General features: G+C 37.9%; 9 protein-coding genes, 1 long non-coding RNA gene and 1 other non-coding gene across 14 annotated transcripts; 4 read left to right on the forward strand and 7 right to left on the reverse strand.

Annotated features, from left to right (window-relative positions):
- The first annotated feature begins 18,231 nt into the window (after positions 1-18,231).
- On the forward strand, positions 18,232-19,389 carry LOC130995050 (probable WRKY transcription factor 50). 2 transcript variants are annotated; one of them, XM_057920200.1, is made up of 3 exons: positions 18,232-18,708; positions 18,780-18,918; positions 19,000-19,389. In XM_057920200.1, exons 1-3 carry the CDS (start codon positions 18,447-18,449, stop codon positions 19,127-19,129), a joined length of 531 nt encoding a protein of 176 aa, XP_057776183.1. In that variant the 5' UTR covers positions 18,232-18,446; the 3' UTR covers positions 19,130-19,389. The 2 variants fall into 2 exon arrangements, with proteins under 2 accessions (XP_057776183.1, XP_057776184.1); XM_057920201.1 differs by having other exon boundaries at positions 18,236-18,708; positions 18,789-18,918.
- Positions 19,390-19,485: 96 nt separating this feature from the next.
- On the reverse strand, positions 19,486-23,927 carry LOC130995049 (protein PLASTID MOVEMENT IMPAIRED 1-RELATED 1-like). Its single transcript, XM_057920199.1, has 3 exons — positions 23,697-23,927; positions 20,784-23,111; positions 19,486-20,660 (listed from the first exon to the last, which is right to left on the reverse strand). Exons 2-3 carry the CDS (start codon positions 23,060-23,062, stop codon positions 19,673-19,675), a joined length of 3,267 nt encoding a protein of 1,088 aa, XP_057776182.1. The 5' UTR covers positions 23,063-23,111; positions 23,697-23,927; the 3' UTR covers positions 19,486-19,672.
- Positions 23,928-27,924: 3,997 nt separating this feature from the next.
- On the reverse strand, positions 27,925-30,217 carry LOC130995051 (protein phosphatase 2C 50-like). Its single transcript, XM_057920202.1, has 4 exons — positions 29,306-30,217; positions 28,902-29,222; positions 28,717-28,822; positions 27,925-28,481 (listed from the first exon to the last, which is right to left on the reverse strand). The coding sequence occupies exons 1-4, from the start codon at positions 30,014-30,016 to the stop codon at positions 28,147-28,149; spliced, it is 1,473 nt and encodes a 490-aa protein (XP_057776185.1). The 5' UTR covers positions 30,017-30,217; the 3' UTR covers positions 27,925-28,146.
- Positions 30,218-31,259: 1,042 nt separating this feature from the next.
- Positions 31,260-34,481, reverse strand: LOC130994468 (uncharacterized). Its single transcript, XM_057919510.1, has 2 exons — positions 32,036-34,481; positions 31,260-31,909 (listed from the first exon to the last, which is right to left on the reverse strand). Exons 1-2 carry the CDS (start codon positions 34,479-34,481, stop codon positions 31,260-31,262), a joined length of 3,096 nt encoding a protein of 1,031 aa, XP_057775493.1.
- A 919-nt stretch (positions 34,482-35,400) lies between these two features.
- On the reverse strand, positions 35,401-36,081 carry LOC130995052 (uncharacterized). The gene is made up of 3 exons (XR_009092032.1): positions 35,898-36,081; positions 35,725-35,815; positions 35,401-35,499 (listed from the first exon to the last, which is right to left on the reverse strand). It is a non-coding gene; the product is annotated as an uncharacterized LOC130995052 (long non-coding RNA).
- Positions 36,082-36,411: 330 nt separating this feature from the next.
- Positions 36,412-38,672, forward strand: LOC130995053 (thioredoxin-like protein YLS8). Its single transcript, XM_057920203.1, has 2 exons — positions 36,412-36,764; positions 38,082-38,672. The coding sequence occupies exons 1-2, from the start codon at positions 36,645-36,647 to the stop codon at positions 38,388-38,390; spliced, it is 429 nt and encodes a 142-aa protein (XP_057776186.1). The 5' UTR covers positions 36,412-36,644; the 3' UTR covers positions 38,391-38,672.
- Positions 38,673-39,573: 901 nt separating this feature from the next.
- On the forward strand, positions 39,574-41,968 carry LOC130995054 (ran-binding protein 1 homolog c-like). Its single transcript, XM_057920204.1, has 4 exons — positions 39,574-39,904; positions 40,569-40,720; positions 40,841-40,966; positions 41,391-41,968. Exons 1-4 carry the CDS (start codon positions 39,735-39,737, stop codon positions 41,642-41,644), a joined length of 702 nt encoding a protein of 233 aa, XP_057776187.1. The 5' UTR covers positions 39,574-39,734; the 3' UTR covers positions 41,645-41,968.
- A 3,642-nt stretch (positions 41,969-45,610) lies between these two features.
- Positions 45,611-52,661, reverse strand: LOC130995056 (uncharacterized). Of its 3 annotated transcripts, XM_057920206.1 has the most exons (13): positions 52,146-52,661; positions 50,675-50,849; positions 50,414-50,497; positions 49,531-49,772; positions 49,186-49,429; positions 48,904-48,983; positions 48,578-48,662; positions 47,708-47,839; positions 47,523-47,636; positions 47,077-47,124; positions 46,819-46,906; positions 46,106-46,159; positions 45,611-46,018 (listed from the first exon to the last, which is right to left on the reverse strand). In XM_057920206.1, exons 1-13 carry the CDS (start codon positions 52,289-52,291, stop codon positions 45,945-45,947), a joined length of 1,566 nt encoding a protein of 521 aa, XP_057776189.1. In that variant the 5' UTR covers positions 52,292-52,661; the 3' UTR covers positions 45,611-45,944. The 3 variants fall into 3 exon arrangements, 2 of the variants coding, with proteins under 2 accessions (XP_057776189.1, XP_057776188.1); XM_057920205.1 differs by having other exon boundaries at positions 45,611-46,159; positions 52,146-52,627; XR_009092033.1 differs by lacking the exons at positions 45,611-46,018; positions 46,106-46,159 and having other exon boundaries at positions 46,852-46,906; positions 47,077-47,158; positions 52,146-52,627.
- Positions 46,300-46,383, reverse strand: LOC130996369 (small nucleolar RNA R21). Its single transcript, XR_009092551.1, has one exon. It is a non-coding gene; the product is annotated as a small nucleolar RNA R21 (small nucleolar RNA).
- A 4,138-nt stretch (positions 52,662-56,799) lies between the features above and the next one.
- LOC130995057 (RNA-binding protein 2-like) lies at positions 56,800-60,271 on the forward strand. Its single transcript, XM_057920207.1, has 6 exons — positions 56,800-56,955; positions 58,263-58,420; positions 58,507-58,810; positions 59,030-59,091; positions 59,565-59,646; positions 59,802-60,271. The coding sequence occupies exons 1-6, from the start codon at positions 56,895-56,897 to the stop codon at positions 59,915-59,917; spliced, it is 783 nt and encodes a 260-aa protein (XP_057776190.1). The 5' UTR covers positions 56,800-56,894; the 3' UTR covers positions 59,918-60,271.
- A 3,170-nt stretch (positions 60,272-63,441) lies between these two features.
- Positions 63,442-65,677, reverse strand: LOC130995059 (protein ALP1-like). The gene has a single exon (XM_057920209.1). The coding sequence runs from the start codon at positions 65,243-65,245 to the stop codon at positions 63,677-63,679; it is 1,569 nt and encodes a 522-aa protein (XP_057776192.1). The 5' UTR covers positions 65,246-65,677; the 3' UTR covers positions 63,442-63,676.
- Between the last annotated feature and the right edge of the window lie 3,861 nt (positions 65,678-69,538).

The following is a 69,538-nucleotide window of genomic DNA, read 5'->3' on the forward strand; positions in this document are numbered from 1 at the left end:
TGAAAATTTTGTTATAGCATATAAAGGAACAAACAAATTTGAGTTTGCCTATTATAGGAAAAATGATTTTGCTTTGCTTTTGAGCTTGTATTACATAATTCCATTCAAAATATTCTCAAACAAAAAATACACGCTGATTTGTGAGGTCACAATCTGTCCATTCAAAGTGATCATAAATATTCTCTCTCACAAAGTGTTATATCATCCTTCAATACACAAAAGGGTAACATGACAAGTCAAAATGTTTGGCCAAAATCAAATATCTGCAAATAATCTATAAACAAACTCTTTTAACTAAACCAAATATAAACAATAACAATTCTAAAACTCTTTTAACTTAGCCATATCAGATTATTCTTATGAGGAAAAACATCATGATCTCTACTTTAGGAACGTGGTAGTTCTATGGAGTCGAGTTGATGCGTATCAAGATTGTAGAAAATGCAATGACATATTTGCTTCTCATCACAATAATAAGCGCCAAAATAAAAGGCCAAAACCTGTGGATATTTAACCCAACCAAGTGGCTCAAGAGCTCGATCAGAAAACTGTTGAATCCTGCATTTCTCAGCCCCCAAGTCGACGTTGGGCAACGCCTTCCTCCACTCGCCCGTCTCTGCCTTCATCTCCCAAACCTCCCACAACAGATCCCCACACGTTGTTGGAATAATAAATTAAACTTGATTTAGGAGAAGATATTTGTGAAGAAAAATCTAGAATCAAGAATAAAAATAGGAGCTAAGTAGAATAATCTAGAACTTAATTTATAAATGCAACTTGCATGAATTATCTAGAATATTGTAATACTAGATAATTCTAGTACCTCTTAAAGTCGGCTAATAAACCGACATTTGATACTATATATATGTTCATTTGTACTGTTGGAAGTAGAGTGAAGAAATAAAATTAAGTTGGAAGCTTTGAAATCAATTTCTTTGTTTTCTTTCTAATACACGTCCACCCCACTTTACACAATTTCAAAAACTAAATCCTCCATCATTATCAATCCTCCCACATATATATAACATCTATATTTCCAACAAAGTGGTATCTGAGCCATAAAATCCTACCTGTGGAATGGCCAACCTACAATCCTTTCAAGTCCCCATGCTCAACAAGAGCAACTTCGACAATTGGAGCATCAAGATGAAGGCGCTATTGGGAGCCCACGACGTTTGGGAGATCATGGAGAACGGCTACGAGGAGCCGCGGGACGAGGCCGCACTATCCCAACAACAAAAGGATAGATTGCGAGACGCGAGAAAGAGAGACAAGAAGGCTCTCTGTCTCATTTATCAAGCGCTAGGGGACGATGATTTCGAGAAGATCTCGAATGCAAGTACCGCCAAAGAAGCGTGGGAGAAGCTCCAGAACGCGTGCAAAGGAGCGGAGCAAGTAAAAAAGGTTCGACTTCAAACTTTAAGAGGAGAGTTTGAGTCTTTGCATATGAAAGAGTCTGAATCGATTTCGGATTATTTTTCAAGAGTCTTGGCGGTGTCTAATCAAATGAAAAGAAATTGTGAAAAAATGGAGGATGTAAGAATTATGGAGAAAATATTGCGGTCACTAACCCCAAAGTTTGAGCACATTGTGGTGACGATCGAAGAAACTAAAAATTTGGAGGAGATGACGATCGATCTCTTGTTGGGGTCGTTGCAAGCATATGAAGAGAAGCAAAAGAAGAAACAAGAAATTTCAGAGCAACTTTTAAAGTTGCAAGTAAGCTCAAAAGATAAAGAAGAAAGTTCGAGCAACAGCCGCGGACAATACAAAGGAGGACGTGGTCAAGGTCAAGATCGAGGCAGAGGCCGTGGACGTGGACGAGGACGAGGAGGCTTCATCAACAGTGGTGAAAGAAATGAGTTCACAAGTGGTCGGGGGAGGAGCAACCCGCAGTCGAGGTACGATAAATCTTCAATAAAGTGTTATAATTGCCATAAATTTGGGCACTATGCTTCCGAGTGCAGAAGTGAAAAAGTAAGGATTGAAGAGAAGGCCAATTACGCCGAAAGTACAAATCAAGATATTGGTAGTGTGCTTCTTGCATATAAAGGAGAAGCTGGAAGACAAGATGACACGTGGTACCTCGACACTGGTGCTAGCAATCACATGTGAGGGAAAAGAAATATGTTCGTGGAGCTCGATGAGTCGGTAAGTGGCAACGTCTCCTTTGGTGATGAATCTAAAATTCCAGTTAAAGGAAAAGGGAAATTTTTAATTCGCTTGAAGAATGGAAATCATGAATTTATTTCCAACGTTTATTATGTGGCCAATATGAAAAATAATATCTTGAGTTTGGGACAACTCTTAGAGAAATGTTATGATATTCACATGAGAGATTATAACCTTTCAATAAGAGATGGCAAAAATAATCTTATTGCCAAGGTGCCAATGTTCTTATTGAATATTCGAAATGACGTGGCAAAATGCCTGAAAGCATGTTACCAAGATAAGTCTTGGTTGTGGCATCTTCGGTTTGGGCACTTGAACTTTGGTGGATTGGAGTTGTTGTCAAAGAAGGAGATGGTGAGAGGACTACCATTCATCAAACATCCCGATCAACTCTGCGAAGGTTGTCTACTCGGGAAGCAATTCAGAAAGCCGTTTCCAAATGAGTCAAGCTCAAGAGCTCAGAAGCCACTGGAGTTGATTCATGCTGACGTGTGTAGGCCGATAAATCCAAGCTCCCTCGGTAAAAATAATTATTTTCTGCTCTTCATTGATGATTTTTCTAGAAAAACGTGGGTATATTTCTTGAAGCAGAAGTCAGAAGTATTTGAAGCATTCAAGAAATTCAAAGCTGTCGTCGAGAAGGAGAGCGGACGACAAATCAAGGCCATGAGGTCCGATCGAGGCGGAGAATTCACGTCAAGGGAGTTTCTAGAATTTTGCGAAGTAAATGGAATTCGGCGGCCCCTGACAGTTCCGAGATCCCCCCAACAGAATGGAGTGGCGGAAAGAAAAAATAGGACAATCATGGAGATGGCGAGGAGCATGCTAAAGATGAAGAATCTTCCTAAAGAGTTTTGGGCCGAAGCAGTGGCGTGCGCGGTGTACCTGTCCAACCGATCGCTGACAAGGAGCGTGTGGGAATGACTCCACAAGAAGCCTGGAGCGGGAGAAAGCCAGGAATTTCCCACCTAAAGGTATTTGGAAGTAAAGTCTACGTGCATGTACCAGATGAGAGAAGGAAGAAGCTCGATGATAAAAGTGAAGCATTCATCTTTATCGGGTATGACTCTAACTCTAAAGGCTATAAGTTATATAATCCAAATACCAAGAAAACAGTGATAAGTCGAAACGTGGAGTTCGACGAAGAAGGAGTTTGGGATTTAAGCTCCAACGGTGACTTCACCTACATCCCACAGTTAGAAGAACAAAGAGCAGAAGAGCAAGTTGGAGAAGTTCAACAAGAGCCAGTGACTCCACCAGCTTCACCAGTGCCAGTCATTGAAGACTCGCCACCATCTTTATTAAATGAAAGAGCTACACCACGAGCAAGAAGTTTGGGCGAGATATATGAGGATATTGAAAGGTTAGAAGATCTTACCTTATTTTGCCTATTTGCTGATTGTGAGCCTGTTAGCTTTGAAGAAGCAGCAGATAGTGAAAATTGGCGAGCCGCGATGGATGAAGAGATCAAAGCCATAAAGAAAAATGATACGTGGGAGCTCGTGACACTACCAAAAGGGCACAAGGCCATTGGAGTCAAGTTGGTGTATAAAGTTAAGAAGAATTCCAAGGGTGGAGTGGAAAGATATAAAGCAAGGCTCGTCGTGAAAGGATATAGTCAAAGAGCTGGAATCGATTATGATGAGGTATTTGCTCCTGTCGCTCGCTTAGAAACTATCAAACTAATACTCTCTCTTGCAGCCCAAAATAGATGGAAGATTTATCAAATGGATGTCAAGTCAGCCTTTTTGAATGGATATATAGACAAAGAAGTCTATATCAAGCAGCCAATGGGCTACGAGGTAAAAGGGCAAGAAGATAAAGTCTTGAAGTTAAAGAAGGCCCTATACGGACTAAAGCAAGCACCAAGAGCATGGAATAGCAGGATCGATAAGTACTTGGAGGAGAATGGTTTCACCAAATGCCCTCACGAGCATGCTCTCTACGTGAAAGCCAATGGAGGAGATGTCTTAATTGTGTGCTTGTATGTAGATGATTTGATTTTCACAGGAAGTAATCCAAAGATGATTGAGGAGTTCAAGAAGGCCATGTCAAAGGAGTTTGAGATGACAGACATTGGGCTGATGGCGTACTACCTCGGCGTGGAAGTCAAGCAACTCGAAGATGGGATCTTCATCACACAAGAAGGATATGCCAAGGAAATTCTCAAGAAGTTCAAGATGGAGGACTGCAAAGCAATCAACACGCCAGTGGAATGCGGGATAAAATTATCCAAGAATGATGAAGGACAAAAGGTGGACCCGACATTGTTTAAGAGCTTGGTTGGAAGTTTACGGTACTTAACTTGCACAAGGCCGGACATTCTTTATGCGACAGGACTCGTGAGTCGCTATATGGAGAATCCAACCACTACGCATTTTAAGGCGGCAAAGAGAATTCTTCGCTACCTCAAAGGTATGCTCAACTACGGCCTATTCTACTCAAGTACTAATCAATATAAGCTTGCCGGGTATAGTGATAGTGACTGGGCCGGAGACAATGACGATCGCAAGAGTACAAGCGGTTTCGTATTTTTCATGGGAGACACTGCTTTCACATGGATGTCAAAGAAGCAACCCATAGTCACGCTATCAACATGTGAAGCTGAATATGTGGCTGCCACATCCAGTGTTTGCCATGCAGTTTGGCACAGAAGCTTATTAATGGAGCTCGGGTGGCCACAAAAGGAGCCAACAACTATTTGCGTGGATAATAAGTCAGCAATCGCGCTATCAAAGAATCTGGTGTTTCAGAATCGAAGCAAGCATATTGACACCCGCTTTCACTACATCAGAGAATGCATTGCAAAGAATGAGGTTCAAGTGGAATATGTGAAATCACAAGATCAAGTTGCCGACATCTTCACAAAGCCGCTCAAGTACGAAGAATTTATCAAGCTGAGAAGTTTGCTCGGAATGACAAATCAAGTTTAAGGGGGAGTGTTGGAATAATAAATTAAACTTGATTTAGGAGAAGATATTTGTGAAGAAAAATCTAGAATCAAGAATAAAAATAGGAGCTAAGCAGAATAATCTAGAACTTAATTTATAAATGCAACTTGCATGAATTATCTAGAATATTGTAATACTAGATAATTCTAGTACCTCTTAAAGTCGGCTAATAAACCGACATTTGATACTATATATATGTTCATTTGTACTGTTGGAAGTAGAGTGAAGAAATAAAATTAAGTTGGAAGCTTTGAAATCAATTTCTTTATTTTCTTTCTAATACACGTCCACCCCACTTTACACAATTTCAAAAACTAAATCCTCCATCATTATAAATCCTCCCACATATATATAACATCTATATTTCCAACACATGCAACCAGGAGCGACAGACACCTCCCAGTTGACAGATAATAATAATAGTCGTTTTCATGGTACTGATGAGGGGCTTCACTCAGTGTAATGATCTCCGTCTCCACATCCATAGTCACACAGTACCTCCCCCTTCCCCAGTGCACGAAACCTTCACTAGTCAACGGAGTCTTGGTGATGACACGTCGCCTGACATGGTGGGGGAGGTGGTGAACCTCGACGTGCCTCCACGATTCATCGATTCCAACAGTGAGCATGTGAAGACCGTAGTCAGTTTCTAGGCGTCGTGGCGATTGGCAAACAGTGCAAGGTGCAATCGCTTTATACGCCAAGGAAGCTGCAGAGTATGCAAAACCATACCGGAGCAGGCTATAGGCTACGCCTCGAGGGAATGGTGAGAGGAGGAATGACTGCTTCGTTGCAGGATTCACAACCACAAGACGAGGGAAGTAGTAACCTTTGGCTTTCAACTCCAGAACCAAACCGTTGCAGGTAGCAAGAACTACCAATTTGGAGCTCAGATGTGTGGATTCCACCGTCTACGTCGGCTGTTACATAAAGTGGCAGAGCATTATTGTCTAGGGATGACAAAAGGAGTCCATAGGTAGCATCGTGCATCTGAGCGTTGATGAAGGCATGAGAATGGATAATGTGGCACCACTGCCGGCACACGAGCCTCGCTCTCATGTAGAGATGATCGGCCGGCAATCGGAGGAGAATTTCGAACAGTAGGTCTGTGGTGAGGGACTCTATGTTTGCTGGCCTCTCCTTTCCAACGTTTATCATATGCTTTTATTGAATACAGATATGTCATATATATATTGTCAGAAACATGTATCTTATCTACAAATTTTTTGTTCCGTATACATGCATACGGAATTTGAGGTGTAACCTAATTTTGAAAGAAAGGCTTGTGCATATGAAACAAGGGAAAATATGAGGGAGAGAGTGCTTACCGATTCTCTACTAAGAATGTCGGAATGGGGATCCGAATCGCTGCAGCAGCAGCGCCGAGGTGGCGGCTTGCGGAAGACTGATTTCGTACGAAGCATTTCAGCTTGGTTGACACTTGATAGCTTGGAGAAAAAGAAGAAACACGCGAAATCAAAGAAATTGCTTGAAGAGGGAAAAAATTGTCTATCAGAAAATTCGTCGAACACACGGGGTGCAGAACGAAGATACTAAATTTATTTGATTTTCTATCTAAAAGAAAATCAAATAACTCATGTGCATTACACATTATCCATCCGCTACAAAAATCATATGATTTCTATGTACATTCATAGAGAGATGAGTATGGCGAGATGAAGGTGCTTCAACTTCCGATATGATGAAGTCAATTTATACTTGATGGAATGTGGAGCAAATGCCATACCAAATCGATCAGCAGGCGATGGAGATTGAGGCGTTGAAGGGATAATGAATGATTGTGGCGGCGTGAATGAGGGAGAATAGGGCTATACTTATTTAATTAGAATTAGAATTAGAATTAGAATGGGCCAATTTTTGGGTTTTAGGTTTATTTGGGTTTGGGTGGGAAACTGCTGTATTTATTTACGTTTACTCCGCCGCAGCGTACGAAATCAGTCATCCGCAAGCAGCCGCCTCCGCCTCCGCGCCGCTGCTGCACCGACGACAGCGTTTCTGTATTCAATAAAAAGGAGATGCCAACAAACATAGATTGCCTCCCCACAGACCTATTGTTCGAAATCCTCCTCCGTTTTCCGGCCGATCATCTCTACGACAGAGCGATGCTCGTCTGCCGGCGGTGGTACCACATTATCCATTCTCGTACCTTCATCAACGTGCACGTGCAGATGCACGGTGCTACCTATGGACTCCTCCTATCAGCCCCATATGGAAAAGCTCGGCCTATTTATATAACAGCCACCGCTGACGGCGGAATCCACACATCTGTGCTAGCTTACCGCTCCGATATGAGAGCTCTTGCTACCAGCAACGGTTTGGCTCTGGAGATGGCTGTTGGGAAGGATTGGAGATATGACTGCCTCCTTCATCTTGTGAATCCTGCAACGAAGCAGTTATTCCACCTCCCACCATTCCCTCGAGGCGCATCCTATGGCCTGTTCGAGCATGGTTTTGCATACTCTGCAGCTTCCTCGGCGTATAAAGTGATTGCACCGTACACTGTTTGCCACTCGCCACCACACCTAGAAATTGACTTCGGTCTTGACGTGCTCACTGTTGGAGTCGATGAGTCCTGGAGGCACGTCGAGGTTCACCACCTCCCCCACCATCTCAGGCGATATCTCTTCGACATGCGTCCCTTGACTACTGAAGGTTTCTTGCACTGGGGAAGGGGGAAGTGCTGCGTGACGATGGATGTGGAGACGGAGATCATTACACTGAGTGAAGCCCCTTATGAGTACTTTGCATGCGACTATTATTATCTGTCGACTGGGAGGTGTCTGTCGCTCCTGGTTGCGTGTGGGGATCTGTCGTGGGAGGTTTGGGAGATGAAGGCAGAGACGGGCGAGTGGGGGAAGGCGCTGCCCAACGTCGATTTGGGAGCTGAGGAATGCAGGATTAAACAGTTGGCTCCTAAAGATGGTGCAGCTCTTAAGCCACTTGGTTGGGTTAAATATCCACATGTTTTGGCCTTCTATTTCGTCGCCTTTTATGGGGAGGAATGGCGGCATTGCATTTTCTACAATCTTGATACGCAGCAACTCGACTCCATAGAGCTACCACAATGCTATAGTAGTAGGTATTTTTATGAAGCTTTTCCGCATAGGAATAATCTGATGTGGCTAAGTTAAAAGAGTGTTAGAATCGTTATTGTTTATATTTGGTTTAGTTGAAATAGCTTATATATCATATATAGAGATACATAATTGTTTGGTTTAATTAAAAGAGTTTGCATATTATAGATACATTATTGTTTATAGCGTTTCAGATTATCTGCAGATATACGATATTTCTTTTTTCAAGACACATCAGTTTATGTTGGCCGAATATTTTTGATCATGTTACCTTACAGTCACATGTTATTCGATTGCAAATACAAGCTTAAAAGCAAGACAATTATTTTTCCAATAACTCATGCACACTACACATTGTCAAACGAGCCAAAAAATTGGCTTATATCAAAGATCGTAAACAAACACCAATCATATCATTAATGGTTTATATATATAACTCAATCATGAAGTAACATACAAAGAAGATTGTTTGAGGTCTGCAACAATTGGTTCCTCGTTGACGACTGGTTGGCTTTCAAACAGAGATTATACCATGAAATGATGAAAGCCATAATTCTAGCATATATATATATATAGGTGGCCGCTCCAATGAGACCCCCTAATTTTAGTGAAATCTAGGGCATGATCCGATGCGTTTATTTTATCAATCATATGGTTGATATTGTATCTGGATGGTGATTTTTTTTCGCAGGGTTCGAATCCTGGAGGGAGCAGAATATTTGAAATTTTGTTATTCATTAGTGTATATTGCATTGTTCATCAATATATATGTCTTATTCATTACCAATTTTTTAAATTTTGTTTTGCATCAGTATATACATCTTGTTCGTTACATATGTAAATTAGAATTATATGTCTTATTCATTGTCCTCATGTTACACAAAAAATAGGAGGTCTTACTGGAGCGCACTCCTATATATATATATATAGAGAGAGAGAGAGAGAGAAGATGAAATGAGAATGGGCAAATACCGTCGGTAAACACTCGAATCCCACCAGAATAACAAATACCAGCGGCGTTACCGGCGGCCGCCGCCCGTCGGTAAAATGCTCGTCGGTGATGATGACACCGACGGCAAAAGACGGCCGCCGTCGGAGAGTGGCAGTCTTTTGCCGTAACTTTACCGGCGACAGTCCCGCCGTCAATAATGTGACCGGACGGCAGCCGCCTCTTGTCGGACCTCACCGATGGCAACTGCCGCCAGTGATCACCGGCGGCCAGATACCGTCGGTAATAGTCGCCGGACGATGCTGTTTCTCGTCGAACAACGGTGGTCCTATCGCCGGGAGATATCGACGGCATTTGTCGCCGGTAATATATTTTTTTAATTTTTATTTATTTATACATCACAAGTATTTTTCATATTTATACTGGTTTTTTAACTTAATTGCATACGCTAGACGAACTTCCTAGTGGGTCACCCATCTTAGTTGTGCTCTGAGTCAAACACGCTTAACCTTGAAATTCCCTTCGAGTGGTCACCAGTACAGAATACTCATATTATTGATATATCTAGTACCTTTGATTCATTTAAACTTTATTTCAATATACAATATCATACATTTATAACCTTATAACTGTCGAGATGATATCCAAGAGATGTTGTAAATTACGGATCGATCTCGTTTTCGTCGGTATTTGTATTTCTAAAAATATTTATTTATTTATTTATTTATTATTATTATTATTATTATTATTATTATTATTATTATTATTATTATTATTATTATTATTATTATTATTATATCAATCTAGCTTATACCCCATAAGTATTTTATTTTGATATTTGTAATATATTATGAACTCAATTGTATACGTCTAGTACCTATTAATTCATTTAAACTCTTTTTCAATATACAATATCATACATTCATAACGTTATAATATGTCGAGATGATATCCATGAGATGTTGTAAATTACCGATCAATCTCGTTTCGTCGGTATTTTTATTTCAAAAAAACATTTATTTATTAATTTATTATTATTAAAAAAATCAATCTAGCTTTTACTTAAGAATCAAATTCTTGAATTCAAAGTAGATTAGCGAAGAATCTTGTTTAGATTCCACAATTCAAAATGATTATAGTAGATATTCTACTTAAGATTCTTGATTCCAAAGTAGATTAGTGAAGATTCTTATTAAGATTCTTCAATTGAAGAGTGATTAGTTGAGATTTTACTTAAGATTCTTGATTCCAAAGTAGATTAGGGAAGAATCTTGTTTAGATTCTACAATTCAAGAATGATTAGTAGATATTCTACTTAAAATTCTTGATTCCAAAGTAGATTAGAGAATATTCTTGTTAAGATTCTTCAATTGAAGAGTGATTAGTTGGTGTTGGGACACGAAAAGAAATATCCAACCTTCAGATTTTGATGATACCAAAACTACTATAAGGAAAATCTAGACTGATATCTTTCTGGACTTAAATGTTTTAGTCCCTATTAGTTTAGACTAAAGCTGGAAAGTACGAAGAATAAAGACTGAAGACTGGAGACTGATAACTAAAGATCAAGACTGAAGATCAGATAGCAACCAGAGCCTACTAAAGGAAAAGCACTGAAGTGTTGCTGACATCATTCGGACTGATACCCATGGAGATTTCAGTTCGCATTCTTGAGAACTGAAGAAGTCAACCACCATTCGTGGAGCAAAGGACAACAGCATTAAATTCAGAGGATCTGAGATCATCCTTTCTAACATAAGTTTCCTTCTTGGTGTCACTTCGGCCAACAACACTATCTCCAACGGAAAGAAGACGTTACCTTCTTCAGCCCTACGGAGATTTGAAGATTGAAGACTTAAGCCATGATCCATAGTACTCTCTCAACGGCTATTTCTGAAGAACATCTCCTCCAACGGATCTATTCAAGACTTCGCCTATAAATAGGCTCAACATTCAAATTCAATCTTCACCGATTCAAACACTCAAACTGAACCTCTACCAAAATTACAACTCAGCGTGCTCTTACACTTCCAAAGTTTGAATCAAAGAAGAGAATACACAAAGTCGAAATCAGAATACTGATTACCTACATTCTCTTAGAACTCATAGGCACTCATATTGTCAATCATTAGCCTTAGTTCACATTACAGAGAGTTTGTTCTTTGTAATCTAGTTGGAAGATCAAACCCCTTTTCAACCGAGCGAAAAGAGAGTTTGAGAGTTGAAATTTAAACAGTTGTCTAAAAGACTCAAGAGAGTTCTCAGTGCTAGCGTGCAAGATGGTGAAGTCTTAGCATGTAAGCGAGGTTGAGAACAGAGAAGAGAAGTCCAATAGATAGTTGGCACTGAAACGGTTGTTGTGCACCCGGAAGCACATGCGAGTACTCGTCAGCCTGATCGACTGACCGTGGATGTAGGAACAAGGTTCCAAACCACGTAAAAATCATATGTGTCTCTTATTGTTTTCAATATTTAGCTATCTTACATGTGCTCAAACTTTTATATTCTAAAACTGCTTAATTAACAAACGGAACCTAAAAATCACCCTGTCGCGCTATAGGCTTTTGTTTTCTCTTTGTTGCTTCCGCATCTGTGTGAGAAATCTATCTGATATTCCATTGGTCTTTTAGAAAGGTTTCTCATCCTACTCTGTTTTTCTGTATCTGACTGTTTCGCACGCATCATGACTGAAACTCTCTTACATTAGTCTTTCTTATCTTCAGTTTCTTTCTGCAATCATTACGAAAAGTTTCGAAAGAAAAAGTCTAGTGGTGTATTCCCCCCCTACACCAGTTCTATTGCACTCAACAGTTGGGATTCTACTTAAGATTCTTGATTCCAAAGTAGATTAGCGAAGAATCTTGTTTAGATTCTACAATTCAAGAATGATTTGTAGATATTCTACTTAAGATTCTTGATTCCAAAGTAGATTAGTGAATATTCTTGTAAAGATTCTTCAATTGAAGAGTGATTAGTTGAGATTCTACTTAAGATTCCTGATTCCAAAGTAGATTAGCGAAGAATCTTGTTAGATTCTACAATTCAAGAATGATTAATAGATATTCTACTTAAGATTCTTGATTCCAAAGTAGATTAGTGAATATTATTGCTAAGATTCTTCAATTGAAGAGTGATTAGTTGAGATTCTACTTAAGATTCTTGATTCCAAAATAGAGAGAAAGAGGGTTAGAGAGAGAGAGAGAGACGAAAGGGAGGGTGGGGGCTTACTTGGACGGAGGCGGACGGTGATGGCGGCAACCGGGGAGGGGAGAGGGAGGGGGCGAGCGGCGACAGCGTTGGCGAGAGAGAGAAAGGGCGGCGCATTGTGCTGCTACCCTAGCAACTGCCGGATTTTGTATTTTAAAATACCGGCGGCATGTGCCTTCGGTAATAGCCGACCCGTATCAACTTACCGACGGGGCAAAAATAGAGTTAAGAGGTTTCGAACCTGGGAAATTTAGGAGCGGAGCACTATTGATGCTCCCACCGCTGCACCAGCACGCAATTATATTTATTATCTCTCGAAGTATGTATATAGACGTGTAATAGGCAGGTGACCGCCCGCACACAAATTTTTGCGTTTGAAGAAATATTTTTTGAAGTTACAAGAGGTATCTGAATACAATCAATTATACAACTCCTATGTAGGTGGGACCTCAACACCACTCAACGGTGGGAAAACATCACCTCACGCAGGTAAGCCCACAAGCGAGCCGCTCTGCATGTGGAATCTCAACACCAAACAATATAATATACAACAACAATATATCACCACCTAAAGTGCGAAAACATCACCGCCAAGCAAAATTGAACCCAAGACCTCTCACAAAGGAGATGACTCAGCTTTGCCACTAGAACAAGGCCTCAAGGACCACATATTAAATACGCTAACTCAAAGTACTTAAGTTTCTCACTACTCTGTCGCAATGTTGAAGAAAAAACCATGTACTATAAAGTATTGTTGATTCAAAAGAAAATTCCACCGAATATCTTACTAACCGACATTGTTAGAGTTATTTTACTCTATTTAATTTTTGATATTTTTTAGGAATATTTAATTTCCCATTTTATTTATATATTTTGTCTTCTTCATTAAAATAAATTAGCATATGCACTCCATACAAAGTACATGAAACATTTTTATATTTTTATAAAATTGATACCAACTCAATTATTATATTATATACTCCCTTCGTCCCAGCTTTTAATATTCAACTTTCATTTTTTGGTTGTCCTACATTTTGGTAACCATTTCTATTTTTAATTAGTAAAAGTAGGTGGGGCTCTTGCTACACTTTAATTATTTTAACACTCACATAAAAAGGTGGACTTTTATTCCACTCACAACGTACTCAATTATTTTATTAAAACCTGTGCCACTCTCAACTGAATACAAAAAACTGGGACGGAGGGAGTACTTTATAATTAGTCGAATTTCACAATTTTAGAAATAAATAAAACAATCAAATAAAAAGATAAAGATAAAGGAAATAAAAAAGAAAATGTATATTTTTACAAATAAATCTTCAATTTATTATAATTAAAAAATTCACTTAATCTTGAAATTGATTTGAAATTAGAAGTTACCTTTTTAATATATTATCAATTTTCTTATTTTTGAAAGAATATATTTTATTTATTTTGCAACTTATAATTTCAGTTATGGGCTAAAAAAATATAGAAGAATAGGAGGTTTAGTTTAGAGTTGGTCTCCAATTTTGCTTTGGGGCCTTGGGCTCAGGTTTGGGAACTTTACTTTTAGCTCAACCATCAAAGTTTTGGGTCGGCCCAGACAAACTGCATTCAGCTTCTCATTCTTCATTTTAGGGTCACAATTTTTGTGTTTCGGTCCTAAATTAACGATCGTTTATTCGGTCGTTGCGTTTTCGGCATTGTCGTCGGATGACGACGGTCCGGAGGCATTAAAGACTGAATTTTTGGTCGTAAAAAATAGAAAAACGATCGTTGATATTAACGACCGAAAAAAATGGTCGCTAGAAAGTCGGACGACGATCTAAACGGCGACCACCGATATCGGTCGTTAATTCGATCGTTAGCCCTAATTAACGATCGAAATCCGGTGGTTAACGACCGAAAATTCGGTCGTTAGCATCGCTTTTTCTTGTAGTGTTTTATAAGATATTGAAGCTTATAAATTAAGCATGTTTTGAAGTGTTTGAAAATAAATATTTAGAAAAATAAAAGAACAATATGATCTAATTTGTTTAATTTGCTCTCGCAAAATATTATACTACTATGTTAGTAGCTTTAATTTAAGCACTTTATAAAAAATTGTTAAGGATCGACTAGGTTTTTTTTTAAAAAAAAATGTAATGTTAGGATGACAAGTGGTGTATAACTTATATTTTAATATAGTGTATATTATTATTTATTATAGTTTTTTCTCTGGATATTACTCTATGTATCAACAATAACCTTATGAATTATTTTCTATAAATTAAAACTTAAAGAAAATATTCATACCGTGCATGTACGGTTATAATACTAGTTTGTAGAAGAAGAAGAAGAAGCAAACTACCAATTTGACCAAACATTGACCTATTGACTATACCTGTCATTCTTTAATTCCATCATCATTTCTGACTAAGTCCTAAAAAAATTGCAGAAATAAATGGTTTCATATTTATTTTTTAGAATTACAAGATGTATAATTAAATAAGCACGTATGTGAGACTTCTACACTACATAAAGATAGGAAAATAACTGCATGCGAAACCACTACCATACAAAATAAGAAAACTATCCATACGCAGATGGAATTGAACTCAAGGCCTCTCACAAACGTAACATCAAATTTAGGCCTCGTAAGTGACCGAACTTTTTTATTTGACGGAATTTATTTTTCATGTCGTGCAATTTTAGATTTTGCGTAAGACCCTAAATTAGTCCAAGAGTCTCATAACGTGTTGTTGCATTAAATTACCAATTTAAATCTAGCAATTGACGTTGCTGACCAAGACCAAAAGTCTTTATAAAGAAATAGTCTCTTATTTTTTTTTTTTTTTTTTTTTTTTTTTTTGGTCGGTCAAAGTCATGTTAGAAATAGTCTCTTATTTATATTATGATGAGTACGAATTATTTATTTATTTAGTTCATTATGCCATGATTGTCAGTATAATGGTCTCATAATTCGAAACATTTATTTATATGACCTTGTAACACAAAAATATGCATGCATGAGATGTTTTACGTGTTTATATCTTGAAACAAATCCATCTCTAATTATATGTTTACAAATTTATTGGTATATCATTATATTTAAATTAAAATATTGTCTTATTTTACGAATATCCATTTAAGGAATCCAAAATCACTCGAAAACTTCATAATATATAACTTAATTGATGATATTGATCAACCAAATAATTATCTAATATTTTTAAGGCTAAAAAAGTTTAAATAATGTGTGTGAAACACGTTCGTATAATAATAATAATAATAATAAATCAAAGATGGACAATTTTACCCAAATAGGCATCACATTCTCAATCTTCCCTATTATGTAAGATATATTATAAAAAAATACTACCATGATTTAAGTAGTCACCTTTTATTATTTTATCTTTCTTTAACTTGCTTTCTTTATTGTTTTTGAATTATATATAAGCTTTAATGTACTTTATCCAAATGTGAACTGATTCATTTGGTATTTGATTATTTTTAAATGACATTTGGTCTTTAATTATTAATAATTTAATATAGTAATTTAGCATGAATCATGGATCCTTTCACGTACGCATAAAATCACGTACTACGTCATATTTATGACGTATATACGCATAACCTTTTTATAAAATTAAAAATTTAGGTCACGAAATTTATAATATGGCCGAAAGTGTGGGATCGGATAAGCTAAAATCAAATCACTAAAAAGAAACTTAGCATCCAAGAAAGATTTGTTGATATTCTACTTTTGAATTGTTTGAAAATCATGTGTGTATTATAATAGATTAGCTAATTAAGACTGCAAATGCACCAAGCTATTCCAACTCCGATTTTATAAAAGTTTATTCGAGCTCGTTAGACAAATTCTAACTCTTATCTCTTAAGCATTGATTTAGCTAAAAAAATATAAAATTATTAATTAAATACTACAACTTATACTTTTATATTAAAACTAGTACATTCACTCATGCGATGCACGGCGAACATAGTTTTGCATCAAAATTAAACGATGTAGCGAGTGTGTTAAGCGATTAGGGGTTAATGTCTAAAATCGAAGGTCTTGGGTTCGAGCCCCTGTGACGCGGCCTTTAAATTTCTTTATTTAATCATGTTAATTTATCAAAAATAAATAAATTAAATGATGTATCAAATAAATAAAAAATAAATAGTATCAAATATAGTTAGAATATAAGTAAATGTAAATTATTTTTTCTTAAAAAATAAAATAATCTACATCAATTACTCAGCAAAGATCCTTAATTTTATTTTATAATTTTGAAAAGTATCATTTTTAATTTTCCATCTATTTGATGGAAAACTTTATTTTCTTCCTTAAAATTATAGAATAAACACATCATTCAAATTAAAAGAAACGAAGAAACAATAAAAAAAGAGTTTTCACATCACAATATATAGTTTTAAAACATAAGCTAATCATGCATAAAATTAATTTTTTCTAAGTTAGCTTATTACCTATGTCATCTTATTAGAAAAGCTTCCATTGATAAGTAGGAAAATAAATTATAGTATTAGAGTTTATTAGAATACTAATAAAAGAGTTGAATAATTATTTGATACCAAATCAAAGATCTTGCATTCATCTTTAATTTAAGATATATATAGAATATTTTTTATAAATAAAATTTGATTTTTTTAAAAAATCATCAAAATATGAAAAAGAGAATATGAGAGAGAGAGAGAGAGTAGAAAATTGAAGAATACGTATGATAAAAGAGAGGAGAGAGGAGCGAGAAAATATATGGGATATGGATTTGTTGAGTTTTATAAATACCCATTGATTGATTCTTTAATTACAATTTTGCTACAAACTGTGTTTTCATATAATAAATAGATTAGTAAGTAGTGTATTATTGTTAGTTGTTACAAGGAAATAAAAAATATATCATAATATTGCAATTTAAATATTTTTAAAATAATTAATATTTTGTATTAAATACTATAAATTTAGAAAGCTCATTTGAACTCGATTAAATTTAACTCGTAAGCCCTCGTCTCAGTTTGGCTTGATAACGAACAAATCTATAGTTTGCGAGCATGATATGAATTGAAAGAAATAATATCAACAACTTTTTTATTTCAACTTACGAATATGACATGGTTAAGTAATGAACACATCAACGACCATAGTAATACATTATTGTTAAATTGACTTGTATTTTCATCTTATGACTGTTGTTAGACTTGTAATAGACAATTAATCATAAAATAAACAAGAAAGTCTACGCCCAAGTCTTCCATGCCATGTCCCACCCCCTTGTTGTCCTTTTCTTTTGTTATACTACAATAGTTGCCTTCGATATACACTAATTCTTTATAGATGTGGTCTTGGATACACCTGAGTGTATTGTACAATCGGGTTACACCTTCACTTAAATTTTAACCCGCACTCTGATTTGAATACATATCCTAACCTAATCCGTACAAACAATACTATTTTAGATACGGGTCAACCCAATTGTACGGTACACCCATGTATATCCAAGATTTTGTGTTCTTTATATCAACCGACTATAAAAAATATAGACGAGTTTTTACTTATTAGGGTGCGTTTACTTTGATGAAAAATGAAAGAAATTTTATATTTTCATTAATTTAATTTTTCACCATTTTCACATGTTTATTATGATGAAAAACAAAAAATATAGGAGGACAGAATATTTTCTCGAACAGCTTATTTTTTTCCTAGTACTGTTGAATAATATTATCCTATGATAAGGGTGTGAAAATATTTTCCAACATTTTTTCTTCTTTATCCATCATTTTCAATAAAAAATTTACAACCAAAGTAAACGCACTCTTACAATCGTATTCCGAGTCTTAAAATAACTAAACACGAATACCCTCAAGGATGAAGCCGTGAGTAACGGAGTCATTATCTACTTATCAACATTGAATCGAGAAGTGATGATGATGGTTAGGCCTCTCTTGGGCCCAAATCAAAATTCCTTAGCCACCACTTATAAGCAAATAAGAAGCAACCATGAAGCTTCTCTCTACATTATAGGAAGCTCACCAAGAAAAACCCCTCCCACTGAGCTCTCACTATCACACACACTTATATAGCAAACATCAATGGATGCTCAGTTGATGATCATGGCTGATGATCACAGCTACCCCATCAAGCCCGGCTCGTCTCTCGGCCAGGCCCACGAACCGGGCTTCGAGGTTTCAGATTTCTTTGAGTTCAACGACTGGATTGAGGAGGCCCCGTCGTTCTCTTCTCCTCTCTCCGCTGCTTCGTATGATTCTCAGAATCCGAGCTATACGCCTAATGCCGGCTCGAGTTGGAGCAGCAGCAGCAGCAGCAGCAGTTTTCTTGAAGGGGCCATCACTAGTAAGGCTATACATGAAATATCTAACTTGGTTTTATAGCAAAAGAGAGTCGTCTAACACATTGTGTTTTAGTGTTATCAGGAGACAGTGGCTGTGGGAGAGAGAAGGAGAAAGTTGCTTTCAAGACCAAGTCTGAAGTTGAGGTTCTTGATGATGGTTTCAAATGGAGAAAGTATGGGAAGAAGATGGTGAAAAACAGCCCAAATCCTAGGTATGCATATGTTAATCAAGAATCTATATTTTCATGCAAAAATCTATGCATGTGTATATAAATATTTCATGTAATAAACAGGAACTACTATAGATGTTCAGTAGAAGGATGCCCTGTGAAGAAGAGAGTAGAGAGAGACAACGAGGATCCACTCTATGTTGTGACAACCTATGAAGGCATTCACAACCACAAAGGTCCTCATCAAGTGTGATTTTCAGACATGGAAAATCTTCACACAAAAAAAATCTATATCTGTACTATGTAGTAAGTAGTTTAGACGGCCCCGGCTAATTTTAGGAGACGACGGGAGCTCTCAGAGTTTACCTGAGTTCGTAGATGATGGTGGGGCGCTCTGACCATGTATGATCAACAAACCTTCAGTATTTTGGCTGTTAGAAGAAGTTCATTTTGTATGATGAACACATTAGATTTTTTCTTGCATTTGATATGAATAAACTCAAGTTGAAATCAGAGTAAGCAGAAATAATCATGCCTTATGTAGTTGTTTCTTGGAAAGAGAGAGAGAGAGAGAGAGAAACTCCAGCTAGAAATGCTACTCAGTAGAGATTCTAGAGAAAACATAATGGATTCATAATTTATGAGGAATTCTGTACAGTGATGCTATGTGCAGCCAATCTTGTACATTTTTCAACAGATTTTCATGCTTAAAAACCTATCTATATAATATATGCTGCCCCATTTCAAAGAATTAAAGAAGCTAGTCTAATTCTGCTCCTTTTCATCACTAGGCAGATTATATGGGAAAAACTATATCAGGATTTCTTACATGAACATTTAGGGCAATCCTTTCATCCCATGTAGTTGCTTCGCCTTCGGTAGGAACAGATATGCTCCACAAAACATCTTCTTCGGATTTCGCCTTCCTCACTAATCCAGATGATGATCTTACAACTATGTTAGAGTTTGAAACAAGATTCTTCTTGGACCTTGCCATGCCACTCGAGAGCAACCACCGCAATCCAGATTGGTGTTGTCTGCTACTTCCCCAGACCGGCTTATTACCATGTCGTGCTACATTGAATCCAGCAAGATGGACTTCTGAGACTTTGAACATTGGTTGATAGATATTCTTCCTATTCTCTTCAGAATCAGCTTCTTCACCCTCGCGGTCAGTCATCTCTGGCTGTGGTGGCAAATAAGCCCGATTCGCTTGAACCAGAGCAAGCATAGGGGAGCCCACCATCTCATAGTTACGTAGGGGATCTCTAAGCTGCACTTTTAAGCCCATTCTGAAGTTTTCGCTGAAAGCACCGCCACTCCTACCTAACAGCTTCACCATTTCATCGTCCATTTTGAGCTCTTCGCTGCCCAATTCTAGAGGCTTAGCACCATGAGCTGCAAAAAGCTTCGACATATTTTCATGATTGGATTCTTCAATATGAAGTTGACCTGAATCCAACCTCAGCCATTCCTCCAATGACAAGGAACACTTGATTAATTCATCGGCACCAAGAATTGAGGAGGTTGAGGCCCCAGAAAGATGGCTCATAATGCTTGTAGGAGGTTCTTGATCTGGCATGCCCGACTGAATCTTTAGCCCTTCAACTAAAAGGCTCTCAATGTTGGTTATGGCCATGGGAACAAGATCTTCTATCGACACAGAATCAGAACCAATCTGCTCTGCACTGGAGCAAGAGTATAGGACAGCAGAATGTTGATATTCAGCTGTTTTCTTCTCAACAACTGACTCGCCATCATCAGATTCCCGTTGTTCATCGCATCTATAAAAGTTCCAAAGTAAGAACAAAAACAAGAACAAAAAGAACACACATGATTTTCAGAAATATATATATCGAATGAATTGAGAACTACATGCCAATGTAACGACTCTAGAATTAACAGACCTATTGGAAGCATCTGATGCCGATTCTGCTTCTGCCAGCACTTGCTGTATTGTCTTCCCTGTGACATCTTCCAGAGGCATCAATTCATTTGCCTGAAAACACATCCTTTCAACTCCTACACATGCCCAACATCGTAGCATTTCCAGTGTCATAGATCCCATTGCTGAGGGTAGCACAACGGGAGCAGAGACTTGCACGATTAATCTAGCACCATTATTTGCATTTCTGAAAAGCAAGGGATTCATTGACCTCGAGAAACCACCGTCCTTTGTCCGAACAATTGGACCTTTGCCTTCCACAATAGGAGGTAAATGTAAGGGTTCTTCGGGAGGAAGATAGACCGGACTTCCAAATCCACCAGAGGTAGCATGTGGCGAATACTGAAAAGCCTTCTCAGTCAGACCCCACTGATGCATTAAAGCTTCTGTTTCCAAGTTCTCTAACATTTCAGCATTTCTTTTGTCCCTTAAAGATCGATCTAAACTACGGTGATTCTTTTCGACATATTGAATGGGAAATGATACATCAAGATCAACTGCAAATGCCGCTTTCCCATAGCCTGTGGGATTAAAGCTACAAGATTCCTCCTCTACCATCAGATCAGCATCGAGAACAGAGCTTCCCCAAGCTACAGGATCCTCTTCACACTGTCTGAGGAGATCTATTGGCGAGTCATGGCCACTACCAGAAACTATATCTTCTTGATCCTGGTCGATGCTCAACATGTTGAGAAAATCATTTTCTATTGATTCTGCAAGCACAAGATCATCCAAGCTAAGTGATCTCCTCAAACTTTGAGCTCTGCATCTAGACTCGGATCTCATGTACACCCGATGCTCATTGTATGTACTTCTATCTAACAAAGAATCTAAGTCCGATGGTTTACATGTTAGTAGGTTAATGAAATCTGAATCAAGTTCTTCAAAGGCTAGTTCAGTAATATGTGTGCTATTATCTCTGTGTTCTGGTTTGTCTGCTGCATACTCATACTCATCACAATTATCTATATCAAGCTTTGATTTCCATTCGATATACTCAACAAAACTGGTCTCCTCTCCCTTGAAAATCTCAGCAACATCAATTGTTTCAATTACAGAAGAGTCAAACCTCTGACTACTACCACTTTCTGGTTTTATCTGATCCTTCAACGATACCTCTAAACCCTGCTCAATTACACCAAATTCGGTGACATCAAACTCGTGTCTAGTTTGGCCACCCACATACTCAGACTCGGGTGAAGGGTTAGACATTGGTTTCCAGGAGTCTACATGACCGTAGAAGTCAAACTCCATGGGATCACCCGTCTTTTTCTCATCAAATTTCTGATACAACAAAGTAACAGATTGAGAAAGTTCTGTCCCTTGCTGTAGGAACATTTCATCAAGTAATTTTAAGTTTGCCGATTGGGACTGTTGATAAGACCCTCCGCGTGACATCAATGGAACACTACCAAGATTGTTAGGCTGGTTAGTTCTACTAATATCATAGTCAGAAAGATGATGTAGTCCACCTTCCTTAGCAATATCAGGAACTTTGGCAAAATAACCAGGCTCAATCGACCTACCATCAAAGATGGAAAAGCCAAAGCTAACATTTAAAACTGCACCTTTAGCCGGACCTGTGAGCTTAATGCCAGTAGTCCACTTTCCTGAGCTACTTTTATCCCCTGTTAACTCATCCAAGGTAAGGGGAAGTAACCTCGTTAGATCAACCCAGCGACTCCCTATATCAAGCGTTGGTGCACCTATAACTGAGGCATGAAGCAAGAAAAGCTTGGGATCATATTTTGCTGTACCATGGGGCCCAGTTCTACCTACGTAAATAGTGCATTGGTGCAACAGAGTCTCTTCAAACTCAGCCATTCCCGAACAGACCTGAGCAGGGCGAGTTTGCAAAATATTGGCCTTCTGTTTCCATGTTACGCACAACTTAAGGTTGTTGAAGTACGGTGGCAATCCTTCAATACCATGGACATGCAAGAAAAAACAACAATTGAACCGATGATTCCGGGCGTGGGTCAAAGCCTTTATGGGCTTCCAATTCCATATTGATGATTTCTTGTCCTTATGTAATGAATCTCGAATAAAGACATTAGATTTGGACTCTGAAACGCCAATGTTAGTTGCCACGTGTCGATGGTGGTCATAAGTTGAATTAAATGCATCGCGCGGGCTTTTATGCAAGTAAAGGGCTTTGCTAATTTCTTCAATATCACGCAATAGAAGCCCGCAGTTTAGATCTTCATCGCCACTTTTCTTGGATTCAACTTTGGATGACATCCCCTTCACTTCTTAAGCAAAATTCTCTAAGAGCATAAATATAACTCTCCTATATAAAGAAAAATAAAACAAAAATCGAAATGAGCTCTTATCTCGAAACAAATAGAGCACCAATTAGGCAATTACGAAAGAAGATTCCAGCTGATTTACCAATGGAAATCAAGATAGCAGCTAAATCAATTCCAGTATTTTCCCCTCCATTATTTTCTTAGATTCTCTTAGCTAAAATAATTCACCAATTTCTTATGTGAATCGATCCATAAAAATTCTACACATTCACTAATCCCTCCTGAGTGATTTCTTAAAGAAAAAGAAAAAAATCATGACAGAAACTCTCATCTGAATTTGTTAAAATAGCCAATTACAAAACGAAGAAACAAATTAACAACAATCCATCAGAGAACCTGAAGAACTCAAATCAATCAAACGAAGCGAAAAGCAAAACACGTTGATCACACTCAACAGAAACCTCCGATTCAATCCGAACTACAATTGAATCAATAACAGAGTTCAAAATCTTCAATCAACAGCACAAACAACAAACAAAAAAACAAACATCACTTGTATATAATGAGATTCCACCAATCATGCAAAAAAAAAAGATTAAAAACAAAAAACAATTATTGAAACTTACAGAAGCTGAATCGAGAAAAGACTAATCTCGTTGACAGCTGAGCTGAATCGACTCTCCTTTTCCTTCCCGAAATTCTTCAATTTTTACCTAAATTGAACTGGAGATTTCCAAATTGTATTCACTGTAGCTGATTTGGAGTTTTGGGCCCAGTATATTCCCCCTTCCCTCTTCGGCTGTAGTGATGAAGAAATGAATATTTTGTCTTATTGTCGGATTACCTAACGCAGCCTTTTTCTTTTTCATTTTTTAATCCTTTTCTTATTTAAAAAAGAAAAAAAAAAGTGTGAAAACGATCAAAGATAGGAGTGGTTAATGTGAGTCGAGTTCGACTCCAGTATATATTTTTCAGCAACTTTTATCAAGAAATAAATTGAAACGCATTCACGTAATCACGAATCAATAATCATCATATATTTATTGATTGAGAAATAAATATTTTACCAACAAGGTGATGTACTTCATCATCAGTTCGAGGCCAAGATATGATTATTGAAGTTTACTTTAAAGTTGGGTTAATTGCTTGTAAATTTACGAAATTCAGTGAAAATTTATTTTTAATATTTTCTTTTAAAATTTTAATTTAATACACCAACATTAACCCGTTGTTCAATTTTAACAACGATCAAATCTCCTGCGAATTAAAACACACGTGGCTATGACGTGGCTTCTAGTTTCGGAGTCCAGATCTGGTGCGCCTCTCGCTTCATACACGAGCCACATAGCACCCAAATCCTCCGTTACTTCCGCTAGGCCGCCGCACCGGATGAGGGTTTTCAGGGAGGGCGCGCGGCGGAGGAGGATGAAGGAGATGAGGGTTTGAAGAGGAACATAGGAGAAGAAGAATTTCAGAGAGGGAGAGGAAGGGCCGCGGGGTGGTGGCGGAGGACGAAGGAGGGTTGCAAGCTTAGATCTGCAAATTGTGGAGGAAGAGAGAGGGCGACGGGCGACGAAAATCATGGAAGATGAGGGAGTGTGGCGGGAAGAAGAGAGAGTGCGGCGGGGCGGCGGAATAAGAGGAAGAGCCACGGGCCTAGATCTGCAAATCGTGGAGGAAGAAAGAGGGCGGCGGGCGGCGGAAATCATGGAGGAAGAGGGAGGGCCGCGGGGCGGTGGAGGAAGAGGGAGGGTCACGGGCCTAGATCTGCAAATCGTGGAGGAAGAGGAAGGGCTGCGGGGCGGCGGAAAACGTGGAGGAAGAGGGAGTGTGGCGGAAGAAAGAGGGAGTGCGGCGGGGCGGCGGAGGAAGAGGGGGGCGGGCTGGGCGGCAAAAAACCATGACGTTTTAAGCTTCTCTAAAACGCTGCGTATTATTCATCGGCGAACAATTACAAAAGCGTGTGCCAGGAAGTCACGTCAGTGCCACGTGCATTTTTTAGTCGTTGGAGATTTAATGATTGTTAAAATTGAACAACGAGTCAAAATTGGTGTATTAAATTGGAATTTTGAAAGAACGTGTTAAAAATAAATTTTCGCTAAAGTTCGTGAATTTACAAACAATTAACCCACCCTTAAAGTTGTGTACATTTTTATGGATATTTCCATAATTTTATTCGAAATATATACAACTAAAAAAGTCAACTCCAGGTATAATATTTTGAATATGAATGATGAGAAAAATTATGTGCGACATGCACATGTGTATGGTGTTTCATCTCTTCTCGACATTTTCGTAATTAAAAGGTTTTCAAAGTAACAATCAATCGAGTTGAATTAAGGAAATAAATAGTTAAATTCTTTTATTTCTAAGTCTGCGTACACTAATGACGATCAACGAATTACTTAAATTTAAAAAAAAAAAAACAATAATTAACAAAAAAAATATATGGGTGTAATAAATAAGCTCATAACAATATACAATTAAAAGTCAAATTATTGGTATAATACTTTAAATTTGGATTACGAGAGAAATTCCCGTAGAAAAATTGCTATACGTATAGTTCGAGCTCTTCTCGTCATTCTCGTAGAAAAGATAAAAATTAAACTTAATAACTGATAAAAAAAAAAAGATAAGTGTGTAATAAACAAGCGCATAACAATACATAAGTATTTTTTTTTTCTTTTTTTGGACGATGAAGCTTAGTCTGTTGGTAAAACATTTCTCCTCCAAACAATAGGTCGAGAGTTTGAGTCATTTAAAAAGCTAGAGTGTGAATGTGTTTTTTCACATTTAAAAAAAAAGTTAAATATAATACTTTAAATTAGGATAATGGGAGAAATTCACGTAGAAACAATTACGTGCATGTCGCGTGAAGTTCGAGCTCTTTTCGACGTTCACGTAACCAGAAGCGTTTCGAAATAGTTGAATTAAGGAAATAATCAAATAAACAAGTGAAAATTGCACCTAAATACACAAACTTTGTCGAAAATCCATATTTGACGTGAAGTTAGGAATTTACATTTTAATACACCAATTTAAGAAGTTGTTCAATTTTGACACATTTTTCAATTCCGGCGACCGGCATTCTGACGTGGACGCCGGAATGCCAATGTCGCAGCCACGTCACACACCCACTCTCTCTCACTCTCTACACGTCACCTCCCCCCTCCCCCCGTCGGACCCTCCCCCTCCCCAGAACCGCGTCGCACCACCGCCGCCGAGCCCAGCCTCCCGCCGTCAGCCACTTCCCCCTCCCCAGAACCGCGCCGCACCACCGCCGTCGAGCCCCACAGCCACAAACCCTCCCTCCCGCCGTCAGCCACTTCCCCCTCCCCAGAACAGCGGCGCACCCGCCACCTCCACCAACCAAACCAACCGGATTTCCCACCACCACCGTCGATAGAGAGAGAGTGAGGGGAGGCAACTGGACAGCGGGGCTGTTCGGCGGAGAGAGCGATGGCGGCCTCAGCCTTTGAGGTCGACCGACGGTCCAGAGAGGGTGAGGTCGACGGCGGTGGTGGCCGAGGGCTGCTGCTGTTCGTCTGTCAAGGAGAAGGGCAGAGGCGAGGATGAGGGAGGCGGCGATGGCGGCGGTCCGGCTGACTGCTGCTGTCGGCTGGAGCAGAGGGGGCGAGTCCGGCGGTAACCTCACCGAAAATTGTAGGAGAAAGAGGGTTTAGGGATTTAGAGAGAGTGATTTGTGGATTTGGGAATTTTTGTGAGAGAGGAGATAAGGGGGACAAGCGAGAGAGCGAGAGTCGGGGGAAGGAAGGAAAGACAGAGAGAGCGGCGGCGGCACTCGCCGGCCGTCTGTCGACGGGAAATTGAGAGAAAAGGGGGTGAGTTTCATGAGTTACTTCATCTGGTTCGGTTTTGAGAATGAAAGAACGGGATTTGAGTGAGTTTGATGAGGGGAAGAAGGTGGTGGTGGCAGCTGGTGGCGATTTCGCCGGGAATGGAAGGCGGCGGCGCCGGCAGGAGAGAAGAGGGAAGAGAGGTAGGGAGAAAGAGGGTGGAGGGCGGCGAGAGTGATGAGAGAGAAGGGGGAAGGTGACGTGTATAGAGAGAGAGAGAGAGTGGGGTGTGAGAGAGAGAGAGTGGAGTGTGTGTGTGTGTGTGACGTGGTGATGATGTGGCATTCCGGCGTTCACGTCATAATGCCGGTCGCCGGAATTGAAAAATGTGTCAAAATTGAACAACTTCTTAAATTGGTGTATTAAAATGTAAATTCCTAACTTCGCGTCAAATATGGATTTTCGGCAAAGTTTGTGTATTTAGGTGCAATTTTTCCAATAAACAATGAATTATTTTCTTTATTAGTGTGTTGTTGTTTGGAATTGAGTACCCCCCTTATACTGAATTTTTAAAATAAATTTCTTTTACCTTTCAAAGAAAAAGTCTAAATACAAAAATGTTGATTGGAATTTATTGCAAAATACTTTAACAATAAATAAACTTATACAATTGACGAAAAAAATAAAGGTGAAATTTCGTCAAAAGTAAATAAATAAAAATAAGGGTGAAATAAATAAGCCCATAATCAATTGTTCACTAATCACGAGTCAGATATAAAATATTTCCTACAATTCAAACACTTGACCTTGACTCTATTATGATATAATATGCTCAATAAACTCGTGTCTTTAATTAATTGACCAAACAAAAATTGGATTGATGATTGATCTTTGCCATCACTAAATAGGGTAAAACGATAATATTTCTTAAAATGTAATAATTGCATGAAATCAATGAAAACAAAAGGTCAAGTTCAACTAATTAATCAACATAGTTGCAACTAATTACATTTTGGATATTTTTATTCTCTTAATCAAGATGATTTCAACTAATCAGTTATTCTCAATCGATCCATGAATTTCAATAATCAAGAAAAGCTTGTGTTATTCAATTACAATAAAACACAAAGTTCAAAAACCTCACACACCCTTTTAGGTCGGAGGCATATGATATGACATACTTCTTCAAACTATGCTACACACCTATTGTGAGCACCACCGACGAGGATGCCGAACGAGATCGCCGCCGTTTAAGTTGAATCGGCCGGCGGTGGCGATGCTAACGTCTGCTCCTACCCCTTCGTTGGCGTTTCAAGTCCAAGACAACGACAGATATGTTATCCCCGCTCCCTTTCTGAAGGGCACGGTGTGTGAGAGCCTCGGCTGCTGCTCGTGATGCAGGATCCGCGCCCTCGCCTCTCTCGGATGGAGGTGTGGCCGCGTTGTTCCTGTGCCACAGCTGTAAAACCCTACGTGCGACGTCACATGCCTCCTCATTCGTCATCTCATCCCATAAACCATCACTGGCTAGAATGAGGCACTCGTCGTCTCTAGTGCGTGGAACGACCGTCACCTCCGGATCGGAGATAACGAGGTGCTTCAAATATCGATCTCCTGCAACGGAAGTCGATTTGAGGGACATTGGAGGAAATTTAAGAGAAACTAAATAATGTAATGAGAGTCTTATGTGAGACCGTCTTAATTAAGCATCAAGATCCGGATTCAAATACCAACAAAATTACAAATATGCCACTATATATGGGGTTTGGATCCATGATATCGACCCGTCTTACGAATTTTGACACATTAGACGATCATACACAAGTTTATGTCAATAAGAAGAACGTACCGATAGATCTAGACATAGCAAGAACTCCGGAGACACGACATCCGTCCCAGTTGAATACCTTGCCTCCGGCTGCTTCGATTCTGGCATATTCGTCTTCCCTATCGGGCTAACAGATGGAAGAGAACAATGTTAGATAAGTTGATAAGTGATTTGTCAAAGAATCTCTACTCGAGGCAACATACTACCTTGTGATCCACGGATAGGGCGACGGCTTCTCTCCCACGGCAGAGAACAGCCCTCGAATCACCACAGTTAGCCACTATTATATGCGACGTGCAAACTATGGCAACAATAGCAGTCGAGCCAACAGTCTCCCGAGCAATGGGTGCACGACCGCCTCTCCCTCCAACCTCATCATCCACCTTGAGAAAACATCTAGTGAACGCCCTCGACCACAGCTCTTCACGATGTTCCCTTCTATCTCCTCCATCACTTAAGTCTCTAACGATCATTTCAATCTCTTCGGCCAAAGCAGAGTGAATACGATCCCTACAATAATCTGCAACCTGAAAATGAACTCAGTCTAATCAAGAGGGCTCCTATTTTAGTGTAGTGTTTGTGTGAGGAGATGGGGGAAACGAAGAGATACCTGAGCGCCTCCATGGCCGTCAAAGACTCCAAAGAAGTGCCCCGTCACATGAGTCACAGGGGAAGTGAGTCCATCAGGAGGGCGATCAACGAGCATCTGAAGAGGGATTTCCACAAAATGTGGTATGATCGACACTGCATCTTCCATATCCGGTCTCCTACCAGACACGGACGTAAGCCCCCAAAGTGGCACGTAGCTCACCTCAAAAATACTACGGCTGGCTCTCCCGTTCAGCCCTATGTCCAACGGCGCAGCATCTGTGGATGATCTCGAGCTGGTGGCACCATCTACAACCTCCTCTCCATTACCAACTGCTACAGACAGAGATCCACTAGTGTCGGAAACAAGCTCAACATCGCTTCTACTATTTCCAACGTCTACAAAGGGCGTCCCGGTTTCAGAATTCACTTCAAAACCTAACACATTATCCCCACATAAACTACTAGCATCACTCTTCACAGATAGGCCGTCAAGATTCGGATCACCCTCCAATAACAACGAGCCATCTTCACTCTCTTGCCTTATACCGGTAGGTAACCAGTTTTCATTCTCAGACGACACCCCACTCCTATTCCCTTCAGAATCCAAGTAAACCATGGAACTAATCTCACTCCCCGAATCACCCAAGGCACCATCCTTATTCCCACCATCTACACTCGTTGGAGCTTCAATCTCAGAACGCAAGACATCATCCATCAGCTCGAAGCTCATAGCACTCGTGCAACTTCCAAATCCCGGTATTGTGAAATGTGGAACAACCTAATCTAATAGGCACCATCACAACCTCTAACTAAATAGCAAGAGCTATTTAAACTCATTGTTAACACTAACTCATAGCCCCTTTCTCGAAAAATCCATGAAAAAACTAGAAGTAAAAGCTCACATTCGAATCAATCAACATTGAAATTGTACCTATCCAACGATCAATTGTCTCGGCAACACACAAACAACGTAAGCAGCGATACTCAAAGAAAATCGAGCAGAAAGTAAAGAACACAAGACACCAACAATGGTAACCCAGTTCGGTGATAAAACACCTACGTCTGGGGGGCCTCGCCCAGTTCAAACAGTTCACTAGTGAGGATAAGAAATACAAAGGACTTACACGCGAAGACTCGATCTTCCTAGCCTCTATTTCTTCCCAAATCGTCACCTATGTGAACTACCAAGAGCAAGATAGAACTCACTCTTCACAAACGTGATTGATACTCAATCCACGTTCCACACAACAACCAAAAACCACTCCAACAAAACAAAGTACAGATCACCAAACATAAAACCAACTTACGCTTTCAAGGAAATAAACTGTAAAGCAACAGCACACACTCCCGAATTGTATGCTCGCTGGATGCACGAAAATATTCTCACAAAGTAAAGAGAATGAACGAAAAAGCAGCCACCTCCTATGATCGACAACAGCTCTTTAAATATGAAAACCCTTGGCAAGAAGTAGAGAGACCATAAACTGCAAAACCCAACCAACGCAGGGCCCAAGAAGGGTTTCCATAAGGCGACGAGTCCTAGGGTACGAGGACTCCCTCAAGAAAACGGACTCTTCAAGCAAAGATAATATCTTTAAGATATCTTTCCATATTTCATCAAAAACCCGCAAGGAAACAAACTGGAAAGAACCTTGCAACCGAACAAGAAACCCAACAAGAGACATCCTGGAGAACTATTGAAGAAACATCCTATTGTCTACACAATGACAACCAAGCATAGAGGAAGAAATACTCAACAATCTCCCCCTTTGTCATTGGTGTAGACAAAAACAATTTCTGCACAACTCATGAATGCACGGCAGTAAATAAGCAGCATAAGCTCTCTCGCCCAAAAATAAAAAGACTTAATCCCCCTCAATATGAAAATCTGCACCAGCAAAACACAAAGTCTTTCAAAGAACTGCACCAGTAGACTGACAAAGAACTCCCCCTCAATATACTCCCCCTTTTTGTCACAACAATGACAAAGAGCTAGTTGCAAGATTCATCAGAATCTTCATCCTCAGAACCTTCATCAGGTATTGCACCAGCAGGACCATTGCCGCGAAGCATTTACACGAGGCTGTCATATCAGCCCAAATTCCGCGAGCAATTTGAGCAGCTGTTCGAGGAGGATCATCATTGCCGCTAGAATCACCATTCTCATCAGTAAAATTGTTGTTCACACCTTCAATTTGAGCAGGTGGTGAAGGTTGACTGTCCTCTACAGAGTGAGTATGATCGGAGGCGTCAGAATCGCCAGAGCACTCAGTGAGATGACCGTAGGAACCCATGGAATCTTCGGAGCTCTTGGAGAGATAACTTCCCTTGAGAGAGAAATAGTGATACTCAATTTTGGCGAGGGAACCGAAATAAGGAGATGAAGGTTCTCTGATCTTGGGCTCTTTTTCATACCAATGGGCTAAAATAGGAGAAGCCCAGCTGTTGCTTTTAGAAAGAGAAAACCCCAAAAGAATTAACCCATAGAAATTGAAGCCCAATATAGCTAATAAGATATGATCCATTCGCACAACACTTGAATGATCACAGGACCAATAAACACAAGTCTGATCAAGTTTGACTTGATTAACAGAAGATCGACCGGAATAAATGTACTTCATATCTGCAAAGATAACACTTTTGAAGAGACTCCATTTGAAACATGAACAAGAACTGGTACTTATGCTAGAAAATTTCACAAAATAGCAGAGTACCCATGTTTTCCTCAAGACGGATAGTCATAAGATACAGAGCCCCAGCTCTCCACGTAACTTCTCAAATCTTTCGGCATCCAATGGCTTCGTCAAAATATCCGCTATCTGCCTTTCAGTAGGCAAGAACTCCAAATTGAGAGTTTTCTCCTCCACCAATTCTCTAATAAAATGATGGTGAATCTCGATGTGTTTAGTATTAATCACCAGCTTGGGAAGACCTCTGATAGCATCTGTCTTCACGAGCTTTTTCATGTTTCTCAGGCTGGTATGTCCAAGTTTTTGATGCCATGTATCAGTATCATCTCCAAGAACCTGAATACATGAATTATCAGGAGATACAATGTAGCAATTATCACTTGATCGCTTGCCCGAGATATACTCCTTATCTCCATCTTTAACAATGCACTTATCTTTGTCGAAAATAACCGTCATCTGTTCATCGCAGAGCTGACTGATACTGATCAGATTGGCCTTCAACCCTTCAACTAGCATGACATTTTTTAGTTTAGGCATACCTGGAACATTCAAAGTACCTGTTCCTACGACCTTTGCCTGGACACCATCACCAAAAGTTACTCTTTCTTCAACAATTGTATGAATATCCTCCAGATGCTTCTCATCTCCAGTCATATGCTTAGAGCAACCACTATCTAAATACCATGACCGATGAAAGCTAGACCAAAGAGAGTTGTGAACAACATATCCTCTGTTCATCCTTGGCCGATAATTTTGGGAATTTCTCATATTTTGGATGTCGCGTAGAAGAAATCGACATCTAGGTCTGATATGACCTCTCCTTCCACAGTAGTGACAAGTTGGAACGAAAGCTCTATTGTAGTTTTTCTTCGAATGAGCATTTTTATAAGCAGCTGGTCGAAGCACAGGTGGTTTAGGCGGCTGATCAACTGCGTTGGGGGGCGTGGCTTTAGCTTTTCCTCCATCATCTTTGGGAATCCATCCTTTTCCTTGAAAGCCTAATCCAGCTTTATTTCCAGAGCTTTGACTATTTTCCAGAATTTCGTCCAACTTTTCAGTCCCGGTATTCATCATTTTAACAAGTTTTTGATGATGCTCCAGTTCATCAATCTTAGATTTCATAGTCTGTCGAAGAGCCACCAGTTCAGCCTTTTGTTTTTCACAGAGATCCACAAGTTCATCACGTTCCTTCGAGACATTGCTAAGTTGAGTGGAAAGAGATTTATTCAGCTCAAGCACAGCTACACACTTCTTGTACATCAGTTCATAATTCTCTGTCAAGAAGCTTTCATCAATATCCTCATTATCACTTTCAGTCTCTTCCACAGTAACAACATCTGAAGAGACTTTGGCTGGGATTTCCTCCATTTTAGCAGCATATGCGACATTGTTCTCTTGAATGTCTGAATCTATCTCAAGTTTCAGGGGATCATCATCAACCTCCTCCTCTTTGGTAAGCTTAATAGAGCTTATAAGTGCAACCGGTTCATCCTCTGACTCGCTCCCACTGTCATCCGTTTCATCATCACTCAATGAGACATTGTAGGATTTGTTTTCCTTGTTCAGCTTCTTCAAAGTATTCGCACATTCAGCTTGAATGTGTCCATAACCATGACATTCATAGCATTGAATTCCAGATTTTGAAGCAGACCCTTGATCCTTCTTCCCTTGAGATAGTTGAAAGCTTTTTGCATTCTGAAAACCTCTACCTCCATCATTTCTCTTTTTGAACTTATTGAAAGCTTTACCAAATTTTTTGGTAAAAAGAGCAAGAGATTCAATTAAATCATCAGAATCATATTTGGTAGAGCCCTTCTTGCTGTTTCCGGAATCAGCGACAAACGCAATACTCTTCTTCTTTTCAGTTCTCTCTGGCCGAAGATTCATTTCGAACGTTCTTAAAGAACCTATGAGTTCTTCAAGCTTCATATCACTGATGTCTCTTGCTTCATCTATGGCAGTGAGTTTGTAGTCAAATCTTTCAGGTAGAGCACGCATCACCTTTCGCACAAGCTTTTCCTCAGGAATTCTTTCTCCAAGAGAGAAACTTTCATTAGCAAGAGCAAGTAGTTTGCCATGAAAGGTGCTAATATCCTCATTCTCGTCCATCCTCAGTTCTTCAAACTTCGTAGCAAGTTGTTGGAGACGCTGTTTTTTAACTTTAGAATTCCCCTCATAAGTACTCATTAAAACATCCCACGCCTCTTTTGCATTATCACACATGGATATAAGAGCAAACACTTCCATGGTTACTGCATTTTGAATGGAATTCAGCGCCTTTTGATTGGCATTGGAAGCTGCCAATTCAGTAGTCGTCCACTTGTTTCTGGGCTTCAGTTTTCCCTCCTCATCACTTGGGGCAGTCCATCCTTCTTCAACAGAAGTCCAAGCATTCTCATCGACCGCACGAATGAAGGAAGTCATTCGCATTTTCCAGTAGATATAATTGCTTCCATCAAGTAGGGGTGGTCTCACAACAGACCCACCTTCTCTTTGCAGCGCCATTAAACACACGAACACAGCAGCGGAAAGAACAGGATAGATACACCAGGAATCAACACCGATAACTTGGGTGATCCCGCTCTGGTACCAATTGAAATTGTACCTATCCAACGATCAATTGTCTCGGCAACACACAAACAACGTAAGCAGCGATACTCAAAGAAAATCGAGCAGAAAGTAAAGAACACAAGACACCAACAATGGTAACCCAGTTCGGTGATAAAACACCTACGTCTGGGGGGCCTCGCCCAGTTCAAACAGTTCACTAGTGAGGATAAGAAATACAAAGGACTTACACGCGAAGACTCGATCTTCCTAGCCTCTATTTCTTCCCAAATCGTCACCTATGTGAACTACCAAGAGCAAGATAGAACTCACTCTTCACAAACGTGATTGATACTCAATCCACGTTCCACACAACAACCAAAAACCACTCCAACAAAACAAAGTACAGATCACCAAACATAAAACCAACTTACGCTTTCAAGGAAATAAACTGTAAAGCAACAGCACACACTCCCGAATTGTATGCTCGCTGGATGCACGAAAATATTCTCACAAAGTAAAGAGAATGAACGAAAAAGCAGCCACCTCCTATGATCGACAACAGCTCTTTAAATATGAAAACCCTTGGCAAGAAGTAGAGAGACCATAAACTGCAAAACCCAACCAACGCAGGGCCCAAGAAGGGTTTCCATAAGGCGACGAGTCCTAGGGTACGAGGACTCCCTCAAGAAAACGGACTCTTCAAGCAAAGATAATATCTTTAAGATATCTTTCCATATTTCATCAAAAACCCGCAAGGAAACAAACTGGAAAGAACCTTGCAACCGAACAAGAAACCCAACAAGAGACATCCTGGAGAACTATTGAAGAAACATCCTATTGTCTACACAATGACAACCAAGCATAGAGGAAGAAATACTCAACAAACATCACACAAGATACACGGCAAACGGATGAACACATAAAATGCAGCATCGAATCGCAGCGTCTCGAATAAGCTTGCCAAATCTGATAGCTGAAAACGAAACACCAACTACAATCCGTGAAAAAGTGCATCACCACACAGAGAAATGTGAAAGTAAGGATTCTGCATTAGCTACCTTCAACAGAAACAGATATGAAAATCCCAAAAGGTTCAGACATTCAACAGATATGAAATTGCAACATTCACAGAGGGCTTCAAGAATCACATGAAATTTTAAAAAAAGACGAATCTTTTCTCTAGAACAAAAGATTTTACCAGGATCTGAGGCAATGCAATCTTGACCCTTTTCGTAGTCTAGTCCCAATTTCAACCAATAATCACAAAAATAATTCAATCTGTGTATTACCTAAAAGAGAAAAGAATGATAATGAGCGCCAAGTGAGATCAGTTGAAGAAAAGGGCATCTACAGCTACTGCTAATTTCTTACTTTTTTTGTTTATTTTGAAGGAGCTTTGGAGTGATTAACCGCACATTCTACATTCTTGGAAATCCAAGCTAACAGAAGAAAAATTGTTGAGAAAAAAATCAAGAATTCAACAAGAATTGTTTTTGGGTCGATTTTGCAGTTGGTAGTTTTGGTTGGAAGAGCAAGAAAGTGAGTTGAGCGTTAAAATTACCAAAAAGGAGCATTATTTCTTTATATTTTTATTATTTAAGCAGTAATTACCAAGTAAATTAAACATCTCTATTTTATTTACTAAAATCAGTGATTTTAAATCACCATACATTTTCCAGTTTCCACTGAATTATGCTGTAAATAACTAACTCATTAATATGAAATTTTCAACTTAATCATAATAACTAAACTGTAAGTGAAAAATATATTTACTTTCTATTATTTTTATTGTATTAATATAAGTAATAATTAGTCTTTTATGAGACGAACATATATAGAAAAATTGATACATTTTTATAAAATGAGAATAGTATTTTTTTTAGTTATTTAAAATATGACATACATTTAAGAAGATATATTTAAATATCGTAAATTCGAACATATTAGATTCGTTATTATACCAATTGGTTAAATTTTTTATTAGAAAATTCGAAACCGAATTTCTATATTTTTGCCTTTTAGATTTTTTTTATATACACAAATAATTTCTCCAATTGCAAAGCTTCAGCTCAGCCTACAGTCTTACCGACTCCGAGAGAAAATCGATAGCTCTATACGATGTCGTATTTGCTGCCTCACCTTCACTCCGGCTGGGCCGTCGATCAGGCGATCCTGGCGGAGGAGGAGCGCCTCGTCCTCATCCGCTTCGGCCACGATTGGGACGAGACCTGCATGCAGGTGATCTCTTTTTCCCCAAATTTAATTACCTCTTAATGTACGATTTTATTTTTTTTGCTTCTAATTGGAGTTGTTGAAAGTGTTCATTTGTGACCACTGTGTGTTTTGAGTGCGTTTCTGGGGTTTTAGCCGCAAATTTGTATCAGCTAGGGTTCGTGCGGGTTGATTTTGTCGGTCGAATTGTAGGATTTATATGTCAGTTGATGAGGTTTTGTTATGTTTGCACCTCTTGATTTGCTGTAAACATGTTGCTAGTGTTCGTTTAGCTTAATTGATTTGGTTGAATTGTGGAATTCTGGTTTCAATTGGTTAAGGCTTTGTTCCTGGTGTCTGCTGTAAAAGTGTAAATAAACTAAATATGAGGTGGTTTTCTCGATTGTTAGTACACCTTCAGTAGCCAATGGGGGTTCAGTTGAATTTTGTATCTATATCTAATTCGGGTTTTGCGGGTCGAATATCTTTATGGAGGTTTTACAGATATTGACCAGTTGGATGCCCAGATTGTCTGAGCAACAATCACAGACCCTTTATTCGATGAACGAAGTTGGGTGGGGCCGGTGGGCAATGTAGATAGTATTTGGTCTTTACAAATTATTTTGCTTATGATGATCGCAGGTATTATGGAAATGTGAATCACTTTTAAATGATTATTGTTATTAAAGTTCTTTCTTGCTACCTGTGGGATTCGCTGCGTGATGTTTTAGCTCCAAGTTACTTGATTTCCTACATACTATCACAGAAGATCTAGAATGTCTTCTTTAACCTTCTTTATCCAAGTTCTCGACGGCCTACCCTTCTTCTATGCCTTCCATTGACCGGCAGCATCATTGACTGGCTGCATCGTTCTGGGAGGGGGAAAATTGATAACATTTCGATGATTTGGTCTTGTTTATGAGTTAGTTAATTTCTTTGTATGACCCTGATTTTGTAGTATCTCATACACACACACACACTCACACACAGCCATGAGCTAGTTGGATTTGCTTGGTGAATGAATTTTTTTATTTCGGACTAAACATAATTCTTACTCTCAGTTAACTTCACACGGGCCCTTGTACACACCATTGCATTAGATGCCTGTGAGACAGCATATTCTGTGTCAAACAGCTTCCCGTCCCTTATTCACAATGTCACTAGTGGTTATCGTTTGGCTCATCCTTTTCTTCAGTCTTGCTGTGTAGCTATCAAGAATCCATTACTGCTTTTCTTGGTTCAGTATCTTGTTCGCATGATAACTTCCCTTGATACTTGTAAATTAGTTTTTTCACTTGCCAGCAATGCCATAATTGCAGCTTCTTGTTTTTTCCTGATCTGCAGATGGATGAGGTGCTGGCCTCAGTTGCCGAAACACTAAAGAACTTTGCTGTCATATACCTGGTGGATATCACAGAGGTCCCGGACTTCAACACAATGTACGAGCTGTACGACCCCTCCACCATCATGTTCTTTTTCAGGAACAAACACATTATGATCGATCTTGGCACTGGAAACAACAACAAGATCAACTGGGCCATGAAGGATAAGCAAGAGTTCATTGACATCGTCGAGACTGTCTACCGGGGTGCTAGGAAGGGGCGTGGTCTCGTTATTGCCCCTAAAGATTACTCCACCAAATATCGTTACTAAACATTATGCCATCTTCTGGTATGGTACATTTGACTTGCAAAATGGACCTCCAGGATAGGATAATCTGTATGCAAGTTGGAAATCGACGACCACAAACATCAACGGTCGATTCGATTTTACGGTAAGGTTTGCAGACTCACATCTATGTAGTTGTTGTAAGAGACTGCACTATGTTGTTTTGCATTTGATGTGATTAGCCATGATAAACAAATATTGTTTCTGTTATTAATCATCTTGTTTGCTGGTTGAACTTCAATTGGGATTATCTAAGATGTGCTACAATACTTTGTATATTTGTAACATCTTTGATTTTCTTGTGAAAACCTAAAACATGTTTGTGGAATTTATTTTACAACAATTGGTTACTGCAAAAGTGTTCAGTTGAATTTGAATAGTAGCAAAATATTTATTTCGTACTTGTTTGAATATTTTTTTCAATTTGTATTATATGTATTTTGTATATTGAAAATATTTCGATTTGTACAAAATAAGCACTTGTCAATAAAAGGATTGACTGAAAATTTATCCCATAGTTAAAATCAGAAAGATTTCAAAGTTCGTGGTTTTACAGACAGAATTTTTTGCTAGAGGTTAAAATCAGAATTCGCTCAAAGTTCGTGGTTTTACATGCCATTATATATATATATATATATATATATATATATATATATATATATATATATATATATATAGGGAGAGGTTCAAGAAAGAACCATAAATAAAAGAAGACCGGAGAACCATTTTCAGCCATTCGATCATCAAGATCTACGGTGGATGCATCATCTTGTTGGAGTCGTCAAAAATAGAATGTGAAGTCGGCCTTGTTCGTTCAAATTTTAATGAAATAATTGGTGATGTAGTAAGTACAGTAAAGATCTCACTATAATTATAATTTTAAAATGAATAATTACAAAGTGGAGTAAGTAAAGTCTATTAATAACAAATTTGATAAATAATCAGGAATAAAAAGTTAGTAAAATGACGAATTATGTAAATTTTATTATTAATGACAAATTTTTATAAACAATCAGAAATAGAAGGTTAGTAAAATGATGAATTAGGTAAATTTTATTATTAGAAGTGAAAATGATAAATTTTTCGTAAACGATTCGAATAAAAAAAATTACTATATCAATTTTTTAATACAATATTGATCGTATTTGTGGAAAATAAAATGTGAAGCCAGCCCATCTAGACCCATACAGCGTCTGCTTTGTTAATACGCTATACAACATGTAAGTATATATATTCACAGATTAGCTAGCTCCAGACCTGCTTCATCGCTCGCTGCTTAAACCCTAACTCTGCTCACAGATCTCAAAATCTATCGAAATTACTACGGTTATGGCTGCACCAGCTGAGCCCACACTTCTAAGGAGAGAGGAGGAAGAAGATGACGATTCGAAGCCGGCCGCCGATGACGAGGATACCGGCGCTCAGGTTGCTCCGATCGTCCAGCTGCAGGAAGTCGCCGTCACCACCGGTGAAGAGAACGAAGATGTTCTTCTTGAATTGTGAGTCCTTTTAGCTTCAATTTTTATTGTTTTTGAATGGATCGATGCGATAGATTAGATCGATGTGGTGTTGCCTTACGCCGATGGCGCTTAGATTTGACGCTGAGAAAGAGTCGGTGCTATTGGTCGATCGAATGTTGATTTGAGCTGAATTGATGATGATGTTGAAGTTCTTTTTGCTTCATCGGTTTGATATTTTTTTTTTTTTTTTGTGTCGCGGTGGATGAAGGCTGTTTATTTGTGGTGAACATATTTTAGCTGTTTAAATCGCCAATGCCGCGATTAACTTAATAGACGTAGTTGATTTGTTTGCGTTTTGCTTGTGGAATTTAATTCACTTGATCCAGTGGAATAAGGTAGATCGGTTATGTATGGAGTGTGAGATGAACTGATGATCATGCCTCAATGGAACTTTTTCTCGTGAAGTCTTCTATGCTTGTATGGCAAGGAGTTTTGTGTTTTTCATTCTCTCTCCGTTTTTGCTTCTCTTGTTTGCTTTGATTGATTTTGGTAACCTCTATGTTAAATTACACAGAATCAAATAGTTCTTGAATTATATGTTGATTGAATGATGTGGTTTCGAGTATAGATCATTTTTGGTGGGAAATCAACATTCTGCTATTATAAACATCCATATGAAATTTGAATTACTTGTTATTTGTAGGAAATCAAAGTTGTACAGATTTGACAGAGACGGTAATCAATGGAAGGAGAGGGGTGTGGGGACTGTGAAGCTGCTAAAGCACAAGGAGACGGGAAAAGTTAGGCTTGTCATGAGGCAGAACAAGACCCTTAAGATCTGCGCCAATCACCTCGGTTAGTGAACAAACAAATGTATTATATGTATAATACAACCCCCTTAAGATTTTATTGTGTTTTGTTTATTTGGAAGAATGTTGTCTGATAATGAATGCTGTATATTTGTATGTGATACAGTCCTAGCCACAATGTCCGTGCAAGAGCATCAAGGGAATGACAAGTCATGTGTGTGGCATGCTGCTGATTTCTCCGATGGAGAGCTCAAGGATGAAACTTTCTGCATTCGGTTTGCCTCTGTGGAGAGTAAGTTAATTCTTTCTCAATACTTGTTATAATTGCCTTTCGAAATGAATTAAACATGGCGAATATATGATTGCCGTGCCCCTTATCTCATGTATTTGAGATTGCATAATGTTCTAGGATGTGGTGGAATAAATGTTATGTAATACTAATATTTTAGCACACACCTCTGTGTATTGTTATCTTATCCTAATTTCAAAATGATTCCATCATATAATGCAATAGTACTCTCTATTTACTCTAATCCCCCACCATAATTCCTGTTTGAGTGGAATTCTAGCTGCTCTTTAATGCCGAGTACTCTAAATATTGATTAAGGTTGCTTCCTTTGAGCTGATATTATCTTGTAGCATGTTCCGGTTTACAGTTAGTTCCAATGATCGTATCTAAACCAATGCTGACCTTGAATTGATCTCTATTATCTCAGATTGCAGAACTTTCAAGGATAAGATTGCAGAAATAGCTGAAGGACAGGCAAACGACAATGGAGAGGGCAAAGAAGAAGGACAGGCAAACGACAATGGAGAGGGCGAAGAAGGCGAAACTGCAGCTAGTCTTATCGAAAAGTTGAGTGTTGGGGCGAAAGACGAGGAGGAGAAACCCGAGTCCAAAGCTGCACCTTCCTCCTCCGCAGAGAAAAAGGGCAAGGAGGAGAAACCAGAAGCTGCCGCGGAGAAGTGAGAGAGAGAGAGGCGAGCCCCTATGGTAGAGTCTTGTCTTGGTTTTTGGCTGACAAGGTTTGACGCATGGGTTATTCAAGTGAATTAACCCGGCACCAGATTATAGTCGTGAAAACATGGTCTTTCTTCATTTGGTTTGTTCACTGGTCCCTCGTCAGTCGTCGGTTGGTCGGGTCGGTCGGTCGGGTCGGGCTCCGTTGATGTTGTTTCGGAGTGTCGTCGTATGTTGTCTTTACTCTGTCGAGATAGTATCTGCAAAAATTCTTGGACAGGGGTGCATTACCCTAGCATATAATTCTATTTTCCTTTATATTGATACGGTTTATATTTGCTTTTGCATGCATTATTTGAGCTTTTTATTGATGCTTCCAGAATTGTGCATTAAATTTACACACATATGTGGTTTCACGCAATCAGATTTAGCTGTCAACTGTTAATTCTACTTGTCTGAAGATCGAAAAGAATACAATATCAAATTTATGAAGTTGTAGACTGAAGCTTCGCAATTACATCACCACTCTGTATTTTTGGGAATGGCGATGTGATTCTATCGTAAGAAGGTTAATTATTTGTGAATTTGTGATTTTTTTTTACGAACACTACTTGTCTAGTGAGTTTTTCATAATAATAAGGGGTTATTGTCGTAAAATACATCAAGTTTGTCAATTTTCTAATTTATATCATGAGCTTTTTTTTTTGCCAAAAAATACATGAATTTATACTTGATTCTTAAATATCCCACGGCGAGTGACTCCGGCAAAAATCGAAACTTATGTGGCATTTAGGTGGCTTATGTGGCATAGATGTGGCATTTAGGTGGCTTATGTGGCATTAAAAATCACCTACCTTACCCCAAACACCCTGACCCCCCCTTCTTCCCCAAACCCGTCGCCTACCCCAAACACCCTGACGGCCTGAACCCCCCTCCCCTTCCCCAAACCCGTCAACCACCACCTCCCAAACCCATCCTCCAGGACCGCCGCCATCCTGAATCCATCGTCGGTCGCCGCCGCGGCCGCGAGAAGAAGGCGACCGCGCTACCCCTACCCCTCTCTCTTCTTCCTCACAACAACCCCCTCCCCTTCTTCTCGATCTCTCACTCTGCTCCATCAAATCCACCGTCGCCTTTGAGCGGCATGGACGGATGATGTCTCTTCCCTTTCACCATAATTATCCCCTTCAACGCACGATTTCGGAGGCTGCGATTTAGGTGGCCTAGGGCGCGATTTGCAGACGGGTGTCGTGATTTGGGGTGGCCTAGGGCGCGATTTCGGAAATCGCCATTTGTAGAGGAAGGCCGCGATTTGAAGAGGGAGGTCGCGATTTGAAGAGGGGGCCCGTGATTTGGGGTGGCGAGTTGAAAGAAGGGAGGCCGCGTTGCAGAGCGGCGGTGGGTGGTTTCTGCGGCCGACGACGCCGGGAAAGGGAGGAGGGAGGCGGCTCTACGTGTGTTTGTGTGTGTGAGAGAGAGAGATAGAGAGAGAGAAGCGGTGAGAGAGAGAGACATGGGATGGTTAAGGGATGAGAGGGTGGCGGCGGCGGCGACGACGCTGCCGTCGCGCGGAGAAGGAAGAAGGGGGAGGGGCCGTGCGTGTGCGTGCGGCGCAGTGGATGTGTGCGTGTGTTTGTGTGTGTGTCTGAGAGAGAGAGAGAGGTGTGTGTGTGTATGTGTGATTTGGCCGCCACGTTGGGAATGCCGGCAGCCACCTCAGATTAATTTGGGCAAAATTATAAATGGTGGGATATTTAAGAATCAATTATAAATTCATGTATTTTTTTGCCAAAAAAAAAGCTCATGATATAAATCAGAAAATTAGCAAACTTGATGTATTTTATGGCAATAATCCCTAATAATAACATTAGCGAATAAATATACATACTTTGATGATTTTACAATATTGCAAATTAGGTTTTCAGCCAAATTGAAAAAAATGGTCCATCATATTTTTAGGAAACATTGTAATTGCCAAAAAAAAAATGAAAAAGTGGTATAGTAATTACAAATTGAAATAACCATTGTGCTATTTTCGGCAATTAACCTTAAGACTTAATTATTTTTATTTGGGATTATAGCCAAAAAATACACGAACTTTGATAAAAGTTACAATTTTCACCTGAACTTTCAAATTGGCCAAAATATACCTGAACTTATATTTTTTGTTGTAAATTTCACCTCGACGGAGTTCAATCATTGCAAGTTCAAGTGAAATTTACAACAAAAAATATAAGTTCAGGTATATTTTGGCTAATTTGAAAGTTCATGTGAAAATTGCAACTTTTATCAAAGTTCGTGTATTTTTTGGCTATAATCCCTTTTTATTTGGGTTAAGTACCAATTTCCCCCATCGATGACGTCCCTATCGCGTACAGGACCCTATAGTTAGGGTTAGAGTTGTTTCTACCTCAACATGGCAAAATCGCACCAAATAGCCTCCCGATAGGGGGAAATTTGGTACTTAATCCTTTCTAACGGTGTTAACCGCCGTTAAAATGTGGGGGTATTTGGTGCAATTTTGTCATGTTGAGATAGTAAACAGAACCCTGTCTATAGGATCCTGTACGCGATAGGGACGCCATCGATAAGAAAAAATTTGGTACTTATTCCTTTTTATTTTTATCATTTAAACTAATTTTACTTAATTCTAATTCCATTAAGAATATGGAATTAAAGATATCATACTCTCGATGATAAAAATACTCAATCATGGAGTATATTACTCCCTCCGTCCCATTAAAGTTGGCCACATTTCCTTTTTGGGCGTCCCACTAAAGTTGGCTACTTTCCTTTTTGGGTAAAAATTACACCAAATTAAACTCTATAATTAATCAACTAATCTACACCTAATTAAACCTATCTTCTACACTCAATTAAAATTTTCTAATTAAATCTAAATCACCTTTATTTAAAAACACACACAAAACACACACTAACACACGCACACAGCCACCCCACCTCCCCCAGCGCCCCACCCTCTTCTCTCTTCTTCTCCGGCAGGTGCCGCCGCCGCCTCCTCTCGCCCCTCCGGCCGCCGTCGTCGTGGTCTTCGCCGCGACCACCGCCGACCCTTTCCCTCTCCCTGGCCTCTGCTCTCTCCCTCTCGCCCCACCCCCTTCTCTCTTCTTCTCCGGCGGGTGCCACCCGCATGGTCGCCGCCGCCTCCTCTCGCCCCTCCGGCCGTCGTCGTCGTCTCAACTATCTCCCTCCCCCAGCGCTGCTCCGCCTCTCCAGTCGACGCTGGCTCTCCAATTTGGGGCTAGGGCTCCGCCTCTCCAATCGGCGCTGCCTCTTCGATTTGGGGCTAGGGCTTTGCCGCCGCCGCCGATTTGCCTCTCCAGGCAGCGCCGCTTCCTTCAGATTTGGAGATTGAGGGGAAATTTTGAATTTTTAGGGTTTGGAGATTGAGGGTGGTGGTTGTTGGCGTCGATGGTGGTGGTGGTGCTCCGGTTGCTAGCGACGGCGAGTTGCTGGCGATGGTGGTGGTGGTGGTGGTTGTTGGCGTCGATGGTGGTGGTGGTTGTTCGGGTATGCGATCCAACGGTGAGGAAGAAGGCGGAGGATGGCGGAATCGTCGAGTTCGAAGCTCGCGGATCGTTGATTCTAGTTTCAGATCTCTTCTCCTTTTCATTTCTTGAAATTTTTGCAAGATTTGGGGTGGTGGTGGTGCTCCGGTTAGAAGATTTTTGGTGGTGCTAGTGATGGTGGAGGATGGCGTGGTGGTGGTGGTGCTCCGGCGCCGGCGACGGCGAGTTGCAGGCGATGGTGGTGGTGGTGGTTGTTGGCAGATTTACTAATTAAACCATTAAGATAAACAAAAGTGATTTAAAAATATGGACCACTTAATTAACTCATAACAATACATTTCTTAATCTCCGTGCCGAAAAGAATGTGGCCAACTTTCTTGGGACGGAGGGAGTATTAATCACCCTCAAAGTAAGCGCCTCATAATTAAACGTAGGGAAAAAGATAAGCAGCAGTGCATCCGTCAGTTTATTATCCTCTGCGAAAAACATCATTACAATGATGATGTCCGAGTAATTAGAGATGCAATAAATTTGTCTAAAACCAGAAGCTGCCACAAGAGAAAGCAGGTCTCCCTACCAACCTGGGCAGCCAGGCGACAACTAATAATTTTTCTATTACAAGCATCTCTAGAGATACGAGGCACCCAACCATACTGTACAACCAATACCGCAGACACCAAGTGATGCTTCTGCTGAGCATGAGCCGACAACGACGACGAACCTACAAATATACAGGCGTACGCCGCCATCCTCCCTCCGCAATGTTTCCATTCTTGTAACTATGGAGACATTACATCATCCGTTGACGAGTTCATCCGGACATCTGTTTCCTCTGTCATCTCCTTGAATTCGCCTAACAGGGAAAAATACAATGCTGAAGTCAAAAGGGCGAGTAAGTATGAGGGCAAAATATGTCGTCTTGGTAATGTAGCGTACGTACCGTGTGTTGAGTCGACTGATGTCGGGGATGTACTCCTCGTCTCATCTGCAGTGTCTGCGATTGCCAATGAATATGTATGAGTGTCCACCAGTAACACGAATCAAAAGATGTTGCTTAGTAAGACCAAGCAGATACAAAAATCTAAGCAAGGGCTTGATATTTGCTCGGATTTAAGAGCTCATGCAAATGCAAAACATCCCTCAGAAATTATTACACATCAAAGTTTTTTCAGTCTACTTTTAACGTTAGAATTCTGGAAAATTTTCATCACGGGGATGTGTAAATCTTAACAGAAGAAAAAGAAAACAAAAAAGAAAATTCTTCTCCGAAAATCTAATTCCGGATCCTTAGAATAAGATTCCATCAAAGTATAATCAGGCAAGTGCTTTTACTTCAATTCAAAACAGTATTGAGGGCCAAAAAAGATTAACAAAAACCAAAAAGATGAATATTTCGTCGGGTAAAGAATACATGGTTGTGAGAACAACTTTCAATGGCGAGTAATCTCAGGCAGATTCAGTTGTGTCGGATTTAAGAGCTCATAAAATATTTATATTTTGTGTTCGTGTGTTGGCCTAGTGGTATAGTGGTTAACGTCTAAGGCTAAAGTTCGAGTCCACCGTCACACGGCACGGCCTTTAAATATTTATTCATCCAACAAAAAAAGAAGAGATTTAAGAGGGAGAGAGATCCTGATATGGAAATCTCGGTACCTGATTTATTGCGCAGTGCCTCCTTGATAGCATCAAAGTTCTTGTAAGTGTAGCCCACAAAGCTCAAATCTTTTGGCGTAAGATGCATCTGTTTGATGTAACACGAGGCACGGGTTAGTTTCACCATCGATTGCCAGATGGCAAGTAAGATTTGGAGAAAATTATATCAAGATCAGAACTAGATATTTCCCACATTGTTCAACAATTTGGGAAATGTGAAAAATAGATTTAATATTTGCAAAGAGCAGCACTACAGACCTTTCTTGAGGGTCCTGAGCCAGACTTTGACGGCGTTGGAGGATCCAGCTGTTCAAATAACAGCATAATCGCATTATATAGTCTTATCCAAAGAAGCAACACCGAAGACGACCATAAATGAAAGATGTCAGACACTAGAATACGAGAATCAGTGCAAGAACATGAGCACAAGTACAATGAAACAGTAATAGACAACATTTAAGAGATGTTATCACGAACACGACATTTAATGTCTTGGCATGAGACTGGTCAAGTGTATCACAGAGATTGGCTCGTGCACATTGTCGGGAGTCTCATCTTTTTAAGGCTATAACATAAAAATGGACTGACAAATCCATGGACTACTACTCTCTATATACATGATCTGATGTTACATCAGCATAGCATAAAACTTTATCAAAATAGAAGGCGTGAAACATAATAAAAGCAAAGAGATCAGTTTGTACTTCATCGAACTTCATAAAATTCCTGGTGTCCAGCTCCCCGTTGACCTCTGGTTTAAATGCTGCTTCCATGTCATATAATTTATCCCAATCAACATCGACGAACCAAGGGTGAGCCTGCATATTAGCTACCGTGTAAATGGAAAGAGGAAGAAGAGCACAAGAAATTCATTTTGGCCAAGTAATACCTTTATCTGAGCTGCACCTCCTGTCCCAAGTCTATGTTCTACGTCACAGAGTAACCTGCATACGAGATCTTTTGCCTCAGGGCTGATTTTGGTATCTTCAGGAAATCTCAGGTGATTTTTCCAATGAACAATCTAGCGATCATAAGTAAATTCCATCAGGAAACAGAACAGTAAACAAAAAGAGGAAACAAAAGGCAAGTAGTAACAACTAACAACTATAAATGAACAATACATGCACAGAATTGCTTGGATAGTGCAGAGGTATACAATGTTTCTTCAATCTTCCCTTCCCTTTTTCTTTTTAAATCACTCCAGCTTGATATTTTTTTAGGAGCCTAGCTGTTAAGATAAAGGATTTTCTTTTGCATTAACTGTTACGGTAAGGGATTTTCTTTATCGCAACAGTTAATGAAACAAGTGAAACGATTACTGTTCTTTCTTGGAGTTACTCTCACAACTCAAGCAAAATAGTTTGTAAAGAGAATGGAACCCTGTAATCCTATTGATTCAAGAATTGCCGCCACATCACATACTTCAGTTAGCAGGCTTTAAAGAATTTGCCAATTGTTGGGAATTCATCTTTTGATGAATTGAAGAAAATAAAGAACATAAGCTATTGCAATGAGGGAATTCTAGATGTATGTTGCTCTCAGTTTCACAAAGGCAACGCAGTAGACTGGATGACAGTCCAGTGCACGATATAACCGACACACTTTTCTTTTTCTATTTTTCTTTGAGAAACTGAGAGAAACATACATCTAGAACTCCCTCATTGCAAATCTGGCAATAGCCACACATAACACTAATGGGTTTTGCACAGCTAGATGGCCACTTAAAAATGAAGAAGAAAACAAATTTATAAGCATGTACCTTCCGGCAAGTCGTCATAGGATCATCCGCATAAAACGGAGGATAGCCAACGAGCATCTCATACATGATTGCACCCAGTGACCACCTGCAAATATATGTGGTAATTCAATAGGTAAGCTATGAACAAGTCAGAAGAAAACTTGTTATATTAGGTATCTACAGCTTCGGGTAATGCAGTAACGAGAAAGCTAGTGGTTGCATTGGAAACAACACATCAATATCAACATAAACCAACTCTCATGGTTGGACACTACACGAATGATAAAGCATAACAATAAATGGAAGAGTAGAGGGGGTAAGTGTTGCTGGGACGAGCTTGAACTTACCAGTCGCACTCCATGCTATATCCTTTCTTCAACAGCACTTCTGGAGCAATATAGTCAGGTGTACCAACAGTTGAAAATGCCTTCAAAGACAGTGAAGATGATTAAGTTATTAGAAACTAAACTCCAACTGTGACAGCATGCTTTGCAATGGAAAAAGAATGTAAATAGAGAGCTTAAATCTCTGTTGCCAATGTTATGCTGTTTTTTGCAATAAATCATACATCCCCTGAAGAACAAGTTCCTGGAGAAGGAAAACCAAAAATCACATCTGCGATCGCTTACCAACTTTCTTCTGTTCATCTGCCAGTGCTGAAGTTGTTCGCGAGGGCTTCTCCAACTACTAACATTCGCAGCATCAGGAAAACGGCCATCAATGTCCATTGGTTCCCTTATGTTTTCATCATCCAATTCTTCGTTCTCGTTCACCGTGGATAAAGTCCTACAATCAAGGGGCTTGCATAGACCAAAATCTGATAGCTTCATGTGACCATTCTTATCAAGAAGAAGGTTGTCTGGTTTTATATCCCTAAGGACAAAACAAAAAAGGGGGTTAGAAGGATAAACCTTTTTACAACAAAAAATTGTATCAAATGAAACAATTGCTTGTATGACATGTATCACACAAACCTGTGAATATAATTATGTTTGTGAATTGATTCAATTGCCAGCACACTTTGAGCAATGTAAAATTTAGCCACATTTTCAGACAATGTATCTTCTCTCATCAACAGAGTCATCATGTCACCGCCAGGGAGATATTCCATGATAAGATATAAATACTCGGGATCTTGAAAAGAGTAGTACAATTTAACTATACAGTGGCTGCCCACTTCTGCCAATAGGTTCCTTTCTGCTCTTACATGTTCCACCTGTGGAACATAAATAACATTTCACAGGACATAAGGACCTGCTAATGGACAAGCGTCTCCTAAAATTTCATAAAAAGTTATTTGAAATAACTCATTCGGATGGGAAGAAATTCAAATTATGCAAGTGTTAAAACATTAAGAAAGGACAAAACAATATATCTAGTTGCAAAGAAACAACAAAATTCTTCAAGGAAAGAAAAAGGAAAAAGAGGGGAAACAAAATAAAATAAATGAATGACACATTGGCTAAGCATGTATACACACTTCAGTGGTTTCACAAACACCAGATATGATAAAAGCCACAGAAAATTGTAATCAACGGATTCATTCAGTTCTGCAGTCTATCAGCATGAGAATGGTAATAACATTTGATGTCCAAACCAAAGCACACAAACAAGCATATGAAACCCGTAATTAGGAGACTGCATGAACAGTTCAGAGGAGTTTCATAGCTGTATTTGAAGTGTGTTTGGACTTTTTCATAGGTTTAGGGGGCGTTGTTATGATTATGCTGGGTTTCTTGTATTTTCCCGCACTCGTTTCTTTTCCACCCTCCACTCCTTAGCAAATGCAGATTTTTCACGTTTTAGGAAAGGTACAGCTTAGGAAAAGGTTCTGCATGCTTGATCAATGCTTTTTACCTGTCCTCTTGAGACCATTTCAGATTTCTTCAACTTCTTCATGGCATAAATATTCCCAGATTTTTTCTCCCGGCATAGTCGGACCTAAAGTATCAAATCTATCAGAATCATATAAAGCAATTACAAAAAATAGACCCACGAGAAAAAAAATTCAGATTATGGGAACAAATTAGAATAAGGCGTGCAAAAACATGCATTTATGTGTTTGAGTATATTGGAAATTGAAAATGAAGAGGTTTTATATCCAAGAATGGCACCAACCTCTCCAAAGGCTCCACGTCCAATGATAGTAAGAAGCTCAAAATCATCTACACATATCTTGTTCCTTCTCAATCTCATGAACTCAGTCTCTTTCCTTTCCAAATCTTTGATCAAATTTATTCGTTCCTCTTTGGGCACATCTGAAGAGGCCAACTTCCTTTCTAGTATCCACCTCCTGGAGCCATATGTATATATATCAGCATTAAAGTCAAATGTAGCTCAAAAGTATGTAACACTAAAGGCAATCTAAACTTGCAGTTGCAGATGTAAAAATTGGCTTGAAATATCTTTGCAAAGAAGATATAGCAGAAATTTTTACATGAGTCTCACTATGATCATATAGAGGACATGTATGTTGATGAAAGAGAAGTTTCTTTTCCAGGTGAATAACTGAACAATACAAATTTTGCATGCTCACAGTGCTGAAAGACCAGAACTGCCGATACTTGAGTTTCCTCTTCCTTTAAAAGGCATCTGACTTTCACTAAAACCAAAATTTTGAAAGAACACGGAAACACATATTGTACCAAGAATTCCAAAATCACAGCTAACCTCCCCATCCAGCATCATACTTTTAGTATTCAAAATAAGTGCTGGCAAGTATACTGCCTTTAAATTCTTAGAAACACTCCAATGGTTCTAAAAAACAGCACCAATTGTATCACTAGGCTAATCCGCCAGTCGGGATTCGGATAACTTTCTGCTGAATATAGAAACAAATCATGGAAGGTTTTCCGGCCACAAGTTCCAACATATTCTCTCTCTCTCTCTCTCTCTCTCTCTCTCTCTCTCTCTCTCTCTCTCTCTCTCTCTCTCTCTCCACCATGTTGGATGTGGCAAACAATGTTTTTCATCTTTGTAGCACTCAGTGCATCTCTCTCTCTCTCCACACCAAGTTGACCTCTTTCAAGGAGTGGCAACAAATTTTTTACGTCTTTGTAGCGCTCAGTGTACAAAGGAAAGAAAGCAAGCAACTTCATTACTTGCACAATCAAAAAAATCCGCAAACAACACTGAGCATTTTGAATGAATCTTCGGCAATGATTCATCCACCACAAACATAGCAGCTTTTGGTAGCCATAAGTTCAAAACTGGCATTATCACATTCCCATTTCCCACACTACCACCCAAAGAAAAGAACCTTATAAACTTAACCGTGTATCAAATCCAGACAAAAGTTCTTCTAATTCGACATCAAATTCACTTTACACTATAAAACATAAAACACTAATATTGGAAACCAAAAAAAGGCAACCTAATTAACAGATAAAAACCTAAATTTGCAGAATAATTAGTCCGCCAAATCCAACACTAGATCTCGAAAACCACGGAGTTCATCGCAGCTCGAAATAATCAATTCATCACCACTTACCTACATTTCTAAGCGCTGAATATGCAAAACAGTAAAAAAAAAAAAAAAAAAAAAAAGCAAACGATTCGTCATTTCTCCACATCAGTATTCGAGCAATACCTCTCTTTCCGCTCCTGTATGCTTTTCATCTGATTTTTGTAGTGATTCTCGATGTACTTTTTAGCTGCTGCCACTTTCTCCATAGTCAAACTCGAACCTAGAATTTCTTCTTCGCCGATGTTGTCGTTGCTCTTCTCCTCCTCCATTCTCGCCTCCTCTCTCTCTCTCTCTGAGAATTTGTCTACTTCGATTACATAAACATACAGTTAGGCCGTGTTTGGTAGAGCATATGAGACCTAGATAGTATAGGCATATGCAGTATACTAACTGTGTTGGAGAGGAAAGAAAGCGCCAAGTGGGGGAGAAAGAAGAGAGCGTTGCGGTGAAGCGTCGACACTTCGCCGCGATTATTCAGATCGAGGAGCGGCGGGGAGTTGGGGGGGTTTCAGTGGGGGAGAAGAGAACGGGGGGGGGGGGGGGGGGGGGGGGGGGTTTGCGGGGTTAGTGAGACTGTGACAGGAGAGAAAGACGAGAGAGGGTGTGTGAGTGTGACTGTGTTTCTATTTGACCGTACGGTGTCGTTTTGGCTCAATTTTTTCGGACAGGACTTTCTACTTTATTACAACGCACATTCTTTTGAAGTCCGTGCATCTCGTTGCCGGTCGGCTTTATTTTACTGACAAATTTTTTACTGCTCTCTTAATATAAGGGTTTATTACTTTTCGGTGCGATTATTTAAAAAAACTAATTAATAAATAAAAATAATCATAATTTTTTATATAAGAATGTGATTTTAATTTTTTAGAACATGTCATCAATAATGAAATAGATGAAAAAAAGATTAATCATTATCAATGAAACGGATAGAATATGATTTATTTAGAGCCATTTTTACGAGAAAAAAAAGTATACAAAACATAATTTATACTCCCTTCGTCCCACTATAACTGAGACACTTTCTATTTTGGGTGTTCCACCATAAGTGAGACTATATATTTTATTTTTGGATAAAATTTTTACCCTTTAAACACCTTTTCACTTTTTCACCTACACACAAAATACACATTTCTTAATTCTCGTGCTAAGAAAAAAAGGTTTCACTTATAGTGGGACGGATGGAGTAAATTTGATGAGTTATGGCCACACTAGAGGAGGACAACTAATATCTATCGAAAGACATTAGTGAGATTCTTTAAGTGGCTAGAGATAACTTTTAATTTGTACAATTTAATGTATCGTTCGACTAATTAAGTGGAGAGATGGTCGGGGAGGAGAGGGTGAGAATGGGGGTAAATTTTTTTGATCTTTTGAGAAATGAGAGTTATTTGGGATGATTAAGGAAAAATAAATGTTAATTAGTATTTTAAATTGCTTAATTTTTGTTAAAAAATGAAATGACTCAAGCTTCACGGGACAGTCCTAAAAGAAATTCGACTCAAACTTGGTGGGACGGAGGGAGTAATATTTTTTTCGTTCAAAAAAACTTATAAATTTAATTTGGTTCACTTAAGATCCATTCATAAATATTGAATGATATTTATAAAATGATTGTTGAATATAAGATTATAGATAAATAAGTTGAGTAGATGAAGTTATTTTTTCAGAAGCTTATAAGTTGATGGAGCTTATTTTCACAACTTCTAAGTTGTTTTTAAACTTATTTTGTTACACTTTGAATGAGCTTATAAATCAATTTGGTGAGTCTCATTTTTCACTTTATATATATATCTCACAATATTTTCTTAAAACTCGTGCCCTCCCATCAACATCATAATTATTATGGATGGAATTAGTATACTTTAAAAATATTTAAAATTCAATTTTTTTTATCAGGATTTAAAAATTCAAAATAAATTAAATTAAACAATCATGTAAACTTTTTTGAAATGAAAAAATGACATCTACTTAATTTTTTTTAGGCTTAATTGTAGTTTATGGCCCGAACTTTTGAGCCATTTGTAAATATGGCCCGAACTTTGAAAAATATAAAAAAATAGCCTGAACTTTGAATTCATTTGTAAAAATGGCCCGGACTTTAAAAATATAGAAAAATGGCATGACCTTTGTAGTCATTTGTAAAAATGGCCTGAACTTTAAAGTCATTTGTAAAAATGATATGAACTTTAAAAAATACAAAAAAATGACATGAACTTTGAAATCATTTGTAAAAAAAGCCAAATTTTAAAGCCATTTGTAAAAATAACACGAATTTAAAAAAAATACAAAAATAATTTGAATTTTGAAAATTTGTAAAAATGGTCTGAACTTAAAAAAAATACAAAAAAAAAATTTGAATCATGAAGATTTGTAAAAATGACCTGAATTTAAAAAAATCTAAAATGGCTCAATCTTTCATAAATACAAAATCTAAAATGACCTGAAAAGTATGTGAAAATTCTCTGTCTGTGCGTAATATTAATTTTATGCACTCGAAGTTTAAAAAATCCGTGTTGTCAATAATATTTTACGAGAGAAAAATTATTTGTATGAGATTAAAATTCTTATGATAAGAGAATTAATTATCATACTTTATTATAAATATTCCAAGTGATTTATAATTTTCATATAATTTTCACGTCAATGTCGGACTTTCCACGTTGTCATAATTTGATTCCGAAAGTGTAAGCTCATGCCATTTTTATACATTTGATAAAAATTGAGTCACTTTTTGTATTAATATAGTTCGTGCCGTTTTTACAAATGACTTCAAAATTCATGTCATTTTTTTGTATTTTTTAAAGTTAATGTCATTTTTACAAATGACTTCAAAGTTCAGGCCATTTTTACAAATGATTTCAAAGTTCAGGCTATTTTTTTGTATTTTTCAAAGTTCAGGCAATTTTTGCAAATGATTTCAAAGTTTAGGCTATTTTTTTATATTTTTTAAAGTTCGGGCCATATTTACAAATGACTCCAAAGTTCGGGCCATAAACTACAATTAACCCCTTTTTTTAACCAACAAATGAAGAATAAAATAAAATAAAGTTCAATAAAGATAAAAATGAGAAAGAATAAAAATTAATTTAATATTTATATTAAATTAAGGATATTTTCTTAATATTTAATTTAATATTTATATTGAATATTTTCATGAATTGAAAGTAACAATTTTTTGGAAATAATTAAATAGAAAAAATAAAACATTTGATGGGAAAATTGAGAGGATAGGAAATTTTTTGACGTTTAAAACTCGTTTAAATATATATATATATATATATGAGCTATAGTGAAAACACTTCTTAAAATATAAATATAAACGTTTTTTAATGTACGAATTTTATCCAATAGGGTTACGAATTCATCCAACATGGTTACGAATTGTGAAAAATAAATTTTTGCTACCTTTGAGATTCGAACCCAGGACCACGAATTCATCCAACAAGGTTACGAATCAACCGTAGATCTTGATGATCTAAGGGCTGAAAATTGTTTATATTTTATATTTTAAGAAGTGTTTTTATTTTAGCCATCCCATATATATATATATATATATATATATATATATATATATATATAGGGTAGGGTTAATATAAAAACCTCTCTTAAGATGAAAACTAGGAACCAATTTAAAGCCATTGATTTAAATAAAATAGAGGACTGGGATTAAACTACAGATGCACAATTTCGATTGTATAGATGCACAGTTTCAATTGCATAGATGCACAATTTCGATTTGCTTGAGTATTTTGCATTGTTGGTTTCAATTGCATAAATTGCATATTTTTTAAGTGCACAGTAAAATATAATAGATGCACAGTTTCTTTTGTTGACTAAATCCTAACCATTAGATCTAATATTTAAAAGGTCAAGATTAAGTTTCTAGTTCTCATTTTAAGAGAGGTTTTTATTAGAACCTCTTCCTATATATATATATATATATATATATATATATATATACTTTCTCCATTTTATAAAAGTGTGCATAATTATTGGTGACATGAGTTTTAATAAATGTTAAATGAATGTGTTATTCCCTCCTATTCATTATTTAAGTCGTTTTGTGTCATTTATTTTTTGTAAATTATTTGACGCTTTGGAATACACTTTCAAAGTTAACCTTATTAATTAGAGTAATTTATTAACTTTGAGTACCTTGCTGAGAATTAACATAGCCAACAATAGCGTGTATTGGTTAAACGGTAAGAGATTAATGCTTGAAGTCAAAGGTCTTGAGTTCGAGTCTACTGTGGCGCTGCCTTTAAATTACGATTCATTTTCATTGTTAAACCAAACACTTAATAAAAGTGATAATTTTTTAAGGTTAATAAAAATAATAGTTATTGTTATCATTTTATTACTATTTTATTTGATTTCATTACCACTGAACGAGCAATAAAGACGTAGTACAGTGAAAAGACTAATTGGAATAGCATATTATTAAAGTTAATACTGATAAAAAATTAAATTATTAATATATGTGTTATAACTTATAACTTAGAACGATGTATATTATGAATAGGAGGAAGTATTAATGGAAAAAAAAGGGCTTAATGTTATAGTGGAACTGTGGAAGAAGGAAAATATACATTCTTGTGAATTGTACGAAAATGATAAAAAGTACACATTTTTATTGAACGAAGAGAATATTATTTATATAAAATTTTTCACTATTAATAGTCTTAACAACTTTGTTAATAGTAACTTTTATTTAAAACTTGGTATTTTATGAATAAATATTGGGGACAAATAGAGTAAAATTTAATATTCCGCTTGAATATTAAATCGAAAACTTCATTAATTTTCTCTAACCAAAGATAAAACATAAAACCCTATTTTGAAACAAAATTCATCACAATTCTTTTCCTTAAAATGGGGGATCCTTACTGGCGATATCCCGGCGCCGGAGGTCGTCCGTCATCATCGGAGATAGGTATGCACCCTTGCCTTTGTTGCAATTTCTGAAATTTACAGCATACCTTAACTTTGAATTCGGTGATTTGCTCAACTGCAGCTACTGTATATACGAACATTTGCACATGAATTTCCGTAACTCTATGCTGTTAAAGGGCTTTTAATTTGTCCAGATATTGGATTATTCGAGCTCATTATCATTATGAGTCATTATGTAGCGTTGAAGATAGTTTGATTATTGGTACCTGCCGTGGAAGTCTGGGTTGCTGTGGACCTGTGGTGTTTGTTGAGTGAATTGGGGGAAGGGGAAATAAATATGGATTACGACGAATTCATGTGGTGATAATAGTGAGGTGTTACTGCTTAGTTAAGTTTAAATAAATGATTTTAGAGTGGATTGGAGATATGAACATGGTTTAGGACGAATTCATGTACATTTTCACTTTTCAGATAAGAATTTGATAATAGTGAGGTGTATGTTAAGTTCAAAACAAAAGATTTTAGAGTGGATTGATTGCAGAGGGACGTTAGAGAGTAGGCTTTTGGCTGCATTGCGCCTTTGTACTTTTGGGAGAGCACAACCAAGAAATTCGTGCTTACTTAAAATTATGTTAGTCGATAACTTTGAACTGCATTGACCAGTTTCTTCAAATTTGTCACCGATTCTGTCCACTGAGATTCAAAAGACCTTGCACAGCTCTTCATGGTTGAAGCGCATCTTTTTACATTCATTTGTTCCAGCTTCAGTATAAATGCTAATCACAAGTTCTCCTTGTTGAATATTTTTCCTCGTTGTTTCTCACGATTTCTTGCTATCTTGTTCCGATCCAAAGTGCAATATCTATTTGAACATCTTTAAGAAGAGAAAATATTAAAGGTGTGGAGTAGAAGAATATTTGTGAAAAATATTCAAGAACAATTTAATTTAACCTTTGAAAGATGAAATGTGAATGAAGAGCTTGCATATCTTTTAGAGCAAAGTACACAGACCAGGGGGAATTGGTTCGAAAGGAGTCATATAATTATGAAGAATTTACTTATTTGAAAGTATAAATTTCTTATAAGTGCCCTCAACTTTTGGATCACATGACTTCGCATATAGGTGATTTAGAGAATGGAAGCCCTGGTAGCAACAATAATCCTTGACTTATATATTATCTACCATAGCCGGTTTCATTGCAGAAGTTACCACACTTGGAATTTGTAATATGTACTTGAACTTTGTAAATAGCGGACCTCATAAAGTTCCTCTGCTCTCAATATTTCTTTCCTTATGTGGTTTAGTTATATCTTGAGGTCTCATAGTTATATAGTCTGCTGCAACAGGACACGTACCTCAGGCAACTTTTCCAGGCTACTTGTCGTCTGAACCTCAGGCAACTTTTCCAGGTTACTTGTCGTCTGAAACATCAACTCTCGCCAATTATAATACGTATAGCTCCGTTGATCCACGGACTGCTTCCTCAGATTTTTTACATAAAGATGTGAGTTTCATCTCTTATACATCTGTGCACATATCGATCCAATTGTTGAACAAATGGTACCTTTTCTTTTTTGGTTTTGGATTTAGATCATATCATCCCGCTCTGGGGCATATGGCATAGATGACATTCCTAGTGTCCGTGCTGAACCGGATATCACTGGATTGGTTGCTGGAGCTAGCTACAGAGGCTACCCATCTTCTTATGAGGATCCTAATGTGTCAGTTCGCCAGAGAGATGTTGCTTCAGGGATCAACGCTGTAAATCCTGATGTTGGTTATGACAAGCCCAGTTCCATAACAAGGACTGATGGCAATACTGTTCCTGCAGCAGAATCAAACATTCTGTTTATTGACGGGCTTCCAACTGACTGTACAAGAAGAGAAATAGGACGTATCCTTGATAGTTTTCGCTTGTCTTTCTTAGAGTGGCTTCCCCCCCTCCCCCCCCCTCCCGAGATTCAGAATGCTACTTAGGCATTTTTTGCCAGGATTATGGAGTTGTACATGCAGACATAAGAAGTAAGAGATAAAGAACCCGTAGGGGATCCATGTCATCTTCTCGGCTTTATAACTGTTACATTCTGAATTTTATTCCTTGACTTGCACTTAGATCTTTTTCGGCCGTTTATTGGATTCAGGGAAATTAGACTGGTTCATAAGGAGCCCAGACGTGTAAGTACAACTTTTTCTTAAATTAAATCAATACTTTTCCTGGATCAGTCATTTTTATGCTACACCTGATAATATGCATCATGTAGTGTGCCTGTTATTTAAACTGACAACATCATAATTTGTATTCGAATCACCCTCTGCACCAAGCACAGCTTACAATAAGTGAATGGTGGTATGCAATACTGAATTTTGAATAAAATATGTAAAATGAGATGCTAATATTCTGTATGGTACTTGCATACATTCTTGCACTATCCTGATCGAGAAATCATTGTGTAAAAATGTTCTGCTTGTGGCAAGGTTTAGTGGAAAAATTTGTACTTGACAGTTACGATGGGAGTGTTATTGATACTAGTCAGTGGCTATCATGAGCTAAGTTCTTGTCGAATTCGTTATCTTCTTCCGGTGCTACATTTTGGGATGCATCAATATTAATTTCTCTTCTCACCTGAACCAAAACTTTCTGTGTGCAGCGGGGAGACAAGGCCATGGTGCTGTGTTTCGTCGAGTTCACCGATGCAAAGTGTGCTGTTACTGCTATGGAAGCCCTACAAGGTTTCATCTTCATCTCTCCCTCTTTTCAGTTTTCACCACCAACACATCCCACCTTTTTGGATAATTTACCTGTTGCAGCCTACCAACACAAAATAGGTTTTTGATCTCACGTTCATATATAATGTCCCATTACGATCAAGCCTCTAAAAACGCAGGTTACAAGTTCGATGACAAGAAACCAGAAGCCCCTCTTCTGAGGATTCACTTTGCTCATTTTCCTTTCCACCTACCAACCGATCGAGATGACCCCCGAGCCGGAGTTCCACGGTGACAATCAAGGCAAAGCCCCATCCGACGACAAATAGGGTAAGTACTGTAGGATCTCTTCCGTCGTGTTTTGATTAAGAAGCCATTGTGAATCCACCACTTCTCTGTTCCAAATGCATCATGGGTTGGCTGATCTAGAAAATGATAAATTATATAACCATCTATTCCTCTTTATGCGTTGTTGCATCAAGAAAGTTCTATCTGCCTATGATCACCAACAGTATTTGGATAAATATATATATATATATATATGTATCACAATTGGAGAGATTATTAATTATTTTGCCAAGAAACTTGGATGCTTCTTGTAGCTTTTGCTCTTGCATTTCAAGAATTCATCTCAAAGAATGGATTTTTATGGTGTGAAAGTGATTTCATACTTTTTGTTTGCCCTTTTAGACTTTCTTTGTCATTAATGTGACATGTGCGCAGAGCCAACTTTGTTTCAACCTTTTTCTGTAGGGACCAAAGAATTGGGATTATCCGAAAACAACAAATCTACCCTAAATTTTAACCTGAAATACAACTAGCAAATATCACATGCTATCAACATCCAATCGACAGCTTTTAATAAATTTTGCGATGCCACTTTGTGTGAACACAAATTTATGTATATAAAACGACACCGACTTGGCACTTTAGTGATGAGTTTGTGACCCATGTTTTTAAAAAAATGTCTTTTCAAAAAGATTTAACATTTTAATAACCCTCAATTTTCATTTTTTCAAAATATCCAATTTTGATTGCACAACCTCTCAAAATAGCTTGTTAATAGCACTACACATACCACATACTCCCTCACTCCATGGAAAAAAAGTCTCATTATCATGTCGAATATAAGTTTTAATAAGGTTGTTATTAGTAAAATGTTAGAGTGCGTTCTCTTTGGTTGTAAATTTATCATGGAAAAATTAGGGATAAGTCAAATTTCACCATTAAAATTTTTCCTTTCTTTTCCCACATTTCCTACAAAATAGAATTTGACCCTTACTTATTCCTCATTTTCACTAGAAAGAAGGGATAATATTATCTCTCCATTTTTGGTGTGATAATATTATCTCTCTTTTGTAGTGAAAGTGAGGAATATGTAAGAGTTAAATTCTATTTTGTAGGAAATGAGGAAAAAGAAAGAAATGATTTAAAGGGTGAAATTTTGTTTATCCTTCTTTTTCCCATGATACATTTACAACCAAAGAGAACGCACCCTAAGTAGAATTTGTAGGAGTAATGTTAGTACAAAAAAGTACAATAAGGATACATTATTAGTTAAAAAATGAAACAAAAATATAATTTATAGTTAAATATAAGAAAGAAGGTACGATATGATAGCTCAAAAAGTAAAATAATTTTTTTTTTTAAGAGAATAAGTGAAATTCTTTTTCATGGACAAATGGAGTATTTTATATTAGCCTATAAGGCAGAGATGAAGCAAAAATAGATAGCATACATGACTAGAATTGGGTAACAATAACATATTTAATTGTGTGCATGTATGTGCATGTCTACTGTTGTTATATGAATTGACACTTCAGTGATGTCAATAAAAACTTATGCACAAAATGATATATGTAGCCATAATCTTCATATAGTATATCCTACACAAACATCTACAACCACTAACTAAAAGTGTACATCAATGCAAACAAAGAAACATTCCCGAACTACATTAGTCTCCTTTATGTGTGTGTATATATGTATGACTCAAATTCTACAAGCCAAATAAACCACTAATTATGGACAAGGGCAAAGCAAAAGCACCCTTGAGATAAAATCCAAGCCTACATTGGATATGCCACTTTAATGATGTCAACAGGAATTCTCAAAAAAATGATGTCAACAGGAATTAGGACTAATCATGACATGTATCTTTAACTTTTAGCATTTTTGAAAAAATATTATTCCCTCCGAAAAATTTGTCACATTATGAACGTCACGTCATGAATTTTTATAAAATGTGAGTGGAGTAGTTACCGGGCTAAAGGTTCTACTTAAAGTCCACATTTGATTGAGTATTTTTAGAGGTTGGAAAGTGATTCAATTAATTGAATTCATTACTTATTGTTTGGTTTGGGTAATGAGTTAACATTTACCCTTACTTGAAGGTAACCCAATCATCTAATTTGTTACCCCTCAAAATAGAGGGGAAACAGAAGAAAATGAATTTCTTACTACTGATTCTTTTTCATTGTTAAACCAAACACTCAATAAAAGTAATTGTTATTGTTATCATTTCACTCCTTTATTTGATTCCATTCCCTTTTCATTACTCTACTTGAACCAAACGAGTACTAATTATAAATGGAGCTGTGTTAGCCCTACTATTATACTCCCTTCGTCCCACCTATCTTGAGACAATTTTTATTTTGGGCGTCTCATCTATTTTGAGACATTTCCTTATTTGACAAAAGTTTTATTTTCTATTCATCTTTTCACTTTTTTCTCTAAACACAAAATACTTGTGCTTTCTTAATTCTCGTGCCAAAATAAAGGTCTCAAAGATAACCGGGACGAAATGAATAAATAGAAGTGGTAATTTTTAAAGAAAATTGTGGCAATTTTTTTGTGAACGGATGAAGTATAATTTTACATGTTTTCACTTCAAAAACTTTCAACTTTTAAACATACTTCCTCCATCCACAAAAACTTTAATGTGGTTTGGAAGGTACAAATTTTAATAAATAGTTTAGAGATATGTATAATGTGACAAAAAAAGCCCACAAAATTGATGTATTAAAGAATTACTAGTTTTTATTAAGTGCAATGATGTTTAAAATATAAGTGGCAGTTTTCAAAAAAGGAAAAACTACAATTTTTGTGAACGGATAAAAATAATAGTAACAGTACAATTTTCGTGAAAGAGAGAATATGATTTATATTGCGCCATACAAAATTTGACGACTGAATATTGAGCTCCTTACCGGATTCTTAGCTGGTTTCTCGAGGTTCAAGATTTTTTCTGCAATTTTATACTCCCTCCGTCCCGCGAGTCTTGACACGTTTGGGTTCGGCACGGGAATTAAGGAGTTGTAGATTAGTGTTTTAAGTGTGTAATTAATAAAGTATAAAATTGATAAAGTAGGAGAGAGAAGGTAATAAAGGTGATAAAGTAGGAGAAAGAATATAATAAAGGTGATAAAGTAGGAGAGAGAAGGTAATAATTATTGCCAAAAAAGAAAACGTGTCAAGATTCGTGGGACGGCCCAAAAAGGAAAACGTGTCAAGACTCGTGGGACGGAGGGAGTATTAAATACTGCATATTCTCACTATACGACTCATTATTCCATCGTTGGATTCTATACAGTATAACATATGGATTTTTAAAGTGAAAACAAAAGTTTGAATTCTATAAGGCGGGACCTAAATTTTGAGGGATTTTGAAGCGAAAACAAGATTTTGAGACATATTTGGACAAACACTAAAGTTGAAGACACAAACTATAATTAACCTTTAAAACTATGTACAAAATTATATAGGTAACATAATTAATCTTCATTTAGATCCTACACATACATCTACACAAACTAAAAATATCAAATCTTTGCAGTGTATAGCAATGCAATGAAAGAATCATTCCTGAACTACATTAGTCTCTTCTCTTCTCTGTGTATATGACTCAATTCTACGAATCCAAATAAACCACCAATTTCTGCACAAGGGAGGAAAGCAAAAGCACCCTTGCAACCCTTGCAACACATGTATAAACAAAGTTTTCCCAAAGCAACACAAATTGTATAAACAACCATCATCACATCACCTTCACGAATCAAGAGAGGAAGGAGGTGCCGGCGTGGTTGTGGTGCAGCAGGTTATGCGCGATGGCGTCCCTCGCCTTCATCGCCCCGGCCGACCTCAGCCCTATCTCCGGCACCATCTCATCGTCGAAGATCTCAAACTTGGCCAACTCCTCCAATCCCTCCTCCCTCATCTCGCATATGTTGTGCAGCACGCAGCAAGCCCCGAGCACCACGGGCAGGTCCTGCAGCTTCACCTCCGTCCGCTTCTGCAGGCACCCCCACCGCGTCTTGAGCCTCGCGAACGCCTCCTTGGCGCAGCGCTGCACCTCCGCGATCTTCTCGTTGAAGGCGTGCTGCGTCCACGTCAGGTGCTGGTGCGTGTAGGGCACCAGCACCCAATCCATCAAAGGGTAGCCCGAGCCCCCGACGATCCACACGTTGTAGAACCCGGCGTTGGCGCGCTGGTAGAGCGTCGACTTCTCCAGCACCTGATCGTCCGGCATTGAGCCGGGGTAGCCGATGCAGACGTCGGTGAAGACGCCCCGCGGATCGACCACGCCCTGCACCGTGATGGAGTAGGAGGTCTTCTGGTTCCTCTCCGTGTGCCTGCGGTTGAAGTAGGCCGCCACGCTGTTTTTGGGGGCGATGATCGGAATGTGGGTGGTGTACATTGATCCGACGACGTTTGGGATGCCGGAGACCGCCTCGAATTCGGCCTTGAGCTTGCTCAGCCCCTCGTCGTCCGGCCACCGGAGGAATTTAGGCATCAACACGTTCCGAATTGCGGAGCAGACCTCGAGGACTAGCTTGTGGCAAGTCGAAATCCCTAATCCGAATTTCTTCGAGACGAGGCGGAGCGGCTCGCCGGTGGCGAGCCGCCACACGCACACGGCGACGCGCTGCCGGACGGGGACGGCGTCCCGCAGCATCGTGTTCTCCTTCGACACGACGGAGCTCAGCTCATTGCATATGAAATCGAATGTTTCCTTCCCCATCCTAAACGCCTTTTTGAATTCCTCATCGGGGAATTCAGGACTGTTGCATTGCTCCCACCAATCCTTGGACCGGTTCCTCACCCAGAGGCGCCGCTGCGGCTGCGCCGCAGCGACGGATTTCTCGCCTTCCTCGACGTCGTCGGCGGAGGCGACCGCAATTGCGGCGGCGGAGAAGGAATTCGCCTTGGATTTGCGGCGGCGCGCGCCGTCGGCGCGCTCATCGGCGCGGTGGAGATCCTCCGATTTGGCGGAGTAATCCAACATCTCTCGCTTTCTCTCTCTATGAATCTCCTCATACCTAATTATCTCTTCCTGATTCGATTTCTCCACATCTTCGAGATCGTCCTTTTCCTGATCCTGCAGCAGAGTTAAGGAGGTGATGATCTCGTTGAGGCCTTTGACTTTCACTTGCTTCTCATCAACCGCATCGAGATTTCCGGCGGCGTCGGCTGAAGTCTCTTTCCTCCTCCGCTTCCGCTGCTGCTGCTGATTCTGCTGCTTGCCTTCGTTCATCTGAAACTGAGAGCGCGGGAAGAGGTCCAAGGCTAGGCGGAAAGAAGAGCAATCGGGATGTTGGTTGGCGGAAGGAAGCTTCATATACATGCGCGTGCCATGTGCTCGACGAAATGCGTGAACCGGAAATGTGAACGCGGCGGAGAATGTCAACACTAATGAAAATTGCGGCTTTTGGAAAACTGGGGTCGGCTTAAATGCGCAGAGGAAAAGTTGCGCGATTGGTGTGAACGCAGCTTCGGGATTGAGGAAGTTGCGAGGCGGCGATGAGAGAGAAAGAAGAGAGAGAGAGAGAGAGAGAGAGATTTGGTCAAAGACGGTGCAGAGAGTTGAGAAATGTGCCTACGCGTCTCTGATTCATTATTTTTTTCTTTTGTCTTTCTTTATAACGGCCTCTTTTTGTTTTATTTATTTTTGTTTTAAAAAAAACACTTTGTGGAGATAATTGAGATATTTGTTTTTGTTTTTGTTTTTGTTTTTGTTTTTTAGACCACGATTGAGATATTTCTTGGTTTGATTTTATAAAAGGTTATTGGTGTTAAATTACATTAATTAATTTTGGCTGGTTTTATCACGATTGTCACTTTCACAAAGATTAATTTTTCTGCCAGAGATATCTAATGGATGTGGAAAAATAATTGTATGCAGACGGAATCACTACCTACACAAAAATAAAAAAAAGTGAGAAAACTATCAGCCCACAAGTGAGATTGAACCCAAGATCTTCTCAACTTTTTGCAAAAATTAAAATTAATATTGGAATTCAACGGAATAAATTTTCATAACTAAAATGACGTTCTTTTGGTTAGAGCAAAATTAAGTCAAATTCAATTCATGTGATTTGTGCCATATCGATTTTATTTTGAATGAAAATCTTTATTATGATAAAAATTACAACAATTATTAAATTTACAGTATGCTTTTATACCAGTTCTAAAGTTAGTGTAGTTCAATATACCATAAATTTTCATATTAAACGACGTTGTTTGCGGTTGGAATAATGTTACGTCGAATCCAATTCACACGGTTTATGTTATGCTGGCTTTATTTTGAATGAAAATCTCTATCACGATAACAAAAAATTACAATAATTGTTAAGTTTAGTATATTTTTATACCAAATTTAAAATTAGTGTACTAAATTAAAAATCAATTAAAGTTAGTATGTTTTAAGTTTTTAACGTTAATAAACCTTTATAAAATGAATATCTATCTATAGAATCTATTTGTGTTTTGTTATTGATTATCAATATTATGTCTATGCAAGTACTGATGTAGGTGGCTATTGAATTGGGTTCTATCTGTTTTTGGAGTATAAGTTTGGTCTTTTAAATTTGCTTAGTTACATATGGAAAATGTGGTGGAAATTGTGATTAGAATGTGCTAATATTTATGGTCCACTTTTCATTTTTTTAAATGATAAATTTGCAGAAAAAGTAAAGAAGAAAATAAAAGCCCCACATTAGGACTAAAGAGTCTAAAGTCATAAGAGTTAAGACGGTTGTTTATTTTCTTTCTTTTTTCGTTTAATAAATTTTACTTGTGGATTAAGTCTTACTAGGTGTATTATGCATCTATTAAAAAAAGAGTAAACACACATGTATTAATATTTGAAGAAACTAATTTATCTATCTTTTTCTTTAAATGGTGAAATCAGCATTAAATTAAATAATACGAATAAAAAGAAAGTGGGAAGGCCTACGACAAAATCAGGTGGCTCGATTTGCACACGAGGTTTTTGTTTTTTGTATTTTTTTTTTATTATTGAAGATTGTTGAATTTGTCTAATTAATTAACACATCTTAAAATTGTAACTTTGCTTGATTACATCATTGAAATATGATGAAGCTATCACATATTGTACAATTTTTTTTTTTTGACAACATAAACCTTCTCATATATTAAGAAATATCAGAATCAACAATATCCCTCAACCAACGAGGGAAATCACAAAACCAAAACACCGAATTATCAACTAGCAATATGGTTTGGGTGTACAAATTTTAATTGTACACTTTACATTATATTTTTTTCTAGCATTTCTATGTATAAAAAACAGCTAGCTCTTAATTTTATGGGTGATGGTTTGTCTGAAACTCGGAAACCGCTAGTATTGGGTTTAGCTCTACGTTGGTTTCTTTGACATGCATATTTTTTCTTTCTTATACTTAAGAGGGTTTTAACAAGGCTTGGCCTTTTTGTGTTCTTGTGCTTTTAAGGGTTCATTTTGTAATATTTTTTTATTTTTTCTTTAGTTATAAAATCTCATTTTGATGAAAAGAAAAATTCTAGCATTTCTTGTGTATAAAAAAACCAAAGAAAAAGTTAGGTCCAACATCATCACTAGAAATCTAGAATCACTCGAGACATGTGTAAACTTTTTTGTTTATTATTTTCTTTTATTTCTAAAATATATTTTTAAATTGTAGACCAAGTCTACTAGGTGAAGTATATAGATGTACATCTCTATTCTCTACCATAGTGTGTTTTCAATTTTTTTTTCGTGAGTCAACCTAACAATATATATATAACTTCTTTATTTCATTTTTTATTATATTTTGAGTAAATCATTATTTTTCATTTGTTTCATTTTCTATTGTGTACATCTTTAAAATAACATTAATCACCTAGGAATATTATTTTTGCGGATTTAATAACAACCACATACATGCGGAGGAATTATAAATTAATCCAGTCAAACGAACTTACAAAAAAAAAATGTAAAATTTTATAATTAATTTTTTGTAATTTTCAGATATTTAGATATTTGTAATAGGTTCCTCAATTCAGATCCTTATGTGATTAAATTTTCAAATTTTCGTACTTCTATAATTCAATTATAATTAAATTATTTAACCTCATATTGCGATGACAAAATGAATATTCATAAAAGGGAATAAGGATATCAGTATATCACCGAAAGTAACGCATGCATGCACCCTTTTAAAAAGAAAAAGGAAATAAAATTGTCAATTTCCCCTTAATGTTTGATGTTTGATTGAATATTATTGAATCAAGATAAAGTTTAGTCTGCTTTTAATTCATAGTCGAAAACCTTGAATTTTTCGGTTTTAACGTGAATCACGCAACAACAGATAAACCAAATTTTGGCAAAATTTCAAAGTTGAATAATGACATATGGCAAATTAAAGTCACTTCTATTTCTAATTTCAAAAATAAATAAATAAATAAAAATTCACTTCTAATTCTCTAAAAAAAATGTCACGTACTATATCTATTTAGGTCGTAATTTTGTTTCCATAATATTAATATATGTATAATAGCAAAGATGTAAAATGCAATATAAAATAAATACTAAGATTTGAGTTTAATATCTGAAACCTCTATTTTACGAGTATTTATTCTTCTTTTAAATTTAAATTGTCAAGCTGCAGCCTCTGTTCTAGCAAGGCTGAATTAAAGAAAGATTTATGAGAATAAATATTATTGTAATCAAACTTAATTTTACATTGGTTACAACTTAATTTAATGGATTTCTAGAGCTAGAATTTTGGAAATTTTAGCTTGATTTTCTAGTGAATTTAGGCATTTATTTAGGGACTCAGGACAATATTTTTCTCATTTATATCTAATTAAAGCTTTTATCATGATCTTTAATTTGATATACTTATTAAATATTTTATGATTAGTCCAATTTCACAATTTTAGAAAGAAATAAAATAAAAAAAATAAAAATATAAATTACAAATAAACCTTCAATTTTATTATAATTACAAAATTGTCACTCAATTTGAAAATAATTTCAAATCAAAAATTGTATTTTTAATATATTATAGATAGTGAGGAGAAATATCGACTGATTAAAAAATATTATCAATAATTTGTATATTAAATAGAGCTGTCAAATATAGCACGACCCACAAATAATCCGGTCGGACCATGAAATGAGATGGATTCGACTATACATTTATAGGCCCAAGAAAATTCAACAAGCCCAGCCCAAATATAAAGTGGTCAGATGGGCTCAAGCCGGATATATAGAACCCAAAAAATTAAAGCAAACTATATGCTTATGTCTGGTTTAGGTGATACGAAAATTTGATTTGGGTCACAGGTTCGAATACTCTCGGCCACAATAACCACTAGGTGGGGTGTGTGTATGGTTTGTATTATTTATAATGTAATTTCATCAAAAAAAAAAAATTGATTTGGGTTATTTTATAAAGCTTCTTTGATTGCAATATTTGCCATAACTTAGAAAATCATCAAATTTTGTATTGTTCATATATATCATATTTCCAATTCCCACACATGTTTTTAATCATTATTCATATAGAATTTACTAAGAATTATACTACAACTAAAATCAAGAAGCAAGCAGTCATTGGAGATACTTCAACACGACATGACATGACATGATGTT

The sequence above is a fragment of the Salvia miltiorrhiza genome, chromosome 7 (assembly GCF_028751815.1).
Source record: "Salvia miltiorrhiza cultivar Shanhuang (shh) chromosome 7, IMPLAD_Smil_shh, whole genome shotgun sequence".
NCBI classification, from domain to species: Eukaryota; Viridiplantae; Streptophyta; class Magnoliopsida; order Lamiales; family Lamiaceae; genus Salvia; species Salvia miltiorrhiza.

Bases quoted from the DNA above. Each gene is read 5' to 3' on its own strand.
- LOC130995050 (XM_057920200.1), top strand. From the start codon at position 18,447: ATGGATGCTCAGTTGATGATCATGGCTGATGATCACAGCTACCCCATC. The intron at 18,709-18,779 runs GTAAGGCTATAC...ATTGTGTTTTAG, and splicing joins TCTTGAAGGGGCCATCACTA to TGTTATCAGGAGACAGTGGC. The intron at 18,919-18,999 runs GTATGCATATGT...TGTAATAAACAG, and splicing joins AAAAACAGCCCAAATCCTAG to GAACTACTATAGATGTTCAG.
- LOC130995049 (XM_057920199.1), bottom strand. From the start codon at position 23,062: ATGTCATCCAAAGTTGAATCCAAGAAAAGTGGCGATGAAGATCTAAAC. The intron at 20,661-20,783 runs GTCTGTTAATTC...GAACTTTTATAG, and splicing joins GCATCAGATGCTTCCAATAG to ATGCGATGAACAACGGGAAT.
- LOC130995051 (XM_057920202.1), bottom strand. From the start codon at position 30,016: ATGAGCTTCGAGCTGATGGATGATGTCTTGCGTTCTGAGATTGAAGCT. The intron at 29,223-29,305 runs GTATCTCTTCGT...GTTCATTTTCAG, and splicing joins ACGGCCATGGAGGCGCTCAG to GTTGCAGATTATTGTAGGGA. The intron at 28,482-28,716 runs GTACGTTCTTCT...CTTCCGTTGCAG, and splicing joins TGCTATGTCTAGATCTATCG to GAGATCGATATTTGAAGCAC.
- LOC130994468 (XM_057919510.1), bottom strand. From the start codon at position 34,481: ATGGCGCTGCAAAGAGAAGGTGGGTCTGTTGTGAGACCACCCCTACTT. The intron at 31,910-32,035 runs GTATCTTATGAC...TTATCTTTGCAG, and splicing joins ACGTGGAGAGCTGGGGCTCT to ATATGAAGTACATTTATTCC.
- LOC130995053 (XM_057920203.1), top strand. From the start codon at position 36,645: ATGTCGTATTTGCTGCCTCACCTTCACTCCGGCTGGGCCGTCGATCAG. The intron at 36,765-38,081 runs GTGATCTCTTTT...CCTGATCTGCAG, and splicing joins GGGACGAGACCTGCATGCAG to ATGGATGAGGTGCTGGCCTC.
- LOC130995054 (XM_057920204.1), top strand. From the start codon at position 39,735: ATGGCTGCACCAGCTGAGCCCACACTTCTAAGGAGAGAGGAGGAAGAA. The intron at 40,721-40,840 runs GTTAGTGAACAA...TATGTGATACAG, and splicing joins GATCTGCGCCAATCACCTCG to TCCTAGCCACAATGTCCGTG. The intron at 40,967-41,390 runs GTAAGTTAATTC...CTATTATCTCAG, and splicing joins TCGGTTTGCCTCTGTGGAGA to ATTGCAGAACTTTCAAGGAT.
- LOC130995056 (XM_057920205.1), bottom strand. From the start codon at position 52,291: ATGGAGGAGGAGAAGAGCAACGACAACATCGGCGAAGAAGAAATTCTA. The intron at 47,637-47,707 runs GTATTACTTGGC...GCTAATATGCAG, and splicing joins GAGGTGCAGCTCAGATAAAG to GCTCACCCTTGGTTCGTCGA. The intron at 46,907-47,076 runs GTCTGTAGTGCT...TACATCAAACAG, and splicing joins GCTCAGGACCCTCAAGAAAG to ATGCATCTTACGCCAAAAGA.
- LOC130995057 (XM_057920207.1), top strand. From the start codon at position 56,895: ATGGGGGATCCTTACTGGCGATATCCCGGCGCCGGAGGTCGTCCGTCA. The intron at 56,956-58,262 runs GTATGCACCCTT...CTGCTGCAACAG, and splicing joins TCCGTCATCATCGGAGATAG to GACACGTACCTCAGGCAACT. The intron at 58,421-58,506 runs GTGAGTTTCATC...TTTTGGATTTAG, and splicing joins CAGATTTTTTACATAAAGAT to ATCATATCATCCCGCTCTGG.
- LOC130995059 (XM_057920209.1), bottom strand. From the start codon at position 65,245: ATGTATATGAAGCTTCCTTCCGCCAACCAACATCCCGATTGCTCTTCT.